The following is a 72,089-nucleotide window of genomic DNA, read 5'->3' on the forward strand; positions in this document are numbered from 1 at the left end:
CCACATCCCTCTTTACCTGATGCTGCATCTCCTTGTTCTCCTGCCAATTCTGTTTCTCCAACCTCTGTCTCCTTATGCTATCCTGAACTTCCTCATTCGACCACCACGTCTCTTTGTCTTTCGTTCTATTTCCAGATGTTACACCAAGAACCTTTCTAAATGTATGTCATCACTCCTGCAGTAGCTTCCCAATCATCCAGCACCTCTTCACCACCTCCGAGCTCCTGTCTGGCCTCTTCCCTAAACCTCACACTACACTCTTCCTCCTTCAGTTTCCACCATCTTATTCTTCTTTCAGTCTTCAGCTCTTCTAATTCACCTCCAAAGCCGCCCTACAGACCACCATCCGATGCTGTCTAGCTACACTGTCCCCTGCCAACACCTTACAGTCTCCAATCTCCTTCAGGTTGCATCTCCTACATAGAACATAGTCCGCCTGTTTGCACCTTCCTCCACTCTTATACGTCACCCTATGATCCTCCTTCTATTTAAAATTAGTATTTAATACTGCCATTTCCATACTTTTAGCAAAATCTACCACCATTTGCCCTTCCACATTCCTCTTCTAAAAGCCATACCTACCAATCACCTACGAGTCATAGTACCAACATTTAAAGTACCAACTCTAACTTCCACTCTCCTCCACTTCTCCTTTCCTTGCCGTCTATGTAGACATCTTCCTCCTCTGTATCTCCTCCTTTAGCCAACAGGAGCCCAATTTTCACCGGTACCCTGTTGATAATGATACCTGTGGTGGTCGTTGGTAACCCGGGTCTCGACCGATCCGCTATAAAATTCTGATTTGTGATCCGCATATTTGATTTGGCACATGTTTAACACTAATGGCTGGGTTAGCTATCACTCATATGTTTTATATATATACTGTGTATATATATATATATATATATATATATATATATATATATATATATATATATATATATATATATATATATATATATATATATATATACAGTACAGACCAAAAGTTTGGACACACCTACTCATTCAAAGAGTTTTCTTTATTTTCCTGACTATAAAAATTGTAGATTCACACTGAAGGCATCAAAACTATGAATTAACAAATGTGGAATTATATACATAACAAAAAAGTGAACTGAAAATGTCATATTGTAGGTTCTTCAAAGGAGCCAAATTTTGCTTAGATTACTGCTTTGCACACTCTTGGCATTCTCTTGATGCCTACTTTGAAGAACCTAAAATATGACATATTTTCAGTTCATATATATATATATATATATATATATATATATATATATATATATATATATATATATATATATATATAATATGCAATACAGGTAAATGGGGTTATACAGAGTTTACAAAAAGGCCATTTTTTTATGCAAATGAAGGCACAATTTAACTATTCCAAAGCTTTGTTTTTTAGTGTGCAATTTGTAAATAATTTGCTTAAGCATTAAAGTTCTAAAGTCTATTATGCCAAAGAGCAAGTGCACCCTGAAGTGAATGGTTTTGGAAATTGTCTAGCTGACCAGTCCAGAGCATCTGAAAACAGATTTTGTGGGGTTTCCCCAGTATGCAGTGGATAGTACCTATTAAAAGCATGCTGAAGAAAGAAAACCAGTAAACCAGTGACAGGATCATGGATGCTTGAGGCTCAGTGAAATGTTTTGTGTTTGTAATTCATAGGTAGATTGTCATTATTTTCTTTCAGGTAACTTGTTTTTTGAACCAGTGGTTGTAAAAAAAAAAAAAAAGGCAGTGTATTTCTTTATACACCTGACAACAACAAAGATCCCTCACACTTTCTTTTATCATCGCTGATTCCAGTGCCATGCATCAGACTACACAATCCCAAATTCCTGCATCTTGGAAAAAGAAAATACGTAAATTGCCCAGAACACAAATGAGTTTCCAAGGTATATTTACATAAAGAAATCCAGCATCCAAAAGCTGACGTCAGAACTCAGTAAACCTAAATAAATGTATTAAAATTACTCCTCACTCACATCTCAGGGCACTCACTCTTACTACTGCACCTATTAAATAAATGTTTATTATATATTTGTGAATATTATGTTAAAAAATACATTATACAGGTAGTCCTCGAGTTACAATGGTTCGATGTATGAGTTCTTTGATCCTACAATGACAATCATCATAGTCTAGGGAGACTCCTATCTGAACTCGTCCTTCAACCTGTCCATCACCACTGCAAACAGGAAAGGGCTCAGAGCCGATCCTTGATGCAGACCAACCTCCACCTTGAACCAGTCTGTTGTTCCTACTGCACACTTCACTGCTGTCACACTGTCCTCATACATGTCCTGCACCACCCTCACATACTTCTCTGACACTCCAGACTTCCTCATAGAATACCACAACTCCTCTCTCCACCCTGTCGTACGCTTTCTCTAAATCCACAAAAACACAATGCAACTCCTTCTGACCTTCTCTATACTTCATCAACATTCTCAAAGAAATAAGGCATCTGTGGTGCTCTTCCTCGACATGAAACCATACTGCTGCTCACAGATGGTCACCTCTTCTTTCAGCCTGGCTTCCACTACTCTTTCCCATAACTTCATGGTGTGACTAATCAACTTTATTCCCCTGTAGTTACTGCAGGTCTTCACATCTCGCCCTGATTACAGTCCAGTGTTTTTTTTATTTTTTATTTATTTATTTATTTTTATTTTTAATCCCTTTCTCTTCCTGCTCCAGGCACCGTCACGGCATCCACCTTGGATTCTAAACCAGAATAGCTGACAAAACAATCTGGCCAACATAAATTGTGCGGATGTACCTGCCACTTGCGCTGCTTTAACTGATGTGTCTTGCCGACAAGCAGCGCATTAGCACCAGATTCAAAACCTCTCTGCAGGAAATCATGCAATTCCCCACAGGTGGTCCGCTGCCATCGTTGCCTGCTGCCCCACCCCCTGTTCTTGGCCACACAGGGGTACATCGCTCTGTAGCAGAGTTTGTGGCTGACTTCCGGATCCAGGCTATTGACAGCGGCTGGGATCACACGACACTTGATACTTTTCTTCAGGGCCTCTCCTCTGCTGTTATGGACGAACTCGCCGCTCATGATCCACCCCGGGATCTGGATTTTCTGATCTCCTTGGGTACACACGTCGGCACATTAGGGAGCGCCACCGGGAGCATTGTTAGTAAAAGGCACAAAGGAAGCACCCACGAGCCCCTCTTCTCCCACTCTCTCCAAACCCACCATCTTGGTCCACGTTCAGGCAGGCACGGCAATTGGCTGCCTTCGTTGATTCGGGGGCCGACGCAGAGTTCATTGGCCTCAAGCCTGCCAAGCAACCACAAGTCCCCATGCAACTAATCTCTCTTTTCTCTCTCTATACCCACTCCATTGGTGAAGTCAAGTCAAGTTTATTTCTATTGTGCTTTTCACAACAGACATTGTCTCAAAGCAGCTTTACAGAAATCAACAGTCAGGGTGAATGGTGTGTATTTATCCCTGATGAGCAGCCATGGTGACTGTGGCAAGGAAAAACTCCCTTAGATGTTATGAGGAAGAAACCTTGAGAGGAACCAGCCTCAAAAGGGGAACCTCATCCTCATTTGGGTGACATCAAGAGTTTGATCATAAATCTTTCAACAATACAGAACACTGGACAGTGAGAACTAACATGAGCACTGGAGTATAAGATTATAGGTAAATGTTCTTTCTACAGTCTTTGGTATAAAAGTAGGAGCTACTGAGCTTAACATTTGTGATCATCACAGATCCAGCATCAGCTTCTCCATGCCAGAGCCTTTAAACACTCCAGGAGGTCCAATGTCAAAACTCCACACATGTAGTGGGGATCCAATTGGCACTGGTATGTCTCTAGATGGTTCAGGATGTTTCCGAGTTCGGCATCTACTTCTTTAAAGTCCATAATCTTCACGAGGTGGGACGTGACTCACATGGGTTTTCTTATCACTGCTATGCAGATGACACTCAACTTTTTTTCTTTTCCTTCATCAGATACCACATCTTCTGCTCGGATCTCGGCATGCTTGACAGACATATCTTAATGGATGAGTGCTCACCAACTAAAGCTCAACCCCAGCAAAACAGAACTGCTGGTCATCCCAGGCAATTCATCTCCAGGTCAAGATCTCCAAATAACACTTCATGACTCTCTGCTCTCCCCTTCAGCCACTGCTCGTAACCTTGGGGTAACTATGGACAATGAACTGTCCTTTTTCCCACATGTTGCTAAGGTGTCTCATTCTTGTAGATTTCTTCTTTACAACATCTGAAGGATTCGACCATTTTTGTCCACACAGGCTGCCCAGGTGCTTGTTCAGACTCTTGTGATTTCAAGACTCGACTACTGCAACTCTCTGCTGGCAGGTCTTCCCCTGAATGCTATCCGTCCACTGCAAATGATCCAAAACGCAGCGGCACGACTTGTGTTTAATCAGCCCAAGTTCTCCCACACCACCCCACTGCTGCGCTCCCTTCACTGGCTTCCAGTAGCTGCACGTATCAGATTCAAAACAATGATGCTTGCCTACAAGGCCAAAAATGGACCAGCGCCATCTTACCTCAGTGACCTCATCACATCTCGCACTGCAACAGGCTGTCTGAGATCCTCCAGCACTGCTCGACTGGTACCACCTTCTCTCAGAATGAGAGGTAAGTATACTTCAAGACTCTTCTGTGTTCTGGCACCAAGGTGGTGGAATGAACTTCCCCTAGATGTCCGTACAGCAGAGTCCCTGACTATCTTCAAGCGACAAGATCTCCAAATAACACTTCATGACTCTCTGCTCTCCCCTTCAGCCACTGCTCGTAACCTTGGGGTAACTATGGACAATGAACTGTCCTTTTTCCCACATGTTGCTAAGGTGTCTCATTCTTGTAGATTTCTTCTTTACAACATCTGAAGGATTCGACCATTTTTGTCCACACAGGCTGCCCAGGTGCTTGTTCAGACTCTTGTGATTTCAAGACTCGACTACTGCAACTCTCTGCTGGCAGGTCTTCCCCTGAATGCTATCCGTCCACTGCAAATGATCCAAAACGCAGCGGCACGACTTGTGTTTAATCAGCCCAAGTTCTCCCACACCACCCCACTGCTGCGCTCCCTTCACTGGCTTCCAGTAGCTGCACGTATCAGATTCAAAACAATGATGCTTGCCTACAAGGCCAAAAATGGACCAGCGCCATCTTACCTCAGTGACCTCATCACATCTCGCACTGCAACAGGCTGTCTGAGATCCTCCAGCACTGCTCGACTGGTACCACCTTCTCTCAGAATGAGAGGTAAGTATACTTCAAGACTCTTCTGTGTTCTGGCACCAAGGTGGTGGAATGAACTTCCCCTAGATGTCCGTACAGCAGAGTCCCTGACTATCTTCAAGCGACGACTGAAGACCTACCTTTTCCTGAAACACTTAAATTAGCACTTTCCAAGTTTGTAGAATTCTAGGGTTATATTTATATTAAGTTTGTAATCTGGTGTACCAGTGTAGATTTATTCAATACTAGAGCTTTAAAGCACTTTTGTACGTCGCTCTGGATAAGGGCGTTTGCTTAATGCCGTAAATGTAAATGTAACTAATCAGAGCCCTGGACGGCAGCCTTTTAGACCAGGCCACACTGCACCAAGCCTCTACTCATGTCAGTGGGGGAAAAAAAAAGGAGGAATCGACATCAGGAGTGGCTTTCCTTCCTGGTCATCTCCTCATCACAAGCCCCCATCATGCTTGGGTTCCCTTGGCTGCGGAAACACAACACATGTGTAGACTGGATGACAGGGCGTATACTCGATTGGGTTGTGTCTCTTTGTCTTCCTTTCTATTTCCAGTTTTTTACACCAAGTACCTTTCCAGCTGTCTCCCTTATCACTTCTGCAGTAGTTGCCCAATCATCCAGCACCTCTTACATCACCACCGAGCTCCTGTCTGACCTCTTTCCTGAATCTCACACTATAGTCTTCCTCCTTCAGTTTCCACCATCTTATTCTTCTTTCAGTCTTCACTTCTTCTTTCACTCTTCTTATTCACCTCCAAAACCATCCTACAGACCACCATCCGATGCTATTTAGTTACACTGTCCCCTGCCAACACCTTAAAGCAGGGGTGTCAAACTCAATTGCACCGGGGGCCAAAACTCAAAGCACACTTTAAGTCGCGGGCCGAACAGGACAAACATTTATTGAACACAATAAACTGATTATTATTATTATTATTTTTTAACATAAATATGAATAAAAACCACACAGGAATATTATTCCAAAATAAATAATCTTAAACTTTATATAACTTTAAATATTTTGCTCTCCATAAAAATATCTCCAGTCAAACACCAGACGTCTAACAGCTTCATCATGCAGCTCTTCAGAAACTCTCCCTCAGTAAATAACCGGCTGATTTCTCCTCTGTTTTCACACCAGGTTCACTTTGTGATTTTGCTCTGGTGAAAAACATCTGCTGAAATGTGAGATTCTTCTTTAACTCTTCTACTTTCTGGATCTTCTGCTCTGCATTCAGGTTTTTCAGCTTCTCCTGATGTTTTGTCTCATAGTTCCGTCTTATATTTAATTCCTTAATTACAGCCTTAATTAAGTTTGACACATGTGCCTTACAGTGTTCAATCTCCTTCAGGCTGCATCTCCTACATAGAACATAGTCCACCTGTGTGCACCTTCCTCCACTCTTATACGTCACCCTATGATCCTCCTTCTTAAAATAAGTGTTCACCACTGCCATTTCCATCCTTTTAGCAAAATCTACCACCATCTGCCCTTCCACATTTCTCTCCTTAAAGCCATACCTACCATTACCTGTGTTTATCTCAATCAGCAATCTTTCATTTCTAGCTACCCCTTCTACCACTTTATCTAACTTACTCCAGAATCTTTCCTTCTCCTCCATCTCACAGCCCACTTGTGGAGCATAAACACTGATAACATTTATCATCATCCCTTCAACTTCCAGCTTCACGTTCATCACCCTATCAGAAACTCTCTTCACCTCCACTACACTCTTACTGTACTCTTCCTTCAGAATCCCCCTACACCATTTCTCTTTCCATCTACACCATGATAGAACAGTTTAAACACCTCCAATGTTCCTGCTCTTACTCCCTTTCCACTTGGTCTCCTGAACACACAACATATCTACCTTTCTCCTCTCTATCATATCAGCTCCCTCTCTCCCTGTACCAGTCATAGTACCAACTGAACCTCCACTCTCCTCCACTTCTCCTTTCCCTGCTGTCTCTCTAGATGGCTTCCTTCTCGTCCTTTGGCCAACAGTAGCCCAATTTGCACCGGTACCCTGTTGGCTAACGATACCTGTGGCAGTCGTTGGTAACCCAGGCCTCGACCGATCTGGTATAAATTTCTCTTTCGTGATCCGCATATTTGATTTGGCATGTTTTTTGCTGGATGCCCCTTCCTGACGCAACCCTCCCTATTTATCGAGGCTTGTGATCGGCACTAAGAGTGCACTGGCTTGTGCAACCCTAATGGCTGGGTTAGAATGTGAAGCTTGATCATATTTCATATCTAAGTATCTCTACATAATACACTGTTAGGCCACACTACTGAGATTAATAATGCTGAAATTAAGGGTAAATGCTTAGTAATGCTAGATCATATTGGCATAAGCTATTTAAATGCTAAGTAAAGCTGGCCTAAGATAATTTTCTAAAAACCTTCTCTACACTGTAAGCTACATCACCATGCTGCAGTGGGATGAAGCCAAAGCATAGTATGGCATTGGTCATTTCCTTTGCTAGATTACACATCTCTTCAATGCTTGTAACTTCTGACTAGGTGTATAACATTAGCTTCTATGTGAAAGCTATCAAAAAACCTATGCCAAACCTGAGCTGACATGCTATGTCTTTTGCCCTGGCTCCTGGTATGCACCTAAACTGTGCTGCTGGTTCCCCTAAAGGCCTAGCTCATTTCACATGCTTTAGACACATGCTGAGGTGAGATATGAAGCAGAGATGAGTGGTGCTCCAGTGGGCAAGCCTTAATGTTAGCTTTAGCTTTGTAAAAAGTACAAGGAGAAATAAATCTTAAACTAGTTATTTTTAATTGAAGGAACACATTTATATATTTAAATGCAATTTTTTTATGTGGGTTTGTATGAGGTATTTATGCCCAGCCAGTGTATTACCTGCAGCACACAGTGCTCAGCACTTTACCTGTTTGGACCAGCACTCTGCTGCCATCACCGTCAGCTTGTAGGGGTCAGGGTCTTCCTGCCGCATGGCCGATGATGGTTGCCTTCGGAGTGCTTGCCACTTTTGGCATCTGAGGTGGAGGCCCGTCGTTACATCACCCCTGCCTCAGCTCCGAACTCACCTTCAGCAGCATTTTTGCCCAGCATCCATCCATTAAGGCAAAAGGGTCAATCATGTAGGAAACCACCTGTCTGTGCTCGTGCCTGCATTCTCCACCACTGTGGCGACTCGCACCACGCCAGGCTGAAAACAGACACGGGAGAGTTAAAATGAGTTGAGGTGTCTTTATTTTGGACCAGAAGCGAGGTTAAAAGGGAAGAGGAATAGTGTTCTGGTGCCCGGGAAAGGAGTTGAGGAGTGGCTGTAGTGGCGTTCTCGACCCGCTCTGATGCCTCAGGTCCTGCCCGGTGTGCTGAATCTGCCACCATCACCATCTGCTCGTAGGGATCAGGGTCTTCCTGCCGCGTGGCAGAGGAGTCATCCCTCACCTACTCCTCTTTGCTCCTCTTTTGCAACGTCCATCTGCAGCCTGTAATGAGAGAAAGAGGGGGTGAGAGCCGCCATTAATTGGGAGCCCAAGGTTCTCCAACTCACTGTTGTCCGGGCTGCTGTTTATAAGCCTTACCGGGATTGAAGTCAGTGAAGAGCCACCACTCAAATTGAGCTCCAGCCGTGTTTTGTAAGGACACCACGCCTTCTTGTTTGCTGCGCTGGGATGTGCCACCTCAGCGCTGTCCTTCTGCACCCCGCTGATGGTTGCGTTCGGAGCGTTTGCCCCTTTTGGCACCTGAGGTGGAGGCCTGTCGTCACACCCCCATTTGTCATGAGCTATAATTTTGTCCAGTGTATAAATAACACTGATTAGGAAAAAAACAACTTATAGAACTGTTTCAAAACAACTGAACTATCACCTTAACATAACACAGTTAAATTTGATATAACAGAATGTTATACTTATACCTACTTACATTTCAACAGGTTATAATTTTATTAGGATCATTAGCGTTATAATCTAGCTAGAAAAACACAAGTCCTATTCTGGTTATACATAAATTTAACTAGGAAGCATTCATGAATTTGTTTACTGATTTTTACAGATTACATTTTTTTTTATTTCAGTGGCAAAAAAGCAGGCAATAAAAACTACTACTGTCTATGACCTGTGTCTAATGTGAGTCATATACAATTGACGCAGCAAAAAAACTGTTATAATGTAATTTTTGATCATTGAACAAAATTGCGACTGCAGATTTAGAATTCACAGTGAGTGCACAGTGAGCAAACAACTCTGGTGTTTTCTGCAGTGACAATTTAAAATGCTTTGACTGGACATTGCTGTCAGGAATGCAACTGGAGGACCAAAATGCAGGATGCATCCAGAGTATAATAAAACAGTCTTTAATGGAGGGAGGAGGCAGAAAAGTTCAAAGTTCAAAACCATTTTAAAGTTCACAGCTGACAGACAGAGAGCAGTGTGGGCAAAGGCAAAAACACAGTCTGAAAAAATAGTCCATCCTTTCAGATACCAGTAAACAGGGCAGTGTAGAACATTTGTAGAGTCAGAATCTGAAACAGTCTAAAAAAATTACATTTAAAACTACAGGATAGGCTGGCATGCTCTTTAGACAAAGCAAGAGGAATGTCGGGTGGCAGCGGAAGATTCTGAGGGACTTTAGGCGAGCTGCCACTGGGTAGATCATCTTGGAGTTTGAGGAATGTTGGACAAGTCACAAGGCAAGCCTCTTGTGGATGAAAAATGAAAAGATATCCTTATCACTTCTACCTACAGAAATTAGCTACCTACGTTTTATATAATGGAATAAAATTTCTCCTAATTCAGGATGATAGAGCTGTAAAGAATGTATAGTGTATAATAGCATTGCATTCAACCTAAAGAATAAGTCTGATAAGTACTTTGCTTAGATACTTTGCATGGATGCTGAATTGTGGTGCACCACATCAAAGGCCAAGTCTGACATAGTAGGGTTTCGGTTTCAAATAATCAGAGAAACATTTTAGATTTGTCCCATGTAAAGCCTGTTCATTGTCCATATTATCAAAGAAACAGCCAGATGCTGAAGAATGTTGCTGAGGTTTTAAGGGTGTTTATTTTCATTCCTTGTTAAGAAAAATGAAAATGTTGAATGTGAACATATATTCTGCCACATACCTTCTGTTCTTGGTTCTACAAAATTTAAATCAGTCACTGACTAACCTGTAAAAGGTTGCAGATAAGACAGAGAGCAGACAGACAGAGGACCTTTTCCTCCATGCAATTCCTTCTGAGCTGCCAAGCAGAAGTTTAGTTTTAATTAAACTAAACTAATTCCTCACTTTAATTAGATACTAAACACAAATGTCACTTGCTTTTTCCTTGCAGGCCTCAACCTTAAAAGACTGGATGACCCATAACTTTTTACTAATAAATTCTGATAAGACGGAGATTTTGCTCATCGGCCCAAAAAGCAGTATACAGAAGCTCCAGCATCTCAACCTGCATTTAGACGGATGTTCTGTAACCACTAGTTCAACAGTAAAAGACCTGGGAGTTATTTTAGAGAAACTTGTTTTTTAAAAATCATATAAACCAAGTTACAAAAACAGCTTCTTTCACCTTAGAAATATTTCTAAGCTAAGAAACATGTTGTCTATATCTGATGCAGAGAAGCTCGTCCATGCGTTCATGACCTCCAGACTGGACTGTTGTAATGCATTACTAGGTGGATGACCTGCATCATTAATAAACAAGCTTCAGTTAGTTCAGAATGCAGCAGCCAGAGTTCTCACAAGGTAAAGAAAATATGATCATATAACCCCAATCTTCTCGTCCCTACACTGGCTTCCTATTAAGTTTCGAATAGACTACAAACTATTACTTCTTACTTATAAAACACTAAATGGTTTATCTCCATGTATCTATCCAGTCTTCTAACACGCTACAATCCGTCACGCTCCCTGAGATCTCAAAACTCTGGACTTCTAGTAGTTCCTAGAAGAGCAAAGTCCACTAAAGGTGGTAGAACATTCTCACATTTAGCTCCTAAACTCTGGAATAGTCTTCCTGACAGTGTTCGGGGCTCAGACACACTCTCCCAGTTTAAGTGCAGATTAAAGACGTCTGTTTTTAGCGAGTTCTACACATAACACACATCACATCATAACCTTGTGCTCCAGAACATCTGATCACATCACATTATCAACTTGTGCTGTTAATATCATGAACAGCAGCTACGCTAATTCCTCTCCACTGCTTCTCTTTCTCTCCCCATCCCGAGGCATCCCGAGGTTGCTCCAACTCCAGTCACGTCCCACCTCATGAATATTATGGACCTTTTAAAGAAGTAGACGCCGAACTCGCAAACTTCCCGAACCATCAACGTACCAGTGCCAATTGGATCCCACTAGATGTGTGGAGTTTTGACATTGGACCTCTTTGAGTGTTTAAAGGCTCTGGCATGGAGAAGCTGATGCTGGATCTGTGATGATCACAAATGTTGAGATGCAGAGTCATAATGTGCAGCGCCCCTCAGATGCTATAATCCAGTGGTACCGCTCGTATTCACTGGTCTGGAAGTGGAGAACACACCCTTTCCCGGGCTGAGACACGCTAGGTATTGTATGAGGAAGTCAGGTGTGTCAGAGAAGTATGTGAGGGTGGTGCAGGACATGTATGAGGACAGTGTGACGGCAGTGAAGTGTGCAGTAGGAACGACAGACTGGTTCAGGGTGAAGGTTGGACTGCATCAAGGATCGTCCCTGAGCCCTTTCCTGTTTGCAGTGGTGATGGACAGGTTGACGGACGAGGTCAGACAGGAGTCTCCCTGGACTATGATGTTTGCAGATGATATTGTGATTTGTGGTGAGAGTAGAGAGCAGGTTGAGAAGAGCCTGGAGAGGTGGAGATATGCGCTTGAGAGAAGGGGAATGAAAGTCAGTAGGAGTAAGACAGAGTACATGTGTGTGAATGAGAGGGAGGGCAGTGGAGTGATGCGGTTGCAGGGAGAAGAGGTGGAGAAGGTGGAGGAGTTCAGGTACCTGGGGTCAACAGTGCAAAGTAATGGAGAGTGTGTTGGAGAAGTAAAGAAAAGAGTGCAGGCAGGGTGGAGTGGGTGGAGAAGAGTGACAGGAGTGATTTGTGATAGTAGGGTATCTGCAAGAATGAAAGGGAAAGTTTATAGGACTGTGGTGAGACCTGCGATGTTGTATGGATTAGAGACAGTGGCATTGAGTAAAAGACAGGAGGTGGAGCTGGAGGTAGCAGAGCTGAAGATGTTGAGGTTTTTGTTGGGAGTGACGAGGATGGACAAGATTAGAAATGAGTTTATTAGAGGGACAGCACATGTAGGATGTTTTGGTGACAAGGTGAGGGAGGCGAGATTGAGATGGTTTGGACATGTGCAGAGAAGGGACATGAATTATATTGGTAGAAAAATTCTGAAGATGGAGCCACCAGGTAGGAGGAAAAGAGGAAGGCTCATGGATGTGGTGAGGGAAGACATGCAGGTAGTTGGTGTGAAAGAGGCAGATGTAGAGGACAGGGTGGTATGGAGACGGATGATCCGCTGTGGCGACCCCTAATGGGAGCAGCCGAAAGAAGAAGGAGAAGAAGATGTTCTTTATGAGTAAGTTTGTCCCTGATGAGCAAGCCGGTGGCGACTGTGGCAAGGAAAAACTCCCCGAGATGGCATAAGGAAGAAACCTTGAGAGGAACCAGACTCAAGAGGGAACCCATCCTCATCTGGGTTACACCAAATGTCCATTTGTGGCAGATATACAATGTTGCGGGGTGCAGTGATGATGATCAAAAGTGAAATGTATTCCTGAGTCAGTGTAGGAGACTGTTGACATCAACTACAGTCCAATCTATCCTCAAAGCTCCCGTTCTTACTCCGGAATTTCATGGAACCACCCAAGGCGTTGATGACAAACCTACCCCAGCTGCACAGAGTGGCCTCCAGTCAAAGAGAACACTATCCAGAGGCAGGCCTGGATGAAGTGGGAAGATCCACGGGAGGGAGAGGGGCAGGAACAGTGGTCACTGGAGCCTCAGGAGCATGTTTAACTCGACCGAGAGAGAGAGAGAGAGAGAGAGAGAGAGAGAGAGAGAGAGAGAGAGAGAGAGAGAGAGAAGAGGGTGACAGGAAGAGAAGGATATGGATTATTAAGTGTACCTATTGTTGCATGAGAGTTAAAGTCACTGTGCAGTTTGGACTCCGGCAAGACTCGCTATAGCAGCATAACTAAAAGTGAGAACCAGAAGGCAACACAGACATAAGGGATCTCTGGGATAAGAGACGACCCACCACACCACCGTCAACAAACCTGAGTGAACGCGTGAATGTGAGGGGACGACAGCGTACAAATATCCCAGTTCACCAAACACTCTATATCCATGTTTCCTCCAGATCTGAGCCTTTACCTGAGAAAAAATCTACTGATTAAAGGCTTGACTGAATAAATATGTGTTCAGCCTCGACTTGAACACTGAGACTGTGTCTGAGTCCCGAACACTGGTTGGAAGGCTGTTCCATAACTGCGGGGCTTTATAAGAGAAAGATCTGCCCCCTGCTGTAATCTTCATTATTGGAGGAACCAACAGATAGCCAGCACCTTTTGATTTAAGTAGGTGTGGAGGATCATACTGGTACAGAAGTTCACTCAGATACGGTGATGCGAGACCATTTAGTGCTTTATATGTCAGTAGTAGAATTTTATAATCAATGCGAGATTTGATTGGGAGCCAGTGTAGACTGATTAATACAGGGGTGATGTGGTCATATTTCCTAGATCTAGTGAGGACTCTTGCTGCTGCATTCTGAACTAACTGAAGCTTATTTATGCACTTACTCCAACACCCAGACAGTAAAGCGTTACAGTAGTCTAATCTAGAAGTAACAAAAGCATGAACTAGTTTTTCTGCATCCTGTAACGACATCATATTTCTAATTTTAGCAATATTTCTAAGGTGAAAGAAGGAGATCCTGGTGATATTATTCACGTGAGCCTCAAAGGAAAGACTCGGGTCAATAATCACACCAAGGTCTTTGAAAGCCGTACACACTGAAACAGAAACACCATCCAGAGATGCTACGTAATCGGAAAGTTTGCTTCTAGCTGCATGTGGTCCTAGTAAAAGTACTTCCGTCTTATCTGAGTTTAGCAGAAGAAAGTTATCGAGCATCCACTGTCTAATGTCCTTTACACATTTTTCAACATTGTTAAGCTGATCTCTCTCATCTGGCTTTGCTGAAATATACAGCTGTGTATCATCAGCATAGCAATGGAATCTTATACCATGTTTATGAATAATTTCACCAAGAGGCAGCATATATAAAGAGAAAAGCAGAGAGCCTAAGACAGATCCTTGAGGAACACCAAACTTTACCTCAGAGAGTGTGAAGAACTCACCATTAACATCAACAAACTGATAGCGATCAGTCAAATAAGACCTGAGCCAGGAGAGAGCTGTTCCCTTTATTCCAACAACGTTCTCAAGTCTAGCAAGTAGTATAGTGTGATCAATGGTGTCAAAAGCTGCACTGAGGTCGAGCAAAACAAGTAAGAAGACAAAACCCTGATCAGAGGCCAATAACAGGTCATTTACCACCTTAACTAGCGCCGTCTCTGTGCTATGATGAGGCCGAAATCCTGACTGATACATTTCAAAAATGTTATTCATAAGTAGGTGTGAGCAGAACTGCTGTGCTACAACCTTTTCTAGAATCTTGGCTATGAAGGGGAGATTTGATATTGGTCTGTAGTTGGAAGGATTTTGGTACAAAACCAGTGCTAATGGAAGAGTTTATTATTTTTAAAACAGGTTCAATTCCCTCTGGAATGATCTGTTTAAAGAAACTTGTAGGTGAGGGATGGAGATGCAGGTTGATGATTTTGATGAGGAAATAAATGAAATGAAGTCGTTCTCTTGAATAGGAGTAAAACTTTGTAATTGATTGTCTGTTATAATGACACTGCTGTCTACAGGGTTACTTGTAAAATAATTTGGATTTATATTAACCGTCTGGATTTCTTGCCTGATGTTTTAAATTTTATTATTAAAAAAGTTCATGAAATCATTACTACCTATTGATGGTGTTCATGTGAGTGCAGTGCTTTTATTTCCTGTTAATTTTGCTGCAGTACAGAATAAAAATCTAGGATTATGCTTGTTATTTTCTATGAGGGTGGAGAAATATGCTGATCAGCAGCACTAAGAGATTTTCTATAAATTAGGAGGCTCTCCTTCCATGCAATTTGAAATACTGTTAATTTTGTATGACGCCATTTACGTTCTAATTTTCGAGTGGTCTGTTTTAAGGTGTGTGTATGATCATTATACCACTGTGCTAATTTTTTCTCCCTGATCATTTTGGTCTTAAGGGGAGCTCCATCATCTAGGGTATAACGTAATGTTGATTCTAGGTGTTCAGTGGCCCAGTCGAGCTCTGCGGGGTCTGACGGAGATCTATCTAATATCCTAATTTCTGGAAGATTATTGATAAAACGACAACAGTTTCTTCTTGCATGCCAGTGTTTACTACTGTTATTTTCATATATTTAAAGGTTCACTAATCAAACTAAAAAAGAGTTTAAAGTAAATGGAAAACTTTACACATGTACAAGGAACAAAGTTCTAAAATTTCATACTTCCTGTATATCTTCAGTGACAGGTGTCTCGTCCGATGATCAGTAAGTGTTTCATTCACACACTAGGGTTAGGGTTTGGGTTATATATACCTCCCTTTTCCACTTTGTCTGACTCGTCGTTGTGTTTTTAGATTTGTTATTTTGGTTTTAGATTTGTTAATTTGTTTTTGCATTATTAGTGTTTTCTAATTTGTTTTCTGATTTGTTTATGTGTTTTGCACTTCTCAGCCACCGGAATACAGGCCATTTTGCACTCATCAAATTCCCAGTCTGCTAAAGCAGCAAGTTCATCCGCATTCTGATTTTGGGGTATGTGTCTGATCTCTAAACACTTTGACTGGAGAGTCCATGCAGCTGTTATGTAGTGTATGGCTCATGGGCTCATATTTGAGCTTGAACACATCTGTAGTGGCAGAATAAAAGAAGATGTCTTTAATCTCCTTCAGTGATCTCCTTCAGTCCTTTACTGTGTTGTACGAGGATTGAATGGCAGTTTGGAAGATGTACGTTTTCTTTAGCAATTTGTTCTGTTTGTCAAAAGTTTGGAGCATATTTTTAAATGCTGGTTTTCCGACGTGTTTAATGGCTGCATCTCTTTGGCGCTATCTGTGAACGTGAGCCATTTCACACGGTCAAATTGATATTTGCACCTTTGGGAAAAGGCATCTGTAACAGATAACTGTGTTGAAAACCCCATTCCAGCTCCAGCTGTGGTTATTGTTCCCAGATTGAAAAACTGAGTGGAATGGTTATGTTTAAGGTGAGATTTTATTTTATTTGTATTGCCTATTTTCACTGCCACTGTTTTTAAACAAAGTTGATAACCCTAACCCACGTTAATTGGCTCTGCTCTCTCATTCGGCTCAAAGCCAAAATGTTCCCACACCAGAGCTGAAAATTGCAGCTTTGAAAGCAGTCTATTAGGACTGGCTGTAGTTGTCATAAAACACGCTTCACGCCTTTACTTCAACTGTGTCTGTCTGTTTTCTGTGTGTGTGTGTGTGTGTGTGTGTGTGTGTGTGTGTGTCTGTGTGTGTGTGTGTGTGTGTGTGTGTGTGGAGACGCTGCCTGAGCCCCGTTTCCACTACAGAGAGCAGAAGAGATGAGGCAGTGCAATCGACAACATGTAAAAATTAATATAATCATTATTTTTTAATTATATAAAAAGGTATCATTCATGAAAGGCATAAGTGTGAGGTTCAGGGAAGAGGTCAGACAGGAGCTCGGTGGTGGTGAAGAGGTGCTGGATGATTGTGGAACTACTGCAGAAGTGATAAGGGAGACAGATTGAAAGGTTCTTGGTATAACATCTGGAAATAGAAAGGAAGATAAAGTCAAGTTTATTTCTATTGCGCTTTTTACAACAGACATTGTCTCAAAGCAGCTTTACAGAATTTAACAGTTAAGGTGAACGGTGTGTGTTTATCCCTGATGAGCAGCATGGAGACTGTGGCAAGACAAAAAAAACTCCCGTAGATGTTATGAAGAAGAAACCTTGAGAGGAACCAGACTCAAAAGGGAAACCCATCCTCATTTGGGTGACATCAAGAGTGTGATTATAAGAGATGTGGTGGTGGAATGAGGAAGTGCAGGAGAGCAGAAGGAGAAAGAGGTGGAGAAACAGAATTGGGATCGACAGAGTGATGAGAAAAGTAGGCAGGAGAACAAGGAGATGCAGCAGCAGGTGAAGAGGGATGTGGCGAAAGCCAAGGAAAAGTCATATGAGGAGCTGTAGGAGAAGTTGGACACTGAGGAAGGAGAGAAGGAGTTGCATTGTGTGTTTGTGGATTTAGAGAAAGCGTACGACAGGGTGGAGAGAGGAGTTGTGGTATTGTATGAGGAAGTCTGGTGTGTCAGAGAAGTATGTGAGGGTGGTGCAGGACATGTATGAGGACAGTGTGACAGCAGTGAAGTGTGAAGTAGAAACGACAGACTGGTTCAAGGTGGAGGTTGGACTGCATCAAGGATCGGCTCTGAGCCCTTTCCTGTTTGTTGAAGGACGAGGTCAGACAGGAGTCTTCGTGGACTATGATATTTGCGGATGATATTTGTAGTGATAGTAGGGAGCAGATGGAGAAGAGCCTAGAGAGATGAAGATATGTGCTGGAGAGAAGGGGAACGAAAATTAGTAGGAGTAAGACAGAGTACATGTGTGGTGAAAGTCAAGGAAAAGGCATATGAGGATCTGTAGGAGAAGTTGGACACTGAGGAAGGAGAAAAGGATTTGTAGCGATTGGCCAGGCAGAGGGACCGAGCTGGGAAGGATGTACTGCAAGTTGGAGCAGTAGAGGATGGAGATGGAAATGTGTTGACTAGTGAGGAGAGTGTGTTGAGAAGATGGAGGGAGTATTTTGAGCAGCTGATGAATGAGGAAAATCAGAGAGAGAGAGAAGGTTGGATGGTGTGGAGATGTGTAGCAGGAAGTGGATAGGATTAGTAAAGAGGAAGTGAGAGCAGCGATTAAGAGGATGAAGAGTGGAAAGTCGGTTGGAGCAGATGGCATACCGGTAGAAGCATGGAGATGTTTAGGAGAGATGCAGTGGTACAGCATTTTTCAACAATATTGTTTAATAAGATTCTGGAAGGTGAGAGGACATGTGCAGAGGACGGACGTGGGGTATATCAGTAAAAGAATGCAGATGATGGAGCTGCCAGGAAGAAGGAAAAAAGGAAGGCCAATGCGGTAGTTAGTTTGAAGGAGGCAGATGTAGAGGACAGGTGATGGATGTGGAGACCTCTAATGGGAGCAGCAGATTGAAGAAGGAGAATAATTGAACAATAATTAAAAAAATAAATACAATTGTGAAAAGTTCTTTTATACAAACCATATAATTATAATAACAGAAACAGAGGCATATAAATGGAGGAAGGGCAGTTCTGTCTTTTTAGAGCATTTGTAACACTTAAAAAAAATAAACACTTAAATGCTCTACAAAAAAGATTGAGGGACCACAGAGACACACATTAACACCAATATCAAGAGTCTACAAATGCATACAAAGTCTCCTAAACCAGGAACCCAAAATAAGTCTTTTAGTCCATAGATGTCAGGATTGGCTGGCAGGAAGAACCCATAAGGACCCAGGATGCCACCGGAAGAACAAAACCAGGTCAGAATGGGTAGCACAGGCAGGAAAGATAGAATGTCAGAATACTTAAGAGCACTAGGTCACGGCACTCACAGCGTTAATGCTGAACGTCCGTGACGTGGGAAGCGCGAAGCAGGGGGGCGGATCCGATGAAGTAAAGCGAGTCCGAAACCAGTCCGACGTCAAGAGTCGGAGAACAGAGTAATAGAGGAAAAACCAAGCCGAAATCAATCGGAGGCAAAAAGTCAGAGAAACCGGGAGATCCGAAACGGAAACTAAACTTTCCACCAGGGGAAATAGAAGGCTGGAAGGTTTTAAACAAAGCGTGGAGCCAAACAAGACAATCTGGCAGCAAGCACATGCAGCCGGCATTTATTTATACAGAAGCAAGATGCCGCCGGCTGTAAGATGGCGCTGAACCGGAAGCAGACATTGCGACTGCGGAAATGTTTGACAACAGATTCAACATTAAGTAGAATCCTTTCTACAGAGAGATCAGTCTTTGGAGTAGGATCTGTGAAAGCAGTTTTAGGTGTAATAGTAAAGCATCAGTATCAGCAACAATTTTCCTGTAGTTGACCACAGCTTATAACAGATAGTTGCTAAATGAACAATGGCAGATAGAAGACAATTAGTCCCTTTGGTCCCATTTCTCTTTGTTACTGTGCTGTTCCTCTCTCACACAAGAAACCCTACGTGAGTATTAGAACAAATTGTTTCTTAAAACAGGACACCAACAACAGACAGCAAAGTAGAAGATATCCCATGTGCTTAGCACACTACTTCCTGCCTAATACTTCTTCTCTACCCCCTTCTACACAAGCCCCCCAGCCTACTGAGTGATAGAGTTAACCACAACAACGACAGAAACTACTAGGAACTATTTTTATAATTTAAGCATAAGTGATATAATCACTTGTTTTAAAGTGAGACTCCATCTTGTTTTTTTCACAGTCCAACAAGTTTTATGTTGGGTTTGTTATGACATGGTTTACCAGCATGTTGCAATCAGCACAGATAGGTTTTGTAAATACTTATCTGTGCTGATAAGTCTGGCAGAAATTCTTCTTCCGCATCTGCCATTTTTGCCTGTAGTGAGAGAGTATAGGGGAGAGAGCCGCCATTAGTCGGGAGCCAAAAGCTCTCCCTCTCACGGTCCTCCCGGCAGCCTTTTATAGGCACCACTGGATTTGAAGACAATGAGGAGCCGCCACTCTAATTGAGCTCCAGCCGTGTCTCTTCAGGACGCAACACCTCCTTGTCCTCCACGCTGGGCTGCGCCGCCTCAGCGGTGTCCTTCCGCAACCTGCTGGCGGTTAAGTTTGGAGCGCTTGCCCCTTCCGAAACATGAGGTGGAGGCCCATCATCACAATATATAAACTATTGAAGTATGTAATTTGACTTTGCATATACCTTACACAGATACAACTAAATATCAGGTCAACACACTGCAAACCATTTTAGATAGATAGATCAAATTATCTAAACTAATCTAAACCATATTTTTACACACAGATGTTGTACTGGATCCATGATAATCCACAAAACCTACAGTTATTGATGCACAATTATCATCTGAAGTGAGTTTGATTATTGTGTCAGAAACATTCGATCCACAATATGTTCGATATCTCTGACCAAACAATGTTGCCTAATTAGTGAAGCCCATGAATGTGTGGAATATTGGAATTGGAGGAAATGGTACAGAAATGTAACCTTTTTGGCTTTAAATAGTGTGAAAGTGTATTCCTTTAGTCAACAATTAAATACTGACTAGAAACACTGACTGTTCAGGTTATTTTATATATCAAGATTAGACTGTGACACAGTATAGGAGCAGCATATTTGTGTTGTTAATTATAGGTAGATTTTATATATATATATACACACAGTATATAATTTCTTTTTTTTTTACAAGTAGATTTTATTATTTATTTTTTTACCTGTTCACTGATTACAGTGCTGTGTGTCTTTTCAGACAACAAACTCAAATATTCTTCAAACAAAAAAGTATGTAAAGTGCCCAAAACACAAATGAGTTCTTAAGCTATATTTACATAAAGAATTCCAATGTCTATCTATCTATCTATCTATCTATCTATCTATCTATCTATCTATCTATCTATCTATCTATCTATCTATCTATCTATCTATCACAAATCATACTTACTTCCCTGTGATATTAGATGTCCTGCAAGTCAAGAAGCTTTTATTGTCATTTCAACCATAAATATCTGACGCATTACAGAGTGAAATGAAACTGCGTTCCTCCTGAACCCTGGTGCCACATACAACAATAATCACAGAAAACACAGGGTTAAGGACTAGTAAGTGTCCTCAACACAAAGTGCATCGTGTGCAACCTGGTGCCAACAGTGCAAAGACAACACAGGACAGTGTAAGACAAGTACACAAAACACAACATACAAAAGAGCTCCACCAGTAAACCTGTTGTATTTTACACACTGTGGCGTGTAAGAGACATAAAGTGAACAGTAGCAAAAAAATTTAAACAAAATGTTGTTCAAAAGAGAAAACAGTGCCTTCAGAAAAGACCTTGCAGAAACCAGAGGGATGAAGAGATTCCCATCTAGTGTCTGGAGAGGTCTGGTCAGAAGTGGTCTTTATGGATCAAATGCACCTAAAAAGCCAAACCTCTGACACGAAAGTCTAAGTTACTCAACTGAAAACAAAGGAACTGGGGGAGGAAAAATGGCAGCAGGTGCTCTGGACTATTGAGTCAAAGTCTGAACTTTTTGGTCGTAGCAGGAGGCAAGTTGTTTGCTGAAGGACTGGAGAGAGGCACAATAATGAGATTTTGCAGCCAATAATAAATCATAGTAAAAGTTTCCTGCAAGTTTGTCTGCTTTTAATCTCACTATTTCTTTCCATGATTACATACTTTTAATTAAACCAGGTCCTGCTGTAATCCTCATTCTCTGTACTTCACTTGTGTTTTAGTTGCAGTCTCCCACTCATCTGACTGTATGGGATCTATTGCGATTTCCATCTACTTTGAGTTCCAGTAATCCTGTTTATAATAGATAAATATGCACACATAGTTTGCACAACACACCTGTTAGAGAAGTGAAGAAAAGAGTGCAGGCAGGGTGGAGTGGGTGGAGAAGAGTGATAGCAGGAGTGATTTGTGATAAAAGAGTATTAAATTCCGGAGTAAGAACGGGAGCTTTGAGGATGGATTTGGACTGTAGTTAATGTCAACAGTCTGCTACATCGACTCAGGACTTCTTTTCGCTTCTGATCATCATCGCTGTCATATATCTGCTATAAATGGACATTCGGTGCAACCCAGATAAGGATGAGGTTCCCTCTTGAGTCTGGTTTCTTCCTTATGCCATCTCGGAGAGTTTTTCATTCACCACAGTCGCGACCGGCTCGCTCATCAGGGACAAACTTACACTTATAAAGAACATCTTTATTTGAATCACCACATTATCTGTGTAAAGCTGCTCTGAGACAATGTTCATTGTTAAAAGTGCAACACAAATAAACATGAATTGAATTGAATTGAATTGAGTATCTGTGAGAGTGAAAGGGAAAGTTTATAGTACTGTGGTGAGACCTGAGATGTTGTATGGATAAGAGACAGTGGCATTGAGTAAAAGACCGAAGGTGCAGCTGGAGGTAGCAGAGCTGAAGATGTTGAGATGTTCGTTGGGAGTGACGACGATGGACAGGATTAGAAACGAGTTTATTAGAGGGACGGCACATGTAGGACGTTTTGGAGACAAGGTGAGGGAGGTGAGCTTGAGATGGTTTGAACATGTGCAGAGGAGGGACATGGGGTATATCAGTAGGAGAATGCTGAGGATGGAGCCACCAGGAAGGAGGAAAAGAGGAAGACCAAGGAGGAGGTTTATGGATGTGGTGAGGGAAGACATGCAGGTAGTTGGTGTGAAAGAGGAAGATGTAGAGGACAGGTGACAGATGTGGAGACCTCTAACAGGAGCAGCTGAAAGAAGAAGGAGAATAATTGAAAATTTTTTTTTTATTAAATAATAAAAAAAGAGGAAGATGAAAGAGAAGAGGGTGGTATGGAGATGATGATCTGCTGTGGCGCCCCCTAACGGAAGCAGCCAAAAGAAGATAAAGTAAGTTTGCATAAGACACCAAGCCTGTTCAAATAAATAGCTGGCTTAGATTCCAGAACCTTCAGAAAGACAGAAAGGTTTGTCAGTCCTGCATGGCTGATGGTCTGCCGCCTTCAGAATTCAGGTACTTTATTTCATTTTCTACTCTGTTAATTGATCTACTTATTATTTATTAATCAGGGAAATGTTTTTATCTTGTTAATAGATTTATATTTAGTATAAGTAAATGCTAGATTTCACTGAAAAAAGTATAATGAAACTATTAAATTAAATTCTATTTTATTTCTATTGCTTTTAACAAAGAACATTGGTATATTGCACATCATTTTTATTTTGTAACTGTACATTATAGTCAAGTGTATAAGAAATTCTAAACTTATGTAAAACATATGAGTACGAGCATCAAGTCATTTTTAAAATTTATAAGATTATTTATTTAAATTCAATACATTTTTATTTGTGTTGCGCTTGGAGTATGAGTATGTTTTTTCACACACACATACACACACACACACACACACACACACTTACTTTTCAAGCATTTCTCCTATAAAAACAAATGGGCAATATAACCTATAACATGGTATAAAACTATAAAGGGAGATATATTGTAACTTACAGATGTAAGCATCTCCATGCAGATCTCCAAGTCCCTGTTGTTACTCCGCCCACAAGAATATTTTCCACATCGCTGCTTTGTGAAAATCTAATTTTTTTTTTTTTAGTTAACAAAGTCCAGTTAGCACGAGCTATAAACAGCTGTTTGTGCCAAACTGAGAGCTGCATCAGCTGGTTTGTGTGCACGTGTGCTTCTCTGATCAGTAAGAGTTTATAAAGAGTAATAAAACTAAGATTCACACACGTGGGGAATAAAATCCTCCCATATATCGTTCGAATCCTGCACTTATTGGCTACATTTTTTATCAATCATTTTGTTTCCATAATGCTACTGGCTGGAAATAAAAGGTTTGAAATGATAGATGGTGCAGAATAAAAACGTCACCTGGGCACCTGTCCGTAAAATAGACTCAAGCCTGTGTCAGTGAACACGGGTGACTAGGTGAGTGAGGACCCTAATGCAGGGTCTGAAACAATGGCAAATGGGGTGATGCAGGGAACGACAAAACCAAAATGGAAAACAGTCTGGAAAATCCAATAGCCAGCAAACTGAGCAAAAAAAGGGCAGAGCAAAAACACTAACCAAAAAACAGTCCAGAGTTCAAAACCAGAAACAGAGCAGAACAAGGGTCAGGAGCAGAATCCAGAGCAGGCAGGGTGGCATGAATAATCCCAGGGACTTTAGGAAGCCTGTGAGGTGATCTAGCCCTGAACTAAAGTCTTGGGTGTCCTTAAATACTGGGAGGCGTGGGAAAAAGGGCAAAATGGCCGCCGACCCGGAAGTGCCCGTGCGAAATCGGAAGTGTGTGCCATGTGCCTGGAAGATCCCGACAGTCCGAGAGTGTCCGTGTGAGGTGTGGTGTGGTATAAAGTGGCACTGTGCTGTGCAAGTCCTGAGATTAAAGCGATTAAAGTGTCGTAGAGCAAAAATAAATAATGTGCAGAAAAAGTGTGAAGATGGAGAGAGTGGACCAGTTTTAGATCCTGGGTGTTTCCTGGTTCAAACTTCGAATGGCCTGTGGGAAGAAGCTCATTCTCTCTGTGTTTACTTTCAAGGACCGAAGGTGTTATCCTTACCACAACAAAGAAAAGAGTCCAAAAGAGTTGTTGGATGGCTAAGGTCCTTCATAATCTTCCTGGCTCTGGTCCGGCACCACGTGCTGTAGATGTCCTGCAGGTTAGGGAGCTCGGTGTGGATGGTACGTTCAGCTGAACGCACCACCCTCTGGAGGGCTCGCCTGTCCTGCATGGTGCTGTTCCCGAACCAGGAAGTGATGCTACCCGTCAGAATGCTCTCACTGGTGCAGGTGTAGAAATTCTTTAGCACCTGAGAGGGAAGTTTGAAGTCCCTTAAGCATCTCAGATGGTACAGACACTGCCAGGCTTCTTCACCAGGGTGTTGATGTGACAGAACCAAGACAGGTCCTGTGTGATGTGAACACCAAGGAAACTGTCCACTATCAACTCCTTAGTCTTGCTGACGTTCAGGAGAAGGTTGTTTTCCTGGCACCATCTCTCCAGGTTTTTAACCTCCTGTGGGTAGGCTGTCTCATCGTTGTTGGAGATCAGGCCCACCACAACAGTGTCATCAGCAAACTTGATGATAGTGGTGGAGTTGGAAGGGGCCACATAGTCATATGTGTAAATTGAGTACAGTAGGGGGCTTAGAACACAACCCTGGGGAGCTCCAGTGCTGAGGGTGAGGGTGGATGAGGTGTGTTTGCCCACCCGTACGGCTTGTGGTCTGTCTGTCAGGAAGTTAGAGATCCATTGACACAGTGGCAGGCTGTGAGCATGGAGGAAATTATGGTGTTAAGTGCTTAACTGTAGTCCACAAACAACATCTTTGCATAATTCTTTTTTCTGTAGTCCAGGTGGCTCATTGTAGTGTGGAGGAGATGAGCAATGGCATCCTCAGTAGAACGGTTCGGCTCCAAGATGGTGAATGTGTTTACCTCTCCAGCTCTCTTGGTGTGCATGCTGGTTGTGCCGCTAGCGCTGCTAGCGTGGTTAGCTGCAGCCTCGAAGCGAGCGTAAAAAATGTGTAGCTCGTCTGCCAGAGAAGCATCGGCATTCCCAATTCTAGATGATGCTGTTCTATAGTCTGTGATGTTTCTTATTCCCTGCCACAGGCTCCTAGAGCCACCATGTTGGAACTGTGACTCCTGTTTCCTACCGTAGCGCCGCTATGCTTTCTTCACCGCTCTGCGAACACTGTAAGATGCAGCCTTGCAGACTCGTCCATGTCCCCGGTGGCGAGCCTCGTCTTGTAGGCAGCGGAGTGGGATCTCAGAGGGTCGCGGATGGTTTTATTGACCCAAGGCTTCTGGTTGGGAAATGTTCCGATGGTGGTTTTCTGCACATAATCATCCGCTCGTTTCCCAATGAATCCCACAACCGCTTCTGTAAACATGTTGACGTAATCAGAACTGACCCTAAACATGTCCCAGTCTGCGTCATCCAAAACGTCCTGCAGAGTGGCCACCAATTGGTCAGTCCACCACGTGACCTCCCTCTAAACTGGAGCTTCCTGTTTCAGCCTTTGTTTGTTTGGCACCATCTTGCTCCCTACGAGCTATATTTGTTTTTTTTTACCAGCAAGATGTCGCTTTTTATGTGAGTTATTCGCAAACATATACAAACAAAATATATACACAAACACCATCCGAAGTTCTGTGTAAACAAAAGAATACCCATCTAAATTACAACACTATTGTTTGGTTGAAGCAAATACATTCCTTATAAGTTTTCCATTGAAAAACAGTGATCTGAAATCGCTGCTTGAGGCTTAGAACTTTAGAATGATGTATAGTTAGTCGTTACTCTTCTCCCTTTTTATTTAATCTATCGCTAAACATTTACACCTGAGAACCTTGGGAAATTGGTCATGTGGGCACCGGGCTGACGACTAAGAGGTTAAGACCTGTGCAGACCATCTGTGTGGCATATTGCTGTACATGATTCTGGCCTGAGCCTGAAGCTGGGGAAGGTGCCACAGCTATGGAAAACATCCTGTGTGGTGCCTGTACGAAAGACGTCATGCCCAAAAGACTTTGGGGACTACCGACCAGTAGCAATGACCTCGCATCTAATGAAGACATTGGAGAGGCTGGTGCGTATTTATCTCCGACCTCTGGTGAGTTAATCAATGGATCCACTCCAGTTTGCCTACCAACCTGGCACTGGAGTGGAAGACACTGTCATCTTCCTCCTAAATCTGGCTATTTCGGACTTGGAAAAGGCTGGGAGCACAGTGAGAGTAATTTTTTTTAATTACTTTTTTAGTGCTTTTAACACCATCCAACCTGCCCTCCTGAGGTATAAGATGGAGTACATGGGAGTGTACCATCATCTGTCTATCTGAATAGTGGACTACCTCACAGACCGACCACAGTATGTGAGGATTTGTGACTGTAAGCCTGATATAGCTGACATAGTTGTCTGCAACACTGGCACCCTGTAGGGAACAGTTCTAGCCCCGTTCCTCTTCAGCAACCTGTCACCTGCAGAAGTTTTCTGATGACTCTGCCACCGTCCGTCTGATCATGGATGATGATGACATGGAGTACAGAGGACTGATCCAGAACTTTGTGGACTGGTGCCAACGGAGCTGCCCCAGATAAACGCGGGGAACACCAAAGAACTTGTGGTCGATTTCTGTAGGCACAAACAAACTTTATTATCACCAGTGAACATTCAGGGAAAGGACATTGTAAAAGTGGAATTACAAATACCTGGGCATCCATCTGAACAGCAAACTGGACTGGACAGTTAATACTGAGGTCATTTATAAGAAAGGACAGTGCAGACTCTTTCTGCTGATGAGACAAAGGTCTTTTGGAATGCAGGGAGAGCTACTAAAGACCATTTTTGACTCTGTGGTGGCCTCAGCCATCTTCTATGGTGTGGTCTGCTGGTGCAGCAGCATCTCTAATGCAGACAGGAAGAAACTGGACAAGCTGATCAGGAAGTCCAGTTCAGTCCTGGTATTCCTCTGGACACTGTACATGAGGTGGGAGAAAGGAGGATGGTAGCTAAACTATTAGCGTTGCTGGAGAACGTCTCTTACCATGTCTCTTAATTTTTGCACATTTCTTTTTTTTTTCGTTGCTGCTGTAACAGAGAAATTTCCCCACTGTGGGACGATTAAAGTTATATCTTATCTTAAATAGAGGACAGTGGGTATGGAGACAGATGATCTGAGGTGAAGACACCTAACGAGAACAGCCGAAAGAAGAAGAAATATTAATATTATTATAAGATAAGATAATATATGATAAGATATGTGATTATATTACTTGGAAGGCCATGGAGCCGGAAAAAAAATCTGGGGTTGGCTGCCCCGAAGTAGCTCTGTGCACCTTGCGTTCAATGTCCAAGCGAAGGGCTTAGACGGAAATTGACAGAGGAAGAATATGACTTGGTTCTTCCCCTCCCTCCTCATCGCAGGAACCCAGCCAGGACACGGTGTCCGGTTTGCTATTTTTGGAGCCCGGACAGTAGGACAGAGTAAAGCAAAATTGTCCAAGAAATAGCCCCCACCTGGCCTGCCAGGGGTTGAGGCACTTGGCTGCTCGTAGATACTCCAGGTTCAATTCAATTCAATTAATTTTTATTTGTATAGCGCTTTTAACAATGAACATTGTCTCAAAGCAGCTTTACACAGATAATGTGGTGATTAAAAGTAAATATGTTCTTTGTAAGTACGTTTGTCCCTGATGAGCAACTGTGGCAAGGAAAAACTCCCCGAGATGGCATAAGGAAGAAACCTTGAGAGGAACCAGACTCAAGAGGGAACCCATCCTCATCTGGGTTGCACCGAATGTCAATTTGAAGCAGATATACGTTGCGGGGGTACAGTGATGATGATCAGAAGCGAACTGTATCCTGAGTCAGTGTAGCAGACTGTTGACATTAACTACAGTCCAATCCATCCTCAAAGCGCCCGTTCTTAATCCGGAATTTCATGGAACCACACAAGGTGTTGATGAGAAACCGTCCCAAGCTGCAAAGAGTGGCCTCCAGTCGAAGAGAACACTATCCAGAGGCAGGCCTGGACGAAGTGGGAAGATTCACGGAGGGGAGAGGGGCAGGAACAGTGGTCGCTGGAGCCTCAGGAGCATGTTTAACTCGACCGAGAGAGAGAGAGAGAGAGAGAAAGAGAGAGAGAGAAGAGGGTGACGGGAAGAGAAGGATATGGATTATTAAGTGTCCTTATTGTTGTATGAAAGTTAATATCACTGTGCAGTTTGGACTCCGGCAAGACTTGCTATGGCAGCATAACTAAAAGGGAGAACAAGAAGGTAACACAGACATGAGGGATCTCTGGGATAAGAGACGACCCACCACACCACCATCAACAAACCTGAGTGAATGTGTGAATGTGAGGGGACGACAGCATACAAATATACCAGTTCACCAAACACTCCATATCCATGATCCCTCCAGATCTGAGCCTTTACCTGAGAAAAAATCTACTGATCAAAGGTTTCAACCACGACTTGAACACTGAGACTGTGTCTGAGTCCCGAACACTGGTTGGAAGGCTGTTTCATAACTGTGGGGCTTTATAAGAGAAAGATCTGCCCCCCGCTGTAGTCTTCATTATTTGAGGAACCAACAGATAGCCAGCACCTTTTGATCTAAGTAGGCGTGGAGGATCATACTGGTACAGAAGTTCACTCAGATACTGCGGTGTGAGACCGTTAACTGCTTTATATGTCAGTGGTAGTATTTTATAATCAATGCAAGATTTAATTGGGAGCAGTGTAGAATGATTAAAACAGGGGTGATGTGGTCATATTTTCCAGATCTAGTGAGGACTCTTGCTGCTGCATTCTAAACTAACTGAAGCTTATTTCTGCACTTACTCGCACACCCAGACAGTAAAGCATTACAGTAGTCTAATCTAGAAGTAACAAAAGCATGAACTAGTTTTTCTGCATCCTGTAACGACATCATATTTCTAATTTTAGCAATATTTCTAAGGTGAAAGAAGGAGATCCTGGTAATATTATTCACGTGAGCCTCAAAGGAAAGACTCGGGTCAATAATCACACCAAGGTCTTTGACAGCCGTACACGCTGAAACAGAAACACCATCCAGAGATGCTACGTAATCGGAAAGTTTGCTTCTAGCTGCATGTGGTCCTAGTAAAAGTACTTCCGTCTTATCTGAGTTTAGCAGAAGAAAGTTATCGAGCATCCACTGTCTAATGTCCTTTACACATTTTTCAACATTGTTAAGCTGATCTCTCTCATCTGGCTTTGCTGAAATATACAGCTGTGGATCATCAGCATAGCAATGGAATCTAATACCATGTTTATGAATAATTTCTCCAAGAGGCAGCATATATAAAGAGAAAAGCAGAGGGCCTAAGACAGATCCTTGAGGAACACCAAACTTTACCTCAGAGAGTGTGGAGAACTCACCATTTACATCAACAAACTGATAGCGATCAGTCAAATAAGACCTGAGCCAAGAGAGAGCTGTTCCCTTTATTCCAACAACGTTCTCAAGTCTAGCAAGTAGTATAGTGTGATCAATGGTGTCAAAAGCTGCACTTAGGTCGAGCAAAACAAGTAAGGAGACAAAACCCTGATGAGAGGCCAATAAAAGGTCATTTACCACCTTAACTAGTGCCGTCTCTGTGCTATGATGAGGCCAAAATCCTGACTGATACATTTCAAAAATGTTCATAAGTAGGTGTGAGCAGAACTGCTGTGCTACAACCTTTTCTAACATTTTGGCTATGAAGGGGAGGTTTGATATTGGTCTGTAGTTGGACAGCTGACATGGGTCAAGGTCAGGTTTCTTAATTAGGGGGTGGATAACTGCCAGTTTGAAGGATTTTGCTACAAAACCAGTGCTAATGGAAGAGTTTATTATTTTTAAAACAGGTTCAATTACCTCTGGAATGATCTGTTTAAAGAAACTTGTAGGCGAGGGATGGAGATGCAGGTTGATGATTTTGATGAGGAAATTAATGAAATTAAGTCATTCTCGTGAATAGGAGTAAAACGTTGTAATTGATTGTCTGTTATAATGACACTGCTGTCTACAGGGTTACTTGTAAAATAATTTGGATTTATATTAACCGTCTGGATTTCTTGCCTGATGTTCTCAATTTTATTATTAAAAAAGTTGATGAAATCATTACTACCTATTGATGGTGTTCATGTGAGTGCAGTGCTTTTATTCCCTGTTAATTTTGCTGCAGTACAGAATAAAAATCTAGGTTTATGCTTGTTATTTTCTATGAGGGTGGAGAAATATGCTGATCAGCAGCACTAAGAGATTTACTATAATTTAGGAGATTCTCCTTCCATGCTATTTGAAATACTGTTCATTTTGTTTGACGCCATTTATGTTCTAATTTTCGAGTGGTCTGTTTTAAGGTGTGTGTATGATCATTATACCACTGTGCTGATTTTTTCTCCCTGATCATTTTGGTCTTAAGGGGAGCTCCATCATCTAGAGTGTAACTTAACGTTGATTATAGATGTTCAGTGGCCCAGTCGAGCTCTGCAAGGTCAGACGGAGATCTATCTAATATCGTAATTTCTGGAAGATTTTTGAAAAAACGCGCTGCTGTAGCTGACGTGAAAGTACGCTTAACACGATAACGTGGTGAGGTAAATGCAATGACTGAGGCAGATTTCAAAAGAGATTAGATAATGGTCTGAAATAACTTCAGGCTGTGGAATTATGACTACGTTTTTTATTTTTAATCCAAATGTTAACAACAAATCGAGAGTGTGTCACCACTATGAGTGGGTCCTATAACATTCTGATTAATTCCAACTGAATCTAGAATGGACACAACTGCTGCTCTTAAGGAGTCTTCCTGATTATCAAAATGAATATTAAAGTCACCAACAATTAATGCTTTGTCTAAAGTAGTAGCTAAATTTGTGATTAAATCTGCAAATTCTATCAGAAAATCAGAGTCGGGCCCCTGGGGGTCTATAAATAATAATTAGTGGAATTGACTGACTGGACCTTCTTTCGGACACTGAATATTTTATGTTGGTGTAAAGAACTTCAAATGTTTTACATTTGTGTTTAGTCTTTTGTGTGACGCTTAGATTATTATTATAAATAGCTGCGACTCCGCCTCCTCTGCCATTTAGACGGGGTTGGTGTATGTAACTATACCCAGGAGGACTCGCTTCATTTAATGCTACATATTCATTCGATTTAATCCATGTTTCTGTCAAACACATAATATTTAACTCCTGGTCGGTAATAATTTCGTTTATAGTCAGCGCTTTAGACGTGAGAGATCTAATTTTTAGCAATCCTATCTTTAGATCAGAGGTGCTGCTGTGCGTTCAGTCCTATTTAATTTAAAGTTAATCAGGTTACTAAAACAGACTTTCTCATAATTCCTATATTTTGGTTTTGCTCGGGAGACAGACACAGTCTCAATATGGTGGATCCTGAGTGACGACTCTATGCAGCTAGCAGACGGTCGGTTTAGCCTGTCTGTCTGCTCCCTGGCCTTGGCTCTAGACAGTCACTTGTTAACTAGTGCTGTTCTGAGACTATTACCCATACTACAAGAAATGAGAGCAGCACCTTCCCGGGTGGGATGGATACCGTCCCACCCTAACAGGCCAGCCTTGCCCTCAAAAATGCACCAATTATTAATGAAGCCCACATTGTTTTTGGAGCACCATTTGGACATCCAGCAGTTCAGCGACCATAACCTGCTGTAGGCCACATCGCCACGTCGCATTGGGATGGGGCTTCGCTAATTTACACACCTCAATAATATTACTCTTAGTAACCTCTGACTGTCGAAGGCGTATATAATTAGCTCCTGTGTAAAAAACCATCTTAGAGAACCTGTACTTTCCTATGAATCTCAGCTGACCTGCTATGTCCGGCGCCCTGGCTCCCGGTATACACATAACCTGTGCTGCTGGTGCTGCTAAAGGTCTAGTTAATTTCATGTGCCTCAGAATGGAGTCTCCTAAAACTAGAGATCTTTCAGGTTTCTCAGCGGGTGCTTCACTGAGGAGAGCAAACCTGTTGGACACATGAAGTGGAGAGAAATGGTGCTCCCGTGGGCAAGCTTTAGCGTTAGCTTTGGCTTTGCGAGTATGCCGCCGAGTTGTCACCCATTCGCCCCGCTGCGAGGGCTCTAATGCCGGAGTCGGGGGAATATTAACTTCACCTAGGGCATCCAGACTTTCCCCTGCAGAACCTGGACTGCTCTCACACTCACTACTTCTCTCTAGACTCTGGATGCGCTCCTCTAATGCTAAGATCTTCTCTGTCAAAGAGCAAACTAGCTTACACTTCTCACAGATAAAATTATCGCTAACAACGGAGAAAGACCGACTAAACATGTCACACTTCACACACTGAATAAGCTGGATGTTCGCCAAAGCAGAGAATGTATGTACCTTAATGTGATTACTGTAGTGAGTGTTCGTAGTTCTGGTGGGAATGTCCTCCACTCACTGCTTTCAAACCCTCAAACAGGGAAAAAAGCACTCTTCCGAAAGCAAAAAAAAAATAGACGAGACGGAGCCAACGGACTGCTCTCACACTCACTACTTCTCTCTAGACTCTCGATGCGCTCTTCTAATGCTAAGATCTTCTCTGTCAAAGAGCAAACTAGCTTACACTTCTCACAGATAAAATTATCGCTTACAACAGAGAAAGACCGACTAAACATGTCACACTTCACACACTGAATAAGCTGGATGTTCGCCGTAGCAGAGAATGTATGTACCTTAATGTGATTACTGTAGTGAGTGTTCGTAGTTCTGGTGGGAATGTCCTCCACTTACTGCTTTCAAACCCTCAAACAGGGAAAAAAGCACTCTTCCGAAAGCAAAAAAAAAATAGACGAGACGGAGCCAACGGAAAGTGAAGGGTGCAGGAAATTAAAACGATATTTAGATATTTTAAAGTGATGAAAGCGATAAAAAACGAACTGTAAAAAAAATTTCAACACCGATACAAACAAAATTCCCGGCAAACAGTTCAACAACAGGAAACAGGAACTGACTTCACCAAACAGGAACTGGTTGCGGTGGTCTGTCCACACAATGAATGGGTGTTCGGCACCCTCCAACCAATGCAGCCAATTCTCAAGCACCAGCTTGACTGCCAGCAGCTTGTGGTCCCCGATGGAGTAGTTCTGTTCCGTGGGATTAAGTCATCATAAGAAGAATGCACCATGATGGAGGCAGTTGTCAGTGGCTTCTCTCTGAGACAGGATGGCCCCCACACCCTTGTTGGAGGCATCAACCTCCACGATAAATTGCCAGGAAGGGTCAGGCAGATTAAGGATAGGGGCAGAGGTTAACCGGGTCTTTAGTTCCAGAAAGGCCTGTTCCACTTTAGAATTCCAAGAAAATGGCTGACGAGTGGAGGTGAGTCGTTGTAGGGGGGCAGTGATGGTGCTAAAACTGCTGATGAACTTCGCAAAGCTGAGGAACCTCTGTAGTTGTTTGTGGTTTTCAGGTTTGGGCCACTTCTCCACAGCTGAAATCACATTCCCCGCAGATAGATGAAACCCAGAGAAGATGTGCTAGGCATGTGAAACTCACATCTCTCAGCCTTAACATACAACTGGTTCTGAATCAGACGGGTGAGCACAGCACGTACATGGCAGTGGTGTTCCTCCAGGGAGCGAGAGTAGATTAATATGTCATCCAGGTAGACAAACACAAAACAATGGAGCATGTCCTGAAGGACGTCGTTGACCAGGGCCTGAATGACTGCTGGGGCATTAGTGAGGCCAAATGGCATGACCAAGTACTCATTGTGGCCTGTGGGTGTGTTAAAGCAAATCTTCTATTTGTCCCCCTCCCGGATGCGTACGAGATGGTACGCATCGCAGATGGTCTAGCTTGGTAAAGATAGTAGTCCCTTGGAGGAGTTCAACGGCCAAAGACATCAAGGGCAAGGGGTTCTGATTCGTAATGGCCCCAGATTCAACACCGAGCCCTCTCTTTTGCTGGACAGCTGGCCGCCATGTGCCCTGCCTTGCCAAAATACAGGCAAGTCCTTGAGAGCGGCGCCTCTCCTTTTCACTAGTGGAGAGGTGGCGGCGGCCAATCTCAATGGGCTGCGGAGGTGGGGTTGGTGGAGTCTTGAAGCGAGGTGGGTCGGGAGGTGGACCAGGATACCAGGGTCAAAAATCTTGCGTAGCTCCTCGGAAAATGCACAGTAAAAGGCACAGACCGAGGACTGGCGTTCCCACTCTGCCGTGGCCCACCGTTTGGCCTTACCCGAAAGTAAGAAAATCACATAGGCCCCCTTCGTGCGTTCATCCGGGAAAGACGATGGTTGAAGCTGAAAATTATTTCACAGTTCAACAGGAATGGCCTGCACTCCCCCGGTTGTCATGCAAAGCGTTCAGGTGTTGGTAGATGAACCTCACACCCAGGTGCCAGTGGCGGGACAGGCGCCAGGGTTGCTGATGTAAGGCCATGAGCAGTAGGAGTTTCTGAAGCAGAGGCTGGAGCTACAGGGGCTTGGTTGTGGTTAAGGGCCAAATCATGAATTGCATTTGCCAGTCCCTGTATCTGTTGGTGCTGGGAGGTGGTGATCTGCACCAGAGAGGAAAGCTGAGTCTGGAGATCGTCCGCTGGGTCCATGTCTGGCAAGATTGTACTGTCAGGGTGTGGGTAGTAGGACCCAAATGCAAGACGCCAGCAAGGTACATATTTAAAGTCTTTAAAGTCTTTAATAACAAAAAAAATTTCAGGCAAGCACAATGTCCTTGCAGAACAAAAGGCACAAAACCAAAGTGTCCGAAAACTTATGACAGAGAGGCTGAATTAGTCCACGTATGCAAAAAACACAAAAACAAAGTGTCCGAAAACTTACGAATGCCAGCCAGAATTGGTCCACTTGCAAAAAACACAAAAACAAAGCGTTAAAAAATTTACGGCCACACTGTGGCGTGCGGTGGTAATGCTGAGCGAGAGAACCAGTATGTGTCTGAAAAATAGAAAAATCAAAAACAAACCGCGACTGGCAGCAAAGGAAGAATCCGAGAAAGCCGGAAAATCCAAAACCGAACCCAAAGTATCCGGGAAGCAAAACGAGGGGAAGGAAAGTTTTAAATAAAACAGGAAACCGACGAGACGATTGGGCAGAGAAAGCGAGGAATCCGCGTCCATTTATGCAGCGGGAAGATGGCGGCTGGGACGGTTGCAAGTTCGCATTACCCCGGAAGCAGAAGCGGGAGCTGCGGAAGAACCAGAAGTGCGTGCATGTAATCTCATGGTAATCTCATGGTAGGCATCAAGTGATTTTCAGATGAAGAGAACTCCAAGCAACACCTGTAGATATTTATCTAAATATAGTATACTTTATTTAAAAAATAGATACTATTCTTTTAAATTAAAACTAATGAAAAAATAAAGCATAGTAATTGTCATTATTGTCTTAATTTTACCCAGCCATTATGGTTGCACAGTCAGGTCACTCTTGGTGCCGGTCCCAAGCCTGGATACATGTGGAGGGTTGCGTTAGGAAGGGCATCCAGCGTAAAACGTGTGCCACATCAAACATTTGGATCACAAACCAGACTGTCTTCATTTTCTTATTTTCGAACGTGAGATATTTGTCTGCTGCATTCCTCCTTCCAGGGACAAGCAGTTCGCTGTTTTGGAAGTGAAGTGCATGTTAAGGTATGCACCAGAATAAACTACGTAAGATATAATGTACTGTTATTAGGCTTTTGAATACAGTTGTTCCTGTTTTCTAAACTTATTGTAATTAACAGGACTTGGAGATGGTGTGAACATCCACATGCTGGAAGTACAATCTAAAAACAAATGCTAATCTGACCAGAGTCAAACAAAGTAATATACAGTCATTTCAAAATCAGATATTTAATATGGAATTTACTGTTATATTTTACTGTGTTCATAAAGTTCTCAATTCAAGTAAAAATTTATTACACTGTAACCATTAATTCTCGAACACAGTTAGGTGTTAATCACATTTCATTTTTCTTAGTGAGTTCCGCAGAGGAATAGCAGTGATGGATCTCCGTCTGTGTGTACTCCTGCTGATTCTTACAGGTGAGGACAAAATCTTGTGTGCTTGTAAAATATCAGAGTAATGACTATATTTCACATTAAGTAAAAATGTTGTGGATTGTGTTATTTAAATATTAAAATGTGTGAATCTCTTTCAAAATGACACTGAGCTAGTAGCAGGTGATTACAGCAGCTCCTGTTGATGTAGAAAATAATGATTCTACTCACATATCCCATTTTCATTTATTCAAACCTTTTTTTTTTGTACTAAAAGTGATGTTTTAGTTGGTATAGGAAAAAAAGCTGTGAAGGAGCTGTGAACAGAAGCCTAAACATCATGTTACTGTTAGTCCTGTTCCAGCTCAGACTTCTGGAGTCGTCTCTGGATCCCCTACAGTTTGAATCCCAGCCACATATAGGCATGAATGGTTCAGTCTTATATCTACTGCAAAATGGCAATGCAACACCACAATGATCAGAATCGCCTTTTCTGCCACACTTCTGACCTAGTGGTCATGTGCACCAGGAATGATCAGGTCACTATTTCTCACCAGCTTCTTTGTATGGTGCAGGAAACAACATTTGCTTCTCAATGCATTCAAAATCAAGGGGATGGTAGTGAACAATGTGAGGAACAGAACACAACCAACACCATTACCATCACCATAGAGTTCTTCTGGGCTGAAAGTTTAAGTTCAGAGGCTTTGGACAGAAAAAGGATGAGCAAACTCTATTCCTGTTTCCTGTTTAAAGCTGTTTAAAGTTCTATCAGTCTGCAGTAGCCAGTGTAGACTTCTTTGCAGCAGGTTTGCTGAGAACATAGTATCAGAGCTTCGGATGCAAAAAACAACCCAATAAACATATCGAGAAGCTTTGCTCTGTCCTAGGCTGCTCTCTTGACGGTTTCCAGGTGGTGATGAACTTAATCAAATCAAATCAAATTTTATTCATCACATACACATACATACAGGGTACGACATGCAGTAAAATGCTTTATACGACGGTCCGGCAAGAGGGGGATAGGGTGGGGAGAAAAAAAAAAAAACACAACAAAAAAAACCAATGTTCTACAAAAAAACAATGTTCTATTCTTTTAAAGCTTATTAAAGCCACTGGCTTGTTCATCAGGGGCAAACTTACACTTATAAAGAACTTATTCATTTTTATCACCACATTATCTGTGTAAAGCTGCTCTGAGATGATGTTCATTATTAAAAGTGCAATACAAATAAACATGAATTAAATTGAAGCTCCTTTAGCAGAAAAAGTACTCCACTGTTGAAATGAGCAGTGAAATAAGTTCTGTATCTCTGTGATGAGACACTACAGTGCTCATTCTTCAAGTCATTCTTATGACTGTTTATCACTGTTTACATTTGCCAAATACATGTCTAAATGTTTCTCTGAATTACGATGGCAATGCATTTCAATTTAAGGAAGCCTTAAACATAAAAAAAAGAAGATCTCTCTCCAGTCGTCCATTCCTGCTAAGAATGGTAGCTGTTTTGAAGATTCTACATTTGTCAATAGTCCTTTTTACTAGAATATTGAATCTTGAATTGCATGGAGATGGCCTTATAACCCTTTCCAGATTTATAAGCAGCATCAATCGCTTTTCTGAGTTAATGGCTGATGTGTGTTCTTCTTATCCTGATGTAAACACTCGCCTGCATTTTTTGGAAGGTGCTGAGGACCACACAATTGTTATACAGGCCCTAATCATTAAAATACAGAACTGAGAAGGGTGAACTTTCTTTCCCCATCACTGTTCTTGTAAAACTAAACATTTTAAGTACAAGATGCAAAATATCCACAATAAAAAGAACAAAAAGGTAATGGTAAAATGTATAAAAAAAAATTCTTCACAGGAATTGTTCCTCTTGCCCTGTCTGTTGACCGCAAATACTATCTCATCCAGCAAGGGAAATCATGGAGTGATGCTCAAGCTTACTGCCGAGCAAAATACACAGACCTGGCTACCATCGACACCAGTAACGACATGGTCAACATTCAGAATAAAGCAGCAATAACAAGTTTCATTTCTAACGCTTGGATTGGACTGTTCACTGACGCCAGGATGTGGCAATGGTGCCTTGAAAATGAGCTGATGGGAAGTTTTACATCGTGGAAAACTGGAACCCCTGACAACTCGCAAGGAAATGACTGGTGCGGTTTTATATATTTGAATAATTGGAACGACGCACCATGCAATGTGTTGATGAGGTCTGTCTGTTTTGATGGTGAGTAATAGTATTTAAAAATTAGTTTATATATAATAATATCACTAATAACCTCTATTTACATTGCAATTTAAATCTGTCATTTCCAATAGTGGGATATGATAATGGGACAACTTTATTTTTATTGTCAGTTTATTTTTTTTTATTTATATTGTCAAAAAATTGTTTATATTTACAAAGATCTTTTTTTAATGTTCACATTTACTATTTTATATATATATGTATATAAGATATATATAAGAAATTTGTATGTTTTATATAGAGAAAGGCCAGGCAAATGCACTAAAAGGAATAGTTTATTGATATAAATAGGAAGGTAAACAAATTCAAATTCTTAACAATACAAACATGAAACAGAAAAAAGTGTGAATCATTGGAAGACACGAATGTTAATGAGATTATGAGCAATAGTTAAATGAAAATCTAAAAACATGAAACAAACAACTCAGTTATGAGACCAAAATACTTTGCGGACACTAAACGCAAACAGAGTGGTATACAGTGCCTACACACGGAAGTAGATACAGCTGTAATTAAGCAGATACATAAAATCAAGACCAATAAGAGAACAGAGGTGGAGGAATTGCATGAATATAAACAAACACATGACACATAGGGTGAAAACGTGTTTTTATTCATGTTATTCCTCCAACGCTGTTCTCTTATTTGGTGATTGTATGTATCCGCTTACTTACAGATGTATCCACTTCCGTTTGTATGTACTGCCTCTTTCACACCAACTACCTGCATGTCTTCCCTCACCACATCCATAAACCTCCTCCTTGATCTTCCTCTTTTCCTCCTTCCTGGTGGCTCCATCCTCAGCATTCTCCTACTGATATACCCCATGTCCCTCCTCTGCACATGTCTAAACCATCTCAATCTCACCTCCCTCACCTTGCCATACAACATAGCAGGTTTCACCACAGGGCTCAAAGCCGATCCTTGATGAAGTTCCACCTCCACCTTGAACCAGTCTGTCGTTCCTACTGCACACTTCACTGCTCCTACATTGTCTTCATACATACACCCTCACATACTTCCCTGTCACACCAGAATTCCTTATACAATACCACAACTCCTCTCTCCACCCTGTCGTACGCTTTCGCTAAATCCACAAACACACTATGCAACTCCTTCTGACCTTCTCTATACTTCTCCATCAACATTCTCAAAGCAAATAATGCGTCTGTGGTGCTCTTCCTCGGCATGAAACCATACTGCTGCTCACAGATGGTCACCTCTTCTCTCAGCCTGGCTTCCACTACCCTTTTCTATAACTCCTTGGCTTTTACCACATCCCTCTTCACCTGCTGCTGCATCTCCTTGTTCTCCTGCCTACTTTTCTCATCACTCTCTCAATTCCAATTCTGTTTCTCCAACCTCTTTCTCCTTATGCTTTTTATGCACTTCCTCATTCCACCACCACGTCTCTTTGTCCTTCTTTCTATTTCCAGACCTGAGCCAGGAGAGCGCTGTCCCCTCTATTACAAGAACATTTTCTAGTCTAGAAAATAATATTATGATCAATGTTATTCCTCTCATTGACTCTGTGCTGGAACATGTGGGTGGATAGCTCCATCCATGAGCTTGGGGTCTGGGGTCACCCATTTGCCCTCAGGGCAGAGCTGGTTGGGCTGCCATATCAGATGCATCAGTATACACTTCAGCAGAGGTCACCAGGTTGACTGCAGGACAAAGCTTGTCATTGGACGGTACCCTGTCAACTTCAGCAATCGGCTCAACACAGAGGTTGTTTTACTAATCTTAAGATGGAGCTTTCACAGGGGCTTCTTCAGGCAGGTCCTCCACATATAGTCCTCCAGGTCAAGCCCAAAGCATGGTTGGAGAGGCAGCCCTGTTGGCCTCTGGCTTGGACTTGGTTTGATAGGCTGTCTTTGTGGCCCCCAGCATAAGTTTGACTTGAAAGGCCCATCCATGATCCCCTGACTGGAAAGAAAACTCTGCCAGCATTTAGCATGTACATGACTGTAGGCCCCTGAAACAAACTTGGTTTGTCATGAGAGGCTGCCTTGTTTGCATCAGCTAAAAGAAAAGTAGAGGTCACTCGGTTGACTTCAAGCTGGAGCTGAAGTCCAACATAAAAGCATGACAGGAAACTATAAAAGCACATGCAGTGGAGATGGCGCAAACTTAGAAAGTGAAGGAAGCACTCACAGTGACAGTCATGTCAAGACTATAGGACCTAACTAAGGTCAGTGGGTTAGACCAGCGGGGTTAAGTGAGCTCTGACACCAAAAAGGGCAGAGGAGTAAATAACATCCACAATCCACCTTCTGAGGTTCTGCTTGTCTGCAGGAAGACCCTTCATATATGTCCAGTGCTCACTTCGGACACACCTGGTTAAGCTTCTCCCGTTTGGGGGCCTGAAATGGGAAAGGATATAATGCCCTAACCCTAGCGTAACTCGTGAGGCAGCCATGGGCCACTTGGGAACATACCCCGGCCTGTGTTAGAGGAAGAACTCCAGACAGGAAGGGCTCACGGAAAGGGTGTGAATGTCCCTAAATCTCTTAAGATAATAGAGGCAAGTAGAAGATCAGTCTTGACTGTTCTCAAATCTCAAGGGCAACTCAGGCAAGGGCTCGAAGGGAGACTTAGACAGGGCCTCCAGAACTATGCCCAGGTCTAATAAAGGCATTTTGGATCGCACCTGAGGCCTCAGTCCTTTCCATAGACCTTGGGCAGGGATGCCACTTATAACCGCCCCTTAACCCGTGAGGAAGGCATCTGTCTTAAGTAATATGTGACAACAAAGAGCCCCTTGCTCCCTGCAAACACACTGGATCTTGTTTCCACAAACATCCCCAGTGCGTTTTGTGTGGAGCCCCACACCCACTTCGGCTACTCCGACCACATCTCTGTTATGCTAATTTCAGCATGCAGACGGCTCATCAAAAGCAAATAGCCTCCAGCCTTACCCACCACCTTATAAGCAGTACCAGGGCTTTTACGCCTGACGCAGCACCAGGGGAGAGATAGCCAGCCAGCATCTCTTCAACCCAGGGAATCGTCCTATAGCTGCACTCTTTCAGTCCCACTATATTAGATTAGAGAGTGACATTGGGACTGAAGAGGCGGGCTGCCCCAGGACCTGAACACCTCGGTGTGCAGATCCGGGAAAAAGGCCCTGGCATGGAGGCAGTGACCTCGATTGCAGAAAATGCTCATCCAATTAATTTAGCAGATGCTGCTCCTGTTTATCTGTTTCACAGCATGAGTAACTACCTCTAAGAGGTCCTCAAATTGGACTGCCTGTGGATTCACATCCACACAGGTCTGAACCCTGTGAGAAGGTGCTGAACCTGACAGTTGAGGAAAGAGAATGGGACAAGCACATCTTTATTCCCTTTGCCAGATCCATCTGTGAATCCCATGACAATTCGCCTCGGCAGAAGCAGAGCCAGAACCTCGAAGGAACGATCGCGAGAGCGCCCTCTTTGAAGAGCGCTTTGTGGGAGTGGAGTGTGCGTGAGGACAGTGCGAGCATTCAGCCGACCAAGCATGCTCTGGTCCCAGACAAGCTATACACAGACTGTGTGTATCCCCCCCCCTGTGATAAAGCAGAGGCAAGGTGCAATACAGCCTGAAGGTTCGCTGCCTTTAACTTGCTTCTTTTCCATTTTCTTGATTTTTAAGTACTTACCGAAACTTACCCCAATTCAATTATTTCATTTGTATTGCGCTTTTAACAATGAGCATTGTCTCAATGCAGCTTTACACAGATTATGTGGTGATAAATAATGAATAAAATGTTCTTTATGTGTAAGTCTGTCACTGATGAGCAAACCGGTGGTGACTGTGGCAAAGAAAAATGCCCAGATTTTACCTGATCTTATTAATGCTGCAAACAAACACAGAGCGTGTCAGAAAACTATTGGTGCAGGGTCAGATTATTCTGTCAGTGATCACGAAGTGTGACTGGGTGAGTGAGGACTGGATGGGAGGACACAAATGCAGGATACGACAGGGTAAGGGGAATACAGGCTTTAATGGGGCACAGGCAAACAATAGAGCCAGCAGAAAGGGTAATGGGGCAAAGGCAAAAACAAAGTCCAATAAACAGTCCCGGGTCAAAACACAGACAAACAGGTGGCTGCCCCAATCACTTGCTGGCCAAGGTCTGAGGCAGAATGACGCTCTCTGCAGAGGTCTGGACCACGTCGTCAGCAAAGATTGGGCACGGAGCGGTGCCCTCGGCAGGGCAGACGGGCATAAAGGTGATCTTGGCAGGTCGGAAGAGCTGGGCGACGTCCCCAGGCAGGCAGAAGGTGTCAGTAATGCAAAAAGTAGGACCCAAATGCAGGATGCACACAAGGTTATGGGAAAAAAGCTGAATTTATTATGTATAAAAAAAAAGCAAAGGGGCAAAGGCAAAACAGAATCCAAAACAATCCAGGGTCAAAACAGGCAAACAGGGCAATGCAGGAAAAGACAAAACCAAAATCCAAAACAGTTAAAAAATCCAGAAACCAGCAAAACAGTACAATGCAGGGCAGAGCAAAACATAAACCAAAAACAGTCCAAACTTCATGCTGGAAAGGCACAATAATCCTGTGGCACGGGGCAAGTGAAGTGCCAACAGCGGACACAGCGGGACTTGAGGCGAACTGCTACGGGGTACAATGCCTTGAAGGTCAGGAAAGGCTGAACGAAGCGTGAAGCGAGCCTCCAGGTGGCTGCCCTAAGCTCTTTCTGGCCGATGTGATGAGGCGGAGCGATGCCCCTGCGGAGGTCTGAACCACGTCGTCAGCAAAACCCGTGGGTGGAGCTACGTAGTCAGGCAAGATTGCGGCGACCTCAGTGGGACTCTGGAGCGGAGCGGCGACCTCGGCGGGACTCTGGAGCAGAGCGCCGACCTCGGCGGGACTCTGGAGCGGACTGGGGACATGTTTGGCAGGACTCTGGAGCGGATTGGGGACATGCTCGGCGGGACTCTGGAGCGGATTGGGGACATGCTCGGCGGGACTCTGGAGCGGATTGGGGACATGCTCGGCGGGACTCTGGAGCGGATTGGGGACATGCTCGGCGGGACTCTGGAGCAGATTGGGGACATGCTCGGCAGGGCAGACAGGTTTGGGGGCATGCTTGGCGGGGCAGAAGAGCTGCGAGACATTTCCAGTCAGGCAGGTAGGCTGAGGTTGGGCAGCCCTCCCTGCAGAGCTCGGGTCCATATTTTGGCCTGATTATTCTGTCAGTAATGCAAAAAGTAGGACCCAAATGCAGCCACCGACCCGGAAGTGCTCACCGCGGAACCGGAAGTGCACGACACGCAACCGGAAGTGCATGTTGGGAAACCGGAAGTGCGCACAGTGTGCCCGGGAGATCCTGACAGAAAGTTGGGCAGCCCCCCCCAGCAGAGTTCAAGGGCCGGAGGGACAGCTGACTTAGAAGGCTGTATAAAAACTTTTGGTCTGCCAGAGATTGTTCTTGGTGCACCCTGAAATACTCAGTTTTCTGCTGGGCTTCAGAATGTCGACTTTCTTGGTTGGGTCCCTGAATTGCAGGTCTGTGGCAAAGCAAGCCCAATGCCTCAATACATCTGCTGGGTCCATTTTTGGCCAGATTATTCTGTCAGAAAACTACGGGTGCAGGGTCAGATTTTTCTGTCAGTGATCACAGAGTGTGACTGGGTGAGTGAGGACTGAATGGAGGACCCAAATGCAGGATGTGACAGGGTAAGGAGAATACAGGCTTTAATGGGACACAGGCAAACAGTAGAGCCAGCAGAAAGGGTAATGGGCCAAAGGCTAAAAAAGGCCAATAAACAGTCCAGGGTCAAAACACAGGCGAACAATCCAAAAACCAGCAAACAGAAATATAAAGGGCAGAGCAGAATCACAAACCAAAAATCAGTCCAGAGTTTAAAACCAAAGCAGAGCAGAACAGGGATCAGGAACAGGAGAAGGAACCAGAGCAGGCAGGGTGGCAAGAATATTCCTCAGGGCCTTTGGAACCCGGTGAGATAACATTTTATAAAGATTTTCACACTTGATGATGATCAAGTAATTAAATAATTTAATTTTTATTTATAAATTTCAATCATTTTTAACAATTGATATTGTCTCAAAAGAGATACAGAGATAAAGCAATAATAAAGTTATAATGCCTATAAGTTTATAAGCTTTTTATGATTGCAAGTTTATCCCTAATGATCGAGCCAGACAATGCCCCTGAAAATATCAAGAGCATTTCATTATTAGCACCTGCCTGCTACTAAGCCTTTTAAATCCTATGGAAGTAGCAAATGTGTGCTTAGTTTTCCACATGTTTTTTTTTTTTTCATTTTGGCTTTATTTTTATAAAATAAATAATGACAGTGTAATAAAATAGAATAGAACTCTTTATTGTCATACAGTGATACCGTACATCAGAACACCCTCAAAAGAGCTGCAATAGTAAGACAACAGCAGATCCTCATGTAAGTAGTTTTTCTTATAAATCCTCATGAAGAAGATACAAGGGCATCTTTTGTAGATCTGTTTGCTCTGTCAGTGAACTGATGAGGGTCAAAAGATAGTCAAATACTAGCTTTGATGTGCTGTAGAACCAGCCTCTTACTGCTTTAAGCACATACCTCACTTTATACTCCTGCACTATGAGGATGTGGTTGTTGGAGACTGAATGAAATGTCATAACACTCTGCTCCTATTACCTCATAGCATGAAAATAAACAATTAAGTTAATCTGCTAATGAGGCGTCCCCTTCGGCAGTCATGCAATACCTGGTCTTGTACCTGGTTATGTGCTGAATACCTTGCCACACCTGTTGTGGGTTGTTAAAGTGATCCTCATTTTTTCTAGTGTAAAATGTTTTAGCCTCTTTTTTTAAGTTTGCTCTAGCAGCATTGTAAAGGCTCTGTCTTCAGATTGAAGGCAATATTTCAGACCTCGATGAGTGCTTTGACCTCTTTTGTCATCCAGGGCTTCTGATTGGGGTACACCCTGATTTGTTTGTCCACTGTGACATTGTCAACACAGTTTCTTTTTTTATATAGAGGAGCACTGTTGATGTATACACCTCCAGGTCATTATCTATGAAAATGTTGCCTTGAAAATAAGCTTGTTCAGGCCAGAATATTGTCTGTTAGAATTACGAGCATGAAGAGATGCCTCTGACTGGCCTAGATGTGCTAGTTGTATTGTTCTAAAACAATTTTTGATGATTTTTGAATAGACTTTTTCCCTCGAGTGGCACATTTAATGTGTTGTTCAAACTTAAGAAAAACTGACTTTATGTCCACATGAGTAAAATCTCTAATGGGTAGAACAGGTAGAATAGGTAAAACCTACTAAATAGGTAGGCTAATGCTATGCTAGCGGCATCTAGTTGGCATCTGGTTGGATATAAACAGCTGTAACTTTACACAACAGTAAACTTACAAGGTAGGTAAAATCGTCTGCATTTAACAGTCATGTACTCCAAATCAGAGGAACTACTCTGATTGGGGTACACCCTAATACAACACGTGTTGCTGTTCATAAATATCACAAAATGATATTTATTATGTCCCGATATGTAAAACCACAGAATTAAAAGAGGGCACAGTTTCTTTATTACATGATTTTACCTTGGACATAATGCTTACAATTGCTTCTTCTTTTCCCACAATTGCTTAATTTAACTTGATAATACATAGCTTGAATGTGTACACCTACATTTTAATGATGTGTTTTTTATTCTAATAGGCAGGGAGAATGCCACTAACAGATACATTTACATTCCTGGGCTTATGACGTGGTATGATGCTCGCAGCAACTGTAGGCAGAAGTACACAGACCTGGCCAGCGCAAGAAATGCAACAGAAAACTCAATTGTAGGGGGAAAGGACTATTGGAATTGGGTTTGGTTGGGCCTCTACAGAGACCCCTGGAAATGGTCAGATCAGACCAGCAACGTGTCCATCCTTAATTGGTGGGCTGGAGACGCTAATGATTACTTGCAGAATAAAAGTTGTGGCTTGTTATATAGTGCACAGGCTGATCAAGCCCAGTGCTCAAATGTAATGCCTTTCTTTTGTTATCGTGAGTTGAAATTAAAAAATTTTTTCATATATTTTCATATTTTATTTGTTATATTTGGATTTGGTGTTCATTTTGTATATTTGATTCTATGTGCATTTATACCTACAGATTTCCCAAATCAACTGCAGATCATAAAAATTAAAGTCAAGTCCAGTCAGGATGTGAATGATCCTCTAATACTGGCAGCCATCTTTGAGAAGGTGGGTTTCATCTTTACTCAGTGTACAGTCACCTCATAACTGTAGCCATAGCCCTAGTCTTCATCAAACCGTGACACAAACAGACTGTATTATAATCACTTTCTATATATGTAGCATTTTTACAAATGTCCCAAAAGATTCTCAATCCTCCGTTATTCTTTGACTAAATTTAAGTTTTTTTTATTCAGATCAACCAGACGCTGAAGGCTCATGGAATGGCTAAAACCATCACTGTAAAATGGAGAGAGCAATCAGATGGAGTGGTGTTTCACAGGAACAAGTAGAATATTACTCCAGTTGTGAAGAACACCAGGAACATGTGTGATCTCTAAATCTGTAGCATTGTCTTGAACTTTTCTTGAGTATCTAGAATATATATAATATTTTAACTTTCTTTAGCAGTCTTTTAAAAAAAACAGAGTTGTCCACCTGGGTGGTGTGAGGTTTGGGGGGAGAAGCAAGTGCTGAAATACTTCTTTAGTTAAAGCTAAAATTAGCTAGAAAACTCACATTATTATTAGGAGAAGACCGAGTTTACTCTTCAGTCTGGTTTTTTTGCAATGTCCTTGGATACTATTTTAATTTATTTATTTATTTATTGCTAGTGCTTTATTTCTTACAGTTTGTGTTTTTGCTTTCCCGATGATTTCATTGTTGCTAAGCATCTAAATTAACCTTAATAAAGGTTAATAAAACAGTACAAAAAATTTTAAGCAGTACATTTATTTGCTCTGTAGATGTTGGTGGTTTATGAAAAAAATGCTTACAAAGAAAATTATTATTTTACTTTAATTATTTTACTTCTGCTTGGTAAAGAATCTGATACTGTTTCAGTTTTTTTTTTTTTATTAAGGTTTTCAAAACACTTACAGATATAATCACAATAAACAAGATTGTTACAATGTACGTTGTTAAAAGCACAATTAATTAATTAATAGCTATAAATAAGTTTTTGCATTGTTTTATACTGATGCTTTATGTTTACAATTTTTAAAGTCACCAAAATTGAATGCATGGAGAATAAACACACCTCTTAATCCAACTGTCTTTTAACATGATTTCCATAAACATGCTGTATATCAGTGGTGTGCGGTCAGGGGCAGTAAATCCTTCTCTGCTGGTCTAAACATTATCAGAAGCACTGACCTACATTTACAACCTAAATCTTACATTTTGTTCCATGAAATTGTATTAATTTATTCCCATCAGTTTCTTCTCTTCATGTCGTAGTGTTTCTCTCGGCTGCACTGCTTCCAGTACGTGTATGTGGATGGTAGATTTTTTTTTGTCCAATCAGATTTCAGTCTCTATGTGCTGCCATGTGAATCTAATCTGCTCAGAGCCTTCAGAATCAGTACTGCTGGACTTTTACCATCGAGAATATTACCAACAGCTCTGTTTCTTTATCCAATCAGATTTCAGATTCTCCTCACAGGGCTGTTCGCTGGCCCAGAATAGCGTCAGCATTTCTCCGTCCTCTGATTGGTTGGTCAGAGGGAAACTGTTACAGCTGAGTTCAACTGGTAAAACACGTGTGTAGCTCTGCACACGTTCATACATTAGTTAGACTAATGTATTAACGTTTGCAGAGACGTTGTAACATTAGAGTTAAACTTTTTTATGCCTATGGAGGAAGAGAAATTGATTTGGTCTCAGACATACTTAAAAATCCATTTAGAAGAAAAGCGAGACATGGTGAGGAGGTCACCAACCCTGAAGCTAGCTAGCGTGTCTCAGCCCAGGAAAGGGTTTGTTCTCCACTTCCAGACCAGTGAATACGAGCAGTACCCCTGGATTACAGCCTCTGGGGGGCGCTGCACATGATGAATCTGCATCTCTGGTGAGTAGGTAGTGTTTTATTTACATTTTAATATTTTTGTTATGTTATTAGACAAATATTGAATCTGAACTGCTCCAGATGTTGTAGGTGCACAGTTGTGGTTGTAGTGTAGAGGTTTGGAGTCTTAACTGGGTTTGTTGTTTTAGTAAAATGGTTTTCATATAGCCTTTTTTTGTATTCACGGTTTCCATAATTGCGATGTGACAGTGGTGGTATTGAGGGGTGGATTAAGACGGGTACATCCTCACTGCAGGCCCAGGTACCAAATGTACGGCCCGCCACTGCTGTATACACACTACACCTACAATAGAGAGTGTTAATAAAATTGAGAAATGTCTGTGAAAACTTACCTGTTACCTGAATTATTTGTCATAAAGTTCAGGTTATAGGATCCAAGGCAGATGCAAAAAGAGCAGGGAAGAAAGGCTTTGCAGAGCTAAACCGGGAAGCCGATGTGCGCGGAGGGTGAGGATGCTGAGCCGGAAGTCGGGGCGCATTCAGCGCGAGCCAGAAACCGAAACGCGCGTTCAGCGCGAGCAGAGCCGAGCCGGAAACCGGAGCGCATTCAGCGCCAGTAGAGCAGAGCCAAGCCGGGAACCGGAAAGCAGTTATCCCAGGAACGAGGTTTGTGAGGTGTGGAACTCACATTTCTCAGGTTTTACATAGAGCCCGTTCTTGAGAAGTCCCTGAAAGACCTGACGCACCTGCCGGACGTGTTTGTCCAGATCAGGATATCATCTAGGTAGACAAACACGAACGTATTGAGCATGTCACGGAGGACCTCGTTGACTAGAGCCTGAAAGACGGCCGGGGCATTAGTTAGGCCGAACGGCATGACGAGGTACTCATAATGACTGGCTGGGGTATTGAAGGCGGTCTTCCATTCATCCTCCTCCCTGATACGCACCAGGTGGTATGCGTTGCGTAGATCCAGCTTAGTGAAGATCGTGGCACCATGCAGAAGTTCGAACGCTGAGGCCATAAGCGGCAAGGGGTAACGGTTCCGGACAGTGATGGCATTAAGACCCCGGTAGTCAATACATGGGCGTAGGGACTTATCCTTCTTTTCTACAAAGAAGAAACCTGTCCCAGCTGGGGAGGAGGATGGTTGGACTCCTGGATATACTGGTTCATGGCAGTTCTCTCTGGGGCGGATAACTGATACAGGCGCCCCCTAGGGGGACTGGCTCCGGGAAGCAGTTCGATGGCACAGGTAGCCAAGGCCTTTCTGAACACGCGCGCAAGGCCATGATAGATCTCAGGAACCGATGCTAAATCGGAGTGCTCGGGAGTGACAGCCGGCAGTGGTTTGGGTGGAGGGAGAGCAAGGCAGTGGCTAAAGCAATGCACACCCCAATCCAGAATACGCCCTGTCATCCAATCAACACATGGGTAGTGTTTCTAAAGCCAAGGGAACCCGAGCATAATGGGGGCTTGGGCAGAGGAGATGACCAGGCAGGAACTCTGCAACAGAACGATGCCCCTGTGCGGCCGAGACCAGGGAGCGGGCGGCATCTTGGCGTGGCGTAGATGTGCCGAAGACCTTCCGGAGTTCGGCAGAAAAGGCGGCGAACGATCTGCAGTTGGCTGATTGACTTTCCCGCTCCACGGTGGCCCACCTTAGGGCTCCGCCTGACAGGAGGGAAATGACGTAGGCCACCTTGGAGCGCTCTGTACCGAATTGGGAGGGCTGCATGCTAAAAATCAGGTCGCACTGCATAATAAACATGCGGCAGGAGTCAGGGTCGCCCGAAAATCGGGCTGGCGGCGCGAGCTGAGGCTCACGCATAGCTGAAGGGGCAGTAGGTCGAGCAGGGGCCTGCCGGGCCGGGGCAGCAGGTGATGGCGGCGGCGGCGCACCTGTGGTGAGTCGGTCACCAAAACGTGTGCGCAAAAATTCCATGATTTCCTGCACGCCTGTAGAAGGGTTTTGAATCTGTTGCTCCTGCGCCACTTGTCTGCGAGACAAGGCTGTTAAAGCGGCGCATGTGTGTGTGTGTGCTTGTGTGTATCTCTCTCCCTCACTCTCTGTATTAAACCCGAGCGAGCCGTACTTCTTCTTCCGCCTCCGTTTTATTTGCACCTCTGACACTGACATTCAGCTAAAATGCTGCATGCTCTCTGTGCACATCTCCAGGAATTCTCAACCAAGAGAAGTGTCATTTGACAGTAAAAAGTTTTGGCTTGTCCCAAGTGCCCTGCTATTGCAGTTTCTCTTGTCCCCTTAAAACCAACAATTGGGTTTTCCTTTGATTGAGTCTCCTGCATAACTTATACTCATAACGTCCTATACTCTAACTAGGTAGACAAGAGCAAAGTTTGGCTGGTTTCACTCATCATTAATTACTTTTACTTAGTGGACCAGCAGGAGTTTGTTGTGTATTTGCTCCAGGGGGGGAATCTCAAAAAGGAATGATTTTGAAGCAGATGTTAACAGTCTTATCCACATTTCCTTAACCAATGCTGCACACATCCCACACTGCTTAAAATTAATTAAGCCCACTCATACACATTTCCTTCAATAATAGCTAATACAATTTAATTCAATTCATTTTATTTGTATTGCACTTTTAACAATGTCCAAATATTTTTTTATTGATGCACTTCAAACAGAAAGACACTTAGGCGAGAGAGACAATGGAACAGTGGTTAATCTAGTCCAGGGGTCTCCAATCTTTTTCAGAAAGGGCCAGTGTGGGTGCAGGTTTTTATTCCAACCAAGCAAGTCCACACCAAATTCTACCTGTTCAAATCTAATGATCTTCATTATTAATGACTATCAGGTGTGACCATTGATTGGTTGGAATGAAAACCTGCACCCACACTGGCCCTTTCTGGAAAAGATTGGAGACCCCTGATCTAGTCCAACAATAAAAAAATTGGTCTCTCACCTTCCAAGTTATACATACAATCACAATCGTGAATGTGAGCATCATGAACAGGAGAAAGAAAGAAAAAATTATGCGAAATAAAAAAATAAAAAAATAAATAATTAAAATAAAAAAAGTAAAATAAAAAACACAAAAAATAAAAATAAAAGATTTGCACCTAAGTACATTAACACTCTCAACGAAATACGTTCTCCTTTTTCCTTTCTACATCTGCCAAGAAGTCAGGGGCAAGGGGAAGAGCTCAAAAAGGCTAAACAAAGAGAACAGGATTTTATTTTTTTCCCGTTCCTCTTTCTCCTAAATACAATAAGAATGGTTGCCAGGTGGTGTAAAACTTTTCCGTAGTACCAAATAATGTAAATCTAATCTTTTCTATCTGAATAAATTGCGACAGGTCATGTACCCAATGAGAATAACTGGGTGGGTGAGGATTCTTCCAATTCAGTAATATAAGTCTCTTTGCTACTATAAAACAAAAGGCGAGCATGTTTGATTGTAAGGACGACAAGGAGGGATTTGTGGGCTTGAGTCCAAATAATGCTATCAGGGGACACGGTTTAATATCTAAAATGAAGTATTCAGAGATTGATTTAAATATTGATGTCCAGAAAGAGGTCAAGGCTGGGCAAAGCCAAAAAGTATGATAAAGAGTAGCCGGAGCTGCCGACACGATCACAAGTTGGATCCAAACTAGGGTTAATCTTAGATAGTTTGGTCTTTGTCCAATACACTCTATGCAACAATTTAAACTGTATTAACGAATAACTGGCACATATAGAGGAGGATGTACACTACCAAGGGCCTCGGACCATTCCTCATCCGTGAAATTATAATTGAGGTCCGATTCCCAGTTACTCTTTATTTTAGAAAGTGATGAAGAGCCCGATTGAACAACGAATGAAAAAATAGTTTTATAAATATTAGAGACAGTACCCTTACAAAGTTTCGTTTCTAAAACTTGATCAATCTCTTGTTTAGGAGGTGGGTGCGGGAAATGAGAGAATGTGTTCCTTACAAAATCACGAATTTGGAGATTTCGGAAAAAATTAGTTTTAGGGAGGTTGAATTTTTCTGACAGGTAGGAAAATGTGAAAATGTATTCTCCTGAAAAAGATCATTAATGTTTACAATGCCCCTTCTAAACCACAGCGCAAAGGATCCGTCCGAAAGAGATGGTAGAAAGGAGGGGTTTTTGTATATAGGAGACAGACCTGATGCTGCCTGGAAACCGAAATGTTTTCTAAATTGTTTCCAGATTTTAAGGCTTTGTAGAACTAAAGGATTAGAGGAGTAATCGGATGTCTTCAATGCTAATGAAGAGCATAATAAAGCATGCAGAGGCACATGAGTACAGGAACTACATTCTATCCCAACCCATGCCGGAACCCATTGGCACAGGCCATAATGTGACTGGCTCCAGTAGAGAATACTATGGATATTTGCTGCCCAGTAATATATGAAAAAATAAGCAAGCGCAAACCCACCTAGTTTTAGTTAGTTTTTGGGAGTTTTTTGGGCTGTTGAAGAAACGATTTTTGGATCCTTATTGGGCCTCCGTTCCAAACATAATTAGATACTGCTTGATCTAAGGTCTTAAAAAATGTTTTTGGTAGAAAAAGTGGAATACTTTGAAACAGAAAAAAGAAATTTGGGAAGAATGTTCATTTTTATACTATTGATTCTACCTGCCAGAGAGAGTGGAAGAGTCGTCCATTTGGCAAGATCTTGCTTGGTTTTCTCCAACAATGCAATAAAATTATGCTTAAATAGGTCACCATACATCCGTGTTATTGTTACTCCCAAGTATCTGAAGTTGTCCGAGGCCAATTTAAATGGTAATGTTGATATTGGAATAGATCTTGCAGAAAAATTAATTGGGAAAAGCTCACTCTTGTGTAAGTTTAATTTATAGCCAGAGACACCACTAAACTGATTAAAAATATCTAAGACGTAGGGAAGAGACAATTCTGGATCTGAAACATACACCACTACGTCATCCGCATAAAGAGAAATCTTTTGTTCATTTCCTGCTCTAATAATACCAGTGATATTGTGGTTATTACGAAGGGAGATCGCGAGAGGTTCTATAGCTAGAGCAAACAGAAGAGGGGATAGTGGGCAACCCTGTCTGGTGCCACGGTAAAGAGTAAAATAACCTGAGCTAACACCGTTCGTTCTTACGGATGCCAAGGGAGAGGAATATAAGAGTTTTACCCAGGACACAAATCTATCACCAAATCCAAATTTTTCTAATGTAAAAAATAAATAGTCCCACTCAACTCGATCGAATGCTTTCTCTGCATCGAGAGAAACCAAGGCCTCTGGCATAGAAGAGTCAGAAGAAGTGTAAATTATATTCATCAACCGTCTGATTTAAAAAAAAACCTGCCTGTTTTTAATAAAGCCGGTCTGGTCTGGGTGAATGATGTTTCGGATAACAGTTTCTAATCTATGAGAGAGAACTTTTGCCAAAATCTTCACATCTACATTGAGGAGTGAAATTGGGCGGTACGATCCACACTCCAACGGATTCTTATCGGGCTTTAATAGGAGAGAAATTGACGCCTGACGTAAAGAGGGGGGTAGGTAGCCGTCGTTCGGAGACTCTTCAAAGACCAAGAGGAGCAGTGGGGAAAGCTGAGGGGAAAGCTTTTTGAAAAACTCTGTCGGGAATCCGTCTGGGCCCGGAGATTTTCCACTCTGCATTTGTGATATAGATTGCATCATTTCTGTTAAGCTAATAGGTTCGTCCAATTTGGCTTTTGATTCGCTATCAATTTGGGGGATGTCAAGATTATCAAAAAAACTACTGATAGTGTTAGGATCCTTAAAAGATTCTGACTGATATAATGAGGAATAAAAAGATTTGAATTCGTTATTAATTTCTTGAGGATCTGTTAAAATACTACCTTCTTGGGCTTGGATTTTCGTAATAATTTTTTTGGCAGTTTTAAGTCTAAGTTGTAATGTCAGTGCTTTACCTGGTTTATCGCCTAACTCGTAGAAATGATGTCGCGATTTAAGCAAAAGCTGTTCAGCTTGAGCGGTGGAAAGAAGGTTAAATTCAGATTGCAAAAAGACCCTTTCATTATATAACGAAGAAGTTGGGTGGCTCGCATAATCCTGATCTAACATGCCAATTTGCTCAGAGAGTTCGAGAAGCCTCTTATTACGGAGTTTCATAATATGAGCAGAGTGAGAGATAATTTCTCCACGTAAATAAGCTTTAAATGTTTCCCAAAGTAAAGATGTAGAGATTTCCTCTGTTGAATTAATTTCAAGAAATGTAGAGATTTTTTCTGAGAGAAACTAAACAAAGTGGTTATCCGACAAAAGTAATACATTCATTTTCCAAGCATACAAGGACCTATAGCATCCAGGGAGGGCCAATTCGAGAGTTACTGGAGCATGATCGGAGATAATTATACTTTCATAAGAGGAAGACTTTACTGAAGGGATGAATTTACTGTCAATGAAAAAATAATCAATACCTGTATACGTGTGGTGAGCTGGAGAGAAAAAGGAAAAGACTCTAGAAAGGGGGTTCAGAAGACGCCACACTTCCGATACTCCGTACAACTCTAAGAGGGAGTTAATTATTTTGGAAGATCGGGATGGGAGAGCTGATTTTGGAGATGACCTGTCCAAAACAGTGTTTAGAACACAGTTAAAGTCACCTCCCATAATTAGTTGATAAAGATTTAATTCTGGATGTTTAGAGAAAAGCCTAATAAAAAAGTCTGGATTATCCCAGTTAGGCGCATAAATGCTTGCCAAAGTAACTTGGCAATTATAAAGGGAGCCTGAGACAATCACATACCTACCATTGGGATCTGACATAACATTCGAGGGGCTAAACAGGGTATTCTTATTGATTAGGATGGCGGTACCTCTAGCTTTACAATTATATCCTGAATGGAAGACCTGTCCCACCCAGGACCTGAGCAAGCTTTTCTGGCGAGAGATCTTTAAATGAGTTTCCTGTAAAAAACATATGTTGGCTTTTAGGTTGTTTAAATGAGAAAATACTTTTACACTCTTTACCTTATTATTTAAGCCTTTGACATTCCAACTAATCATTTTAACCCTGCCCCCAGTAGCTTGGTGCATATCAGGCATTTTTAGTCAACAAGGGTTTAATAGAGTCAATAAATTGGTCGGGGGGTTTTAAAGAGAGAGCATTAAAGAGAAGAACAATCAAAAACAAGACGATCGAAGGAAGTCTCCAATTTTAACAATGAACATTGTCTCAGAGCAGATTTACACTGATAATGTGGTGATAAAAAATGAATATGTTCTTTATAAGTGTAAGTTTGTCTGTGATGAACAAGCCGGTGGTGACTGTGGAAAGGAAAAACTTTCTGAGATGGCATAAGGGAGAAAGGGGAATCCATCCTCATCCGGGTTGCACCGAATGTCCATTTATTGCAGATATATGATGTTACAGGGTACAGTGATGGAGATCAGAGCAAACTGTAGTCCTCAATCAGTGTAGCAGACTGTTGACATTAACTGCAGTTAATTACTGCATTAATTTCATGGAACCACCTAAGGCGTTGATGAAAAACCCTTCCCAAGCTGCACAGAGTGGCCTCCAGTCGAAGAGAACATCATCCAGAGGGAGACCAGGGGGAAGATCCACAGAGGGAAGAGGGGCAGGAACAGTGGTCGCTTGAACCTTAATAGCTTCTTTAACTCGACTGAGAGAGAGAGGGAGAGATAGAGAGAGAGAGAGAGAGAGAGAGAGAGGGAGAGAGAGAGAGAGAGAGAGAGAGAGAGAGAGAGAGAGAAGAGGGGTGACAGGAAGAGAAGGATATGGATTATTAATTCTCCTTATTGTTGTATGAAAGTTAAAGTCACTGTGCAGTTTGGATTCCGGTAAGACTCACTATAGCAGCAGAACTGAAAGGGAGAACCAGAAGGTAACACCGACATGAGGATCTCTGGGATAAGAGACGACCCACCACACCACCATCAACAAACCTGAGTAAACGTGTGGGAGTGAGGAGACGACAGCATCCAAATATCCCAGTTCACCAAACACTCCATATCCATGATCCCTCCAGATCTGAGCCTTTACCTAAGAAAAATCTACTGATAAAATAAATAAATATGTCCACTAAATAAATGTGTTCAGCCTCGACTTGAACACTGAGACTGTGTCTGAGTCCCGAACACTGATTGGAAGGTTGTTCCATAACTGTGGGTTTATAAGAGAAACATCTGCCCCCTGCTGTAGTCTTCATTATTTGAGGTACCAACAAATAGCCTGCACCTTTTGATCTAAGTAGGCGTGGAGGATCATCCTGGTACAGAAGTTCACTCAGATACTGCAGCGTGAGAGCGTTAAGTGCTTTATACGTCAGTAGTAGTATTTTATAATCAGTGTGAGATGTAATTGGGAGCAGTGTAGATGATTAATACAGGGCTGATGTGATCATATTTTCTAGATCTAGTGAGGACTCTTGCTGCTGCATTCTGAACTAACTGAAGCTTATTTCTGCACTTACTCCAACACCCAGACAGTAAAGCGTTACAGTAGCCTAATCTAGATGTTACAAAAACATCTACTAGTTTTTCTGCATTCTGTAACGACATCATATTTCTAATTTTAGCAATATTTCTAAGGTGAAAGAAGGAGATCCTGGTGATATTATTCACGTGAGCCTCAAAGGAAAGACTCGGGTCAATAATCACACCGAGGTCTTTGACAGCCGTACACGCTGAAACAGAAACACCATCCAGAGATGCAACAGAATCATAAAGTTTACTTCTAGCTAATTGTGGTCCTAGTAAAAGTACTTCTGTCTTATCTGAGTTGAGCAGAAGGAAGTTATCGAGCATCCACTGTTTAATGTCCTTTACACAGTCCAGCATAGCAATGGAAGCGAATACCATGTTTATGTATAATTTCACTCAGAGGCAGCAGATATAATGAGAAAAGCAGTGGGCCTAAGACAGATCCTTGCAGAACATCAAACTTTACCCTAGATAGTGTGGTGAACTCACCATTTACGTCAACAAACTAATAGCGATCAGTCAAATAAAGTCTGCACCAGGAGAGAGCTGTTCCCTTTATTCCAACAACGTTCTCAAGTCCAGCAAGCAGGAGATGATGATCAATGGTGTGAAAAGCTGCACTGAGGTCGAGCAAAACAAGTAAAGAGACAAAACCCTGATCAGAGGCCAATAACAGGTCATTTACCACTTTAACTACATTTACATTTTTTGCGCCGTCTCTGTGCTATGATGAGGCTGAAATCCTGACTGATACATTTCATAAATGTTCTTCCTCAGTAGATGTGAGCAGAACTGCTGTGCTACAACCTTTTCTAGAATCTTGGAGATAAAGAGGAGGTTTGATATTGGTCTGTAGTTGGACAGCTGACATGGGTCAAGGTCAGGTTTCTTAATTAGGGGGTTGATACTGCAGTTTAAAGGATTTAGGTACAAAACCAGTGCTAATGGAAGAGTTTATTATTTTTAAAACAGGTTCATTTCCCTCTGGAATGATCTGTTTGAGGAAACTTGTAGGTGAGGGATCGAGATGCAGGTTGATGATTTTGATGAGGAAATAAATGAAATGAAGTCGTTCTCGTGAATAGGAGTAAAACGTTGTAATTGATTGTCTGTTATAATGACACTGCTGTCTGCAGGGTTATTTATAAAATAATTTGGATTTATATTAACCGTCTGGATTTCTTGCCTGATGTTTTCAATTTTATTATTTAAAACAATCATTACTACCTATTGATGGTGTTCATGTGAGTGCAGTGCTTTTATTTCCTGTTCATTTTGCTGCAGTACAGAATAAAAATCTAGGATTATGCTTGTTATTTTCTATGAGGGTGGAGAAATATGCTGATCAGCAGCACTAAGAGATTTTCTAGAACTCAGGAGATTCTCCTTCCATGCTATTTAAAATACTGTTCATTTTGTTTGACGCCATTTATGTTCTAATTTTCGAGTGGTCTGTTTTAAGGTGTGTGTATGATCATTATACCACTGTGATCATTTTTTCTCCCTGATCATTTTGGTCTTAAGGGGAGCTCCATCATCTAGAGTGTAACGTAACGTTGATTCTAGGTGTTCAGTGGCCCAGTCGAGCTCTGCGGGATCAGACGGAGATCTATTTAATATCGTAATTTCCGGAAGATTATTGATAAAACTCATTGCTGTAGCTGACGTGAATGTGCTTTACACGGTTACTTGGTGAGGTACTAATGCAGTAACTGAGGCAGATTTTAATCATGAAACAAGAGCCAATTAATTTCCAGAGTTAATGAATTTCCAGAGTTAGTGGATTGGTGTCAGTGGTTGCTACTGAATATTCATGGGCATTCCTATGCATACACTTTACCTTCACCTTCACTCTGCATGCTGCTTCTAAAGTTTATTCATGAGGGGTTGTGGTATTGGAAATGTTCAAGGAGTAATGGCTAACCAAGCTAACACCAGATAAGATGTGGCTCTGGATGAATTTCAACTATTTCACATGGACAGAACGATGGAGAGCGGTAAGAGAAAGGAAGGACGACTGGCAGTGTTTGTAAATAATAGATGGTGTAAACCTGGTCACATCACTATTAAAGAGGAAATCTGCTGTAAGGACATTAAGCTGTTAGTCGCTAGCATGAGGCCGTACTATCTGCCCAGGGAATTCTCGCATCTTATCACGATAGCTGCGTGTATTCTCTCTTCCGCTGTTGGTAAATCGGCATGCGACGTCCTGCATTCTGTTGTTAACAGACTGTTAACACAGAGCCCAAAGGCTGGCCATTTCAGTACCCGGATTCTTCTTCTACACAGCATGATGTTGTACTTGATGCAGTATGTGGTCTGGCATTGTCATGTTGGAGAATGCAAGGTCTTCCCTGAAAGAGACGACGTCTGGATGGGAGCATATGTTGTTCTAGAACTTGGATATACCTTTCAGCATTGATGGTGCCTTTCCAGATGTGTAAGCTGCCCATGCCACACACACTCATGCAACCCCATACCATCAGAGATGCAGGCTTCTGAACTGAGTGCTGAGAACAACTTGGGTTGTCCTTATCCTCTTTAGTCCGGATGACATGGGGTCCCAGTTTTCCAAAAAGAACTTCAGATTTTGATTCGTCTGACCACAGAACAGTTTTCCACTTTGCCACAGTGCATTTTAAATGAGCCTTGGCCCTGAGAAAACGCCTGAGCTTCTGGATCATGTTTAGATACGGCTTCTTTTTTTACCTATAGAGTTTTAGCCGGCGACGGCGAATGGTGCGGTGGATTGTGTTCACCGACAATGTTTTCTGGAAGTATTCCTGAGCCCATTATGTGATTTCCATTACAGTAGCATTCCTGTATGTCAAGTCAAGTCAAGTTTATTTGTATAGCGCTTTTCACAACAGACATTGTCTCAAAGCAGCTTTACACAAATCAACAGTTAAGCTGAATGGTGTGAATTTGTCCCTGATGAGCAAGCCGTGGAGACTGTGGCAAGGAAAAACTCCATTAGATGTTATGAGGAAGAAACCTTGAGAGGAACCGGACTCAAAAGGGGAACCCATTCTCATTTGGGTGACATCAAGAGTTTGATCATTAATCTTTCAACACTACAGAACACTGGAGAGTGAGAACTAACATGATTACCGGAGTATAAGATTATAAGTAATGTTCTTTCTGCAGTCTTATACAGTCTATATGGTCAGTAGCTCCTAGTTTTATAAGCTCAGCATTTGCGATCATCACAGATCCAGCATCAGCTTCTCCATGCCAGAGCCTTTAAACACTCCAAGGAGGTCCAATGTCAAACTCCACACATGTAGCGGGATCCAAATGGCACTGGTACGTCTCTAGATGGTTCGGGATGTTTGCGAGTTCGGCATCTACTTCTTCAAAGGTCCATAATCTTCACGAGGTGGGAGGTGACTGAAGCTGGCCAAACCTCAGGGTGTCTCGGGATGGGGAGAGAAAGAGAAGCAGTGGAGAGGAATTAGCGTAGCTGCTGTTCATGATATTAACAGCACAAGTTGATAATGTGCATGTGATCAGATGTTCTGGAGCACAAAGTTATGATATGTGATGTGTGTTATGTGTAGAACTCGCTAAAAAGATATGTTTTTAATCTACACTTAAACTGGGAGAGTGTATCTGAGCCCCGAACACTGTCAGGAAGACTATTCCAGAGTTTAGGAGCTAAATGTGAAAATGCTCTACCACCTTTAGTGGACTTTGCTATTCTAGGAACTACTAGGAGCCCAGAGTTTTGAGATCTCAATGTGATGGAGTGGCGTCTAAGGGCCCGAAGATCACGAGCATCCAGTATGGTTTTCCAGCCGTGACCCTTAAGCACAGAGATTGTTCCAGATTCTCTGAATCTTTGGATGATATGATGCACTGTAGATGATGAGAACTTCAAACTCTTTGTGATTTTTCTCTGAGAAACTCCTTTTTGATGTTGCTCCACTATTTTTCACCACAGCATTGGGGGAATTGGTGATCCTCTGTCCATCTTGACTTCTGAGAGACACTGCCACTCTGAGAGGCTCTTTTTATACCCGATCATGTTGCCAGTTGATCTAATAAGTTGCAAATTGGTCCTCCAGCTGTTCCTTATATTTACATTTAACTTTTCCGGCCTCTTATTGCTGCCTGTCCCAACTTTTTTGGAATGTGTAGCTCTCATTAAATCCAAAATGAGCCAATATTTGGCATGACATTTCAAAATGTCTCACTTTCAACATTTGATATTTTATCGATATTCTATTGTGAATAAAATGTAAGTTTATTAAATTTGTAAATTATTGCATTCCTATTTTTTTTTTTCAATTTGAAAAGTTTTCCAATTTCTTTGGAATCGGGTTTGTATTTGTATCTTATCTTATCTTATCTTATCTTATCTTATCTTATCTTATCTTATCTTAAAGAATGTTTAGTGTATAATGCCATTGCATTCAACCTGAACGATGCAAACATGAGATGGATGGCTAGTTGGATAAGTACTTTGCTTAGATACTTTGCATGGATGCTGAATTGTGGTGCACCACATCTAAGGCCAAGTCTGACATAACCGGGTAGTGTACAGCTTTTAGGCAACGGCGGACAAATCTCAGGCTCTTGGTTAGGAAAAAGGGGAGGTAGTTACCTGAACTAGTATTTGAATGGGGACAAGCCAAGCAAGGAAATACATACAAAGAGATGCTGGGAAGTTTTGAAGAAAAATAAATTTGGGAGAGTGTCAAAGTAGTGGCGGTTTTAGAAAATACTGACATCTAGCAGTAACGCAGGGGAAAAACCCTGACATGAGTGTTGTTTTTTCATTCCTTGTTCAGAAAAATGGAAATGTTGAATATAAACAGATGTTCTGCCATATTCCGTGTTCTTGGTGAAGTTTCCTGGTTCTGCAAAGTTCAACAAAATCAGCCTCTGACTAACCTGTAACAAGTTATAGATAGACAGATGGCTTTTCCTCAGTGTAATTCCTTCTGACGTCTCAAATTTTAATCTAACTGATCTAAATCCTCACTTTAATTAGATACTAAGCACAAACTTCACGTTTTTTCACTGCATGCCCCCAACTTGTACTCAACTGGCTGAATGGAAGCATTTTCCATCCACTTTGAGTTTCAGTGTTCCTGTTTAGAATATGTAAATATGCACAAATAGTTTGCATGAGACATTTAACCTTATGGAACACAAATAGCCAACTCATTCTACCAGATACCAGAAGGGGCTCTTAGAAATACATTGAGGTTTGTTAGTGCTACAAAGACTGATCACCTGCCCAGATTTCAGGTATTTTATTCAATACTCTACTGCAATACTTAAGCTTTTTATATATATATATATATATATATATATATTAGTAAGGGCAAATGTTTTTATACATTTCATTTTACTAGTATGTTCATAGTAGATGCCAGAATTTCACTGGAAAATATATGGTAACTACATCAAATTTAAATTCTATTTGTATTTTGGACAAAGGATAGAATTTCTGTAATTATAACTGTGCTGTAGAATCAAAAAGTGCACTTGTGAAAATAAGAAAATTATGTATAAGTATGCATATTTGAGTTGTTTATAAATTAAATATTTTTATCTTCAAAGACTATTATATTGAAGTGAAGTTATTAATGATGGAGAACTCAGCAAAACCTTTTCATATCAATTGCAGACCTAAAGGAAAAATACAGCTGTATTGCTGGTTTCAACTGTATGTGGTACAATTACAGCTCTCTCAAGATGATCTGTAGGCAGCAAGTAGCAAGTGGTTTTCAGGTGAAGAGAACTTCAAGCACCACCAAATTTAACTTAATGAACTCTAAAGTTCATATTGAAATTAAAAATGTTTTATGTTTGAATGGGAGATTTAGTTTGTCTGGTGCATTCCCACTGCAGGGAACTGAAATAAACAGGCTAAAAATATTTAAGGGAACGCTCAGTCATCTTAATATAACACCAAGTCATTTCATCTTCAGGGATATTAGTTTGTTAATAGAATGGTTTTGGAGGTGTGACCACAGATTATTGCTCTCTTTTTTACTGCTGAATTTTTCTATTCTGTTTTACTTACTGCACCATGTCAAATTAAAAATCAAATCAAATTTTATTTGTTACATACACATACATACAGGGTACGACATGCAGTGAAATGCTTATTACGACGGTCCGGCATGAGGGAATAGGATGGGGAGAAAAATAATACAAAGAAAAAGAAGACTGATAAATAAAGTATAAAACTATATAAAATGAAATATAAGAATATATAAAGATATATATGTATATGAAAGAAAAGGATGTATATACAAAAAATGCTTATACAAGTAAACAGTAAACAATAGACAATTTAGGGTGGTTTAGATTGTCCATAAAGTGTCCGTGTGCGGTATGATGACGGAAGCGTTTCCCTGACCGCAACAAAGAAAAGAGTCCATTGCTGGGATGGCTGAGGTCCTTCACAATCTTCCTGGCTCTGGTCCTGCACCGCGTGCTGTAGATGTCCTGCAGGTCAGGGAGCTCGGTGTGGATGGTACGTTCAGCTGAATGCATCACCCTCTGGAGGGCTCGCCTGTCCTGTATGGTACTGCTTAGGAACCAGGAAGTGATTCTACCCGTCAGAACGCTCTGAATGGTGCAGGTGTAGAAAGTCTTTAGCACCTGGGAGGGTAGTTTAAAGTCCCTTAAGCGTCTCAGATGGTACAGGGCTTCTTCACCAGGGTGTTGGTGTGACGGGTACCGGAAACTGTCCACTCCCTTTACTGGGGTCCCTCTGATGTTTAGCGGTTGGTATGACCGCTCCTGCTTCGTGCTGAAGTCCACGATCAACTCCTTAGTCTTGCTGACGTTCAGGAGAAGGTTGTTCTCCTGTAGGTAGGCCGTCTCGTCGTTGTTGGAGATCAGGCCCACCACAACGGTATCATCAGCAAACTTGATGTTGGTGGTGGAGTTGGAAGTGGCCACACAGTCATATGTGTACAGTGAGTACAGCAGGGGGCTCAGAACACAACCCTGGGGAGCTCCAGTGCTGAGGGTGAGGGTGGATGAAGTGTGTTTTCCCACCCATACGGCTTGTGGTCTGTCAGTCAGGCAGTTAGAGATCTATTGACACAGCGTCTCAGGGAGAGTCCCAGGACCTCTAACTTAGAGGTGAGTGTGGAGGGAATTATGGTGTTAAACGCTGAACTGTAGTCCACAAACAGCATCTTTGTATAATTCCCATTTTTTTGGTCCAGGTGGCTCATCGTAGTGTGTAGGAGATGAGCAATGGCGTCCTCAGTAGAATGGTTCTGACGGTACGCGAACTGTAGTGAGTCCATAGTTTCTGGTAGTAATGCAGTGATGAAGTCTCTGACCAGTCTCTCGAAGCACTTCATCACTGCTGAGGTCAAAGCTACAGGGCGATAGTCGTTAAGGCAGGCGGGCTGGGGTTTCTTCGGGACAGGAACAATGGTGGACTGTTTGAAACATGAGGGGACAACAGACTGTTCCAGTGAGAGGTTGAATATCTCAGTGAACACCGGTGCTAGCTGGTCAGCGCAGGCTTTCAGAACCCGAAATGTGATGCCATCTGGTCCTGCTGCCTTCCTGGTATTCACTCTCTTGAATGCCCTCCTCACGTCATGCTTCGAGATGGTGAATGTGTTTACCTCTCTGGTGTTTTTCCATGTGTATTGTTTGCCATTTTCTGGAGAACATCAAAGATGGCATGTCTAACTCGCTCTCTTCACAGATGAGCAGAGAAGTTTACACAGCATATGTGGAAACGTCATGCAAGTTGAACCAGCTAATTTTAATATTTTACTTTGATCTGTGGTGTAATTTTAAAGTGGTTTTGAATCCAGCCCTTAATGGGTTAATGAATTTGGTTTGTATAAGTATATATGTATAAGTAATGATTTTCAACTTGAACATTTTGCTAATTAAAATCCAATGTGTGATTTTATTGTTTCGTTACCTGTAACTATTTTGATAAATGTTTTTTAAACCTTTATAAAATCACATTTGATTTCTATTGTCAATTCAAGCAAATATTCATTACAACCATTAATACATGCACACAGTTAGGTGTTAATCACATGTCTTTTCTAGTGAGTTCTGCAGAGGAATAGCAGTAATGGATCACCGTCTGTTTGTATTCCTGCTGATTTTTACAGGTGAGGACAAACTCTTGTGTGTAGAATATCAAGGTAATGCTTTTAAAGACTATATTTAACACCAAGTAAGAAACTAAAAATATTCTGGATTGTGTAAGTGCTGATGATGGACACTTCAGATTTAAATAACTATTTGCATTTTCTTATTTGTTATTTAAATATATAAATGTGGGAATTCCTTTCAAGAAGGCACTGAGTTAGTAGGTTATGTCTGCAGCTGCTGTCTCGAGATTTTTCTACCTACATAAACTAGTTACTAGTTACTCCAGTGCTTCTGTTACACACATTGTACATGTTGATGTTTTAATTGGTTTCAGAGGAGACCAGCAGTGAAGGCACTGTAAAAAAAATATATATATACTGCTTGTCCATGCATCAAAAAAGAGAACTCTATCCCCCCCTTAAAGAAGTTTTCCTACCAAACACATGAATGGTACAGTCTTACATCCACTGTAAACTGCCAATAAAACATCACCACATTCAGAATCACTTCTCTGACACACTTCTGTTTGGGTTAGTGGTTGTGTGCATCAAGAATGGTCAGGTCCTTGTTCTTCACTTTCTGGTGTGCAGAAAAAAGGTGCCATCAAATCTTGTGATACAAAATAAAACTAAACAAACAGATCAAGAAGACTGGCTCAGTGTTGGTCTGTCGTCTTTACAGTTTTTAGGTGGTGGTGAAAAGGAGCACACTCAATAGACTCAAAGCCATTCTAGACAATTTTCAGCAGATAATGTGGTGATAAAGAATCAATAAGATGTTCTTTATAAGTGTAGGTTTGTCCCTGATGAACAAGCCGGTGGCGACTGTGGCAAGGACAAACTCCCTGAGATGCATGAGGAAAAAAAACTTGAGACTCGAGGATAAAATGTTGGACTTCTGATCCACAGGTCATTAATTCAATTCCCAGCACCACCCACCTGCAACTGCTGGGCCCTTGAGCAAGGCCCTTAACCCTCAACTGCTCAGATGTATAAATAAAATAATAGTAAGACACCCTGGATGAGAGCATCTGCCAAATGGCAATAATATAGATCAATGAACAAAAGTTATAATTTACCACTATCCATTTTCCCACTTTTCTTTTTTCTTACAGTAACTCTAAATACAATCAAGTCAAGTTTATTTCTATTGCGCTTTTTACAGCAGACATTGTGTCAAAGCAGCTTTACAGAAATTAACAGTGAAGGTGAATGGTGTGTATTTATCCCTAATGAGCAGCCATGGAGACTGTGGCAAGGAAAAACTCCCTTAGATTTATGAGGAAGAAACCTTGAGAGGAACCAGACTCAAAAGCGGAACCTCATCCTTATTTGGGTGACATCAAGAGTTTGATCATAAATCTTTCAACACTACAGAACACTGGAGAGTGAGAACTAACATGAGTACTGGAGTGTGTGATTATGACTGATGTTCTTTCTTCAGCCTTTTACAGTCTTTATGGTGATAAAACTAGGAGCTACTGAGCTCAACATTTGTGATCATCACAGATCCAGCACCAGCTTTTCTATGCCAGAGCCTTTAAACACTCCAGGAGGTCCAATGTCAAAACTCCACACATGAAGTGGGATCCAATTGGCACTGGTACGTCTCTAGATGGTTTGGAATGTTTGCGAGTTTGGCGTCTACTTCTTCAAAGGTCCGTAATCATCATGAGGTGTGACGTGACTGGAGCTGGCCAAACCTCGGGATGAAGAGAGAAAGAGAAACAGTGGAGAGGAATTAGCGTAGCTGCTGTTCATGATATTAACAGCACAAGTTGATAATGTGATGTGATCAGATGTTCTGGAGCACAAGGTTATGATGTGATGTGTGTTATGTGTAGAACTCGCTAAAAACATACGTCTTTAATCTGCACTTAAACTGGGAGAGTGTGTCTGAGCCCCGAACACTGTCAGGAAGACTATTCCAGAGTTTAGGAGCTAAATGTGAGAATGTTCTACCACCTTTAGTGGACTTTGAAATTCTGGGAACTACTAGAAGTCCAGAGTTTTGAGATCTCAGGGAGCGTGACGGATTGTAGCGTGTTAGAAGAGAGATACAGTGAGGAAAATAAGTATTTGAACACACTGCTATTTTGCAAGTTCTCCCACTTAGAAATCATGGAGGGTCTGAAATTGTCATCGTAGGTGCATGTCCACTGTGAGAGACATAATCTAAAAAAAATAAATAAATCCAGAAATCACAATATATGATTTTTTAACTATTTATTTGTATGATACAGCTGCAAATAAGTATTTGAACACCTGAGAAAGTCAATGTTAATATTTGGTACCGGAGCCTTTGTTTGCAATTACAGAGGTCAAATGTTTCCTGTAGTTTTTCACCAGGTTTGCACACACTGCAGGAGGGATTTTGGCCCACTCCTCCACACAGATCTTCTCTAGATCAGTCAGGTTTCTGGCCTGTCGCTGAGAAACACGGAGTTTGAGCTCCCTCCAAAGATTCTCTATTGGGTTTAGGTCTGGAGACTGGCTAGGCCACGCCAGAACCTTGATATGCTTCTTACAAAGCCACTCCTTGGTTATCCTGGCTGTGTGCTTCGGGTCATTGAAGATGGGTCGAGGCTGGGTTGGAAGACCCAGCCTCGACCCATCTTCAATGCTCTAACTGAGGGAAGGAGGTTGTTCCCCAAAATCTCACAATACATGGCCCCGGTCATCCTCTCCTTAATACAGTGCAGTCGCCCTGTCCCATGTGCAGAAAAACAGCCCCAAAGCATGATGCTACCACCCCCATGCTTTACAGTAGGGATGGTGTTCTTGGGATGGTACTCATCATTCTTCTTCCTCCAAACACGTTTAGTGGAATTATGACCCAAAAGTTCTATTTTGGTCTCATCTGACTACATGACTTTCTCCCATGACTTCTCTGGATCATCCAAATGGTCATTGGCAAACTTAAGACGTGCCTGGACATGTGCTGGTTTAAGCAGGTGAACCTTCCGTGCCATGCATGATTTCAAACCATGACGTCTTAGTGTATTACCAACAGTAACCTTGGAAACGGTGGTCCCAGCTCTTTTCAGGTCATTGACCAGCTCCTCCCGTGTAGTTCTGGGCTGATTTCTCACCTTCCTTAGGATCATTGAGACCCCACGAGGTGAGATCTTGCATGGAGCCCCAGTCCGAGGGAGATGGACAGTCATGTTTAGCTTCTTCCATTTTCTAATGATTGCTCCAACAGTGAACCTTTTTTCACCAAGCTGCTTGGCAATTTCCCCGTAGCCCTTTCCAGCCTTGTGGAGGTGTACAATTTTGTCTCTAGTGTCTTTGGACAGCTCTTTGGTCTTGGCCATGTTAGTAGTTGGATTCTTACTGATTGTATGGGGTGGACAGGTGTCTTTATGCAGCTAACGACCTCAAACAGGTGCATCTAATTTAGGATAATAAATGTAGTGGAGGTGGACATTTTAAAGGCAGACTAACAGGTCTTTGAGGGTCAGAATTCTAGCTGATAGACAGGTGTTCAAATACTTATTTGCAGCTGTATCATACAAATAAATAGTTGAAAAATCAGATATTGTGATTTCTGGATATTTTTTTTTAGATTATGTCCCTCACAGTGGACATGCACCTACGATGACAATTTCAGACCCCTCCGTGATTTCTAAGTGGGAGAACTTGCAAAATAGCAGCATGTTCAAATACTTATTTTCCTCACTGTATATGGAGATAAACCATTTAGTGTTTTGTAGGTAAGTAGCAGTAGTTTGTAGTCGATTCGAAACTTAACAGGAAGCCAGTGTAGGGATGAGAAGATTGGAGTTATGTCTTTATCCACTGCCTGGACAAAGGAGGGAAAGAGAAGAAGAAAAAACTGAGAAAGGAAGCTAATGGGCTAAGCGCTAAATATCAAAGACCCAATCACCTGGAAAACAGAGCATCTCGTGAAAAAGGATTAAAGCCAACATGGAAAAATGCAAAGCCAGTTTGGAAAATGGAAAAAGGAAAAGAGAATGGAAGGAAAGAGAAGAAGAAAAAACTGAGAAAGGAAGCTAATGGGCTAAGCGCTAAATAGCAAAGACCCAATCACCTGGTGAACAGAACATCTCGTGAAAAAGGATTAAAGCCAACATGGAAAAATGTGCAGCCAGTTTGGAAAATGGAAAAAGGAAGAGAAAATGGTAAGTCTAAGCCTGATGAAGGTTTATATTAACCGAAACGTTGCAACAGACTTACCGTTAAAAATGACGTCATGGGGATCTGTGAAAAGGCAAATGTCCTGCATTAATGAATGAAATCAGAAGTCACTGGCTAAAATGAAAAAAGGGGAAACACCCTCCATTTAAAAGGTCAAAAAGGGAAAGGGTTGCTAACAAGGGAAAGAGAGAGTGGGCAAATGTCCACTTCTCGCTAGCAAGAGAAAGAGAGAGTGGGCAAATGTCCAGTTCTCATCCGTAAAACAAAAAAACACACGTTTAAGGGCAATTTTCCTGCCACTTGTCACCGGCGGCGGAGGAGATGTGAGTGCTTAGTGACTTGGAGTAGGCCAGTGCACAACGTGGGCTCCGGGCTTGTCTATATCTGAGTTTCCTTACCAATCCATAGCCCTAACCCTAACCCCAACCCCTCCCTAACCCTAACCCTAACCCTAACCCCAACCCCTCCCTAACCCTATTGTGGTATAATTACAATAAATACAGTTCTACATGTTCCTGTTCATTGTGATACTGTTTATACTGTTTTCAAAAAAGATGTCTGAAAGCTCATTAGAATTAAAATGGAAAAATATTCTAATAGGAAGATACAAGCATGGAAAAAGAAACTACACCTTTCAGTTCTGGGTGTTTTTGTTTTTCATTTATTATATACATTTTTCAAACCTCCCTTCCTGGTAAGATTTGTTGCTGTCTTAATGTAGATTAGTGAATTTAAAGTTGCATGGAGATGGCCTTATAACCCTTCCCAGTAGCTCTCCATCCGGCACTCATCAGCTAACCTCCTACTTAAGTTCCGTTCTCCCTTCATGTCACCATCCGTTCTACAGTTTAGGCTGGAGAACACTGTCGGACTACTCAAGCTACAGATTTCGCCGTATCACGTAGGATTACTGCCTTTTCCAGGACCTTGCATGTTCCACGGCCTTTCTAGGGGATTACCAGGGTTTGCTGGACCTTTATGTACTGTGTTGTTTACTGTTTTTCCCTTTTTGTGCTACCTTTCATTAAACCTTCGTTCTGCTGAACTCCGGTTTCCGGCACGTTCTTCCTGCCTAAAAGCTGTAAACACACACCTGCATTTTTGAAAGCTGTTGAGGACCACACAACTGTTATACAAGATGTGATAAATAAAAATATAGGATTTAAGGAGAGTGTACTTTCTTTTACCCATCACTGTGTTCTTATAATGACATATTTACAAAAAAGAAATCATGCACACAAGTATTTAAAAAAGGCATTACCTTCTTCACAGGGATTCTTCCTCTCATCCTGTCTGTCGATCGTAAGTACTTCCTGATCAATGAAAAGAAGTCTTGGAGTAATGCTCAAGCTTACTGCCGAGCAAATTACACTGACCTGGCTACCATCGACACCAGTAACGACACGGTCAACATTCAGAAGGAAGCAGTGGCAAAGGCATTCTTTTCCAGCGCTTGGATTGGACTGTACACGGAGATCAACAAGTGGCTGTGGTCGTTTGAAAATGAGCCGATTGTGAATTTTACATGCTGGAATGTTGTAGATCCTAACAACTTGTTAGGAGATGAGTGGTGTGGCTTCATATATCTAGGGAAATGGTATGATGCACCATGTGAATGGCAGTTACAATCTGTGTGTTTTGACGGTAAGTAATATGCTATTATATTTAAACGTATTCTAAAATACCAAAAATCACTAAGATTCTTAATTTACACAGCATTTCAAAATCTCAGTGATTTCCATAAGAAAGTGTGACAACTTTATTTTTTGGCATAATTTTAACACTATCTTTTGCATTTTAAAATAAAAAACATTTTACCTGTATGTTTATCTTTATATTATGTTTATCTTTATATTTTTCATCGAATGTGACAACAAAAAAATACTTGTACATGTTATATGTTTTCTTGTGGTCTTTATAATGAGGTTGTGTAAAAATTTACATTTTTCATTTCTACCTTTTATTTAAATAGTTCAAAATTCTACGTTCATGGAGGAAAAAAAAATAAAACCTAAATTAATTATTCACACCATTATTCTAATGATGTGTTTATTTCTATTCTCATAGGCAGGGAGAATGCCACTGACAGGTACATTTTAATCACTCAGCTTAAGACGTGGTATGACGCTCAGAGCTACTGTAGGCAGAAGTACACAGACCTGGCCAGTGCAAGAAATGCAACAGAAAACTCAATTATAGCGGGAAAAAACTTTGGGGTTTTTGTTTGGTTTGGCCTCTGCAGAAACCCCTGGAAATGGTCAGATCAGACCAGCAACGTGTCCATCCTTAAATGGTGGGCTGGAGATGCTAATGATTACTTGCAGAATAAAAGTTGTGGCTTCTTGTATGGTGGTCTGGCTGATCAAGCCCAGTGCTCAAATGTAATGCCTTTCTTCTG

General features: G+C 42.0%; 2 protein-coding genes across 2 annotated transcripts in view; both read left to right on the plus strand.

Annotated features, from left to right (window-relative positions):
* Window positions 1-23,147: 23,147 nt before the first annotated feature.
* On the plus strand, window positions 23,148-47,880 carry LOC310724674 (putative C-type lectin domain family 20 member A). The gene is made up of 6 exons (XM_083538944.1): window positions 23,148-23,184; window positions 36,672-36,736; window positions 38,563-38,934; window positions 46,645-46,980; window positions 47,089-47,180; window positions 47,369-47,880. The coding sequence occupies exons 1-6, from the start codon at window positions 23,153-23,155 to the stop codon at window positions 47,462-47,464; spliced, it is 993 nt and encodes a 330-aa protein (XP_083395070.1). The 5' UTR covers window positions 23,148-23,152; the 3' UTR covers window positions 47,465-47,880.
* Window positions 47,881-62,616: 14,736 nt separating this feature from the next.
* LOC310724749 (macrophage mannose receptor 1-like) overlaps window positions 62,617-72,089 on the plus strand; it is a gene marked incomplete at its 3' end in the record, with an annotated part of 11,137 nt that continues 1,664 nt past the window's right edge. Inside the window, exons 1-4 of the mRNA XM_083539026.1 lie at window positions 62,617-62,687; window positions 65,484-65,548; window positions 70,964-71,335; window positions 71,759-72,089. The exon at window positions 71,759-72,089 is cut by the window's right edge and continues 5 nt beyond it. Of these exons, the coding sequence (XP_083395152.1) occupies window positions 65,509-65,548; window positions 70,964-71,335; window positions 71,759-72,089 (743 nt within the window). The 5' untranslated portion in view covers window positions 62,617-62,687; window positions 65,484-65,508. The remainder of the gene's footprint in view (window positions 62,688-65,483; window positions 65,549-70,963; window positions 71,336-71,758) is intronic.

Source organism: Silurus aristotelis (genome assembly GCF_946808225.1).
Source record: "Silurus aristotelis genome assembly, chromosome: 4".
NCBI lineage: Eukaryota > Metazoa > Chordata > Actinopteri > Siluriformes > Siluridae > Silurus > Silurus aristotelis.

Bases quoted from the DNA above. Each gene is read 5' to 3' on its own strand.
- LOC310724674 (XM_083538944.1), top strand. From the start codon at position 23,153: ATGGCTGATGGTCTGCCGCCTTCAGAATTCAG. The intron at 36,737-38,562 runs GTGAGGACAAAA...AATTCTTCACAG, and splicing joins ACTCCTGCTGATTCTTACAG to GAATTGTTCCTCTTGCCCTG. The intron at 38,935-46,644 runs GTGAGTAATAGT...TTATTCTAATAG, and splicing joins GAGGTCTGTCTGTTTTGATG to GCAGGGAGAATGCCACTAAC.